The sequence below is a fragment of the Peromyscus leucopus genome, chromosome 19, assembly GCF_004664715.2.
Source record: "Peromyscus leucopus breed LL Stock chromosome 19, UCI_PerLeu_2.1, whole genome shotgun sequence".
Classification (NCBI taxonomy): domain Eukaryota; kingdom Metazoa; phylum Chordata; class Mammalia; order Rodentia; family Cricetidae; genus Peromyscus; species Peromyscus leucopus.
The window spans coordinates 53,412,857-53,484,945 of record NC_051079.1 but is presented as its reverse complement, the minus strand read 5'-3'; the positions used below and the strand labels follow the sequence as shown (position 1 = coordinate 53,484,945).

The following is a 72,089-nucleotide window of genomic DNA, read 5'->3' as shown; positions in this document are numbered from 1 at the left end:
GACAGGGGCATTGGAGAGCCAGGACCGAATATCTCAGTATTATAGCTTGAGAGGGAAACAGAGTCCCAATTTAATAGAGAGTTCCACCAGCAATGCAGGAGACTTCGGATTTCTCCATGTCCTCACCAGCATTTGTAATTTTTCTGTTTTATTTGGAGTGTGTGTGTGTGTGTGTGTGTGTGTGTGTGTGTGTGTGTTATATTTGTGTGTGTGTTCTTGTGAATAAGTACATGTATGTGGAAGTCAGTGGTTAATGTTACATGCCTTCTCCAATGTACTTTTTCTTTTGAGACAGACAGATGTATTTACTGCCTTTTCTCTGAGACACCTGCCCCTTTGTCCTCACTTGTGGTCCACGTGTCCCTCAGCTCAGGTGGAGTCCACGGGGAGGACTTCGGAGAGCTGTCTATGGAAGGGCAAGATCCCCTCGTGCACCGTCCCACCGCGCTGGTCACGTTCTGTCCCGTTTCTCTGCTTCTGTTTGCTCGTGTCTATGGCACTTATCGACTTCATAAACTGAAGTCTCCTTAAAGTGGTTGACTTTATTTTGTGGTGTCGGGTTCCGAATATGATGCTCCAACCTCAGAAACACAGTTTCTCCCCTGCCTACCCCTTTCTCTTACACTTCTGTCTCGCCACTTTGATGCCACCCAACCCAAACCTAGAATCCAGAGTTTCTTTCTCCCCAAGGCAGATCACAAAGACTGGGGGGACACTTCTCCCTCAGAGCCAGCCAGAAAGCCTGAAAGTGTTAGGAACCTTCACCTACCTTTGCCGGGAACCCAGCCAGGAAAGACTTCTCTAGTAGGAGTAGACAGAAGGCTCCTGTCCCAGGATGGGAGGGAAGGATTCTACAACTAAGGCACCAAGAGGGTCTGGGTAGATGGAGCTGCTGTTTGGCCCATGGTCTGCTTCCATTAGCCTAGGTCCTCGATATAAAGTCCTGTGCTACAGGGCTGTCCCTGACTCATCAAAACTAGGTGTAGAAATGACGAGTTCCCCTGGGCCTTTGGGTCATCAATCTCAAGACTCCTGTGATCCATAAAACAATGATCAAATGATCTACAGTGTTTTCCTCTTGTTGACCCATCTTCTCTTGACTCTTTATGATGGGCAGGAAAAAGATCAATCCCTCCTCCCAGGCTCTCCCCTCCAATTGCCTGTCTCTCCTGGCAGCCATGTAAAATACTGGGATAGATAGTTCTTGGCTACATGATTCATGGTTGTATCCCTAAGATCCAGCACAGCCCTAGGTGTGGTTCATAAAGGGCACAATGAATGCTTACTGAATGAGTGAATGAATGGGGTAATTACAGTTACAGGTTCCCTTCTGGCATATCCCTAGTGCTTCAGGCACAGCCATGCACATCTGAGATTTAGTCCAGGAATTACAAGTTATTATCAGAGTTATACACGTGGAGTATAACTTGTCACGGACTCCTGGGCTGTTTACACAGCCAGCAGACAGACCCCTGCAGGTGAGGTCTGCCTCCCAGTCAGATCTGATTGCTGTCTGTGTTCCAAAGTTTACCTTCTGCCCTAGAGTTTCAAGTCTGTTTACAAACACTCAGAGCAAGAACAGATTTCCCCCTCCTCTCTGCCAGTTTCCATTTCCCTGTGTAAACATGTGCCGCCCTCCAAACATCTCAGTGAAGTACACAGGCTTTTCCTCGCCCCAGCCCTGAGGGATGTGTGTCTTCTCACACCCTGTGTTTTCAATAAGCAAGAAAATCTTTTCCGTTTTCCTCTATGAAATTGGTATCTCTGTTTTCCTTTGAATTATTTTCTTCTGTATTTATTTACTCTGTGTGTGTGTGTGTGTGTGTGTGTGTGTGTGTGTGTGTGTGTGTGTGTGTATACCATACTGTTCATGTAGAGGTCAGAGGACAACTTTCAGAAGTCAGTTCTCTCTTTACTGTGTGAGTCCTAGAAATCAAACGTGGATTCAGCAGTAAGTGTTTTTACTTGCTGAGCTGTGTAGCCACGCCCCTCATTTTAACTTTTTATCTTGAGGCCAATGACTCCATGTTTTTCTGGACTTTCTCTGGACTGCTGCTTCTCATTCAGTAATACTATTTGGGTATCGACTTTCCGGGACGCTCTGAGCTTTGCTGAACCAGACATGTTCCCTTTTTGCCTTTCCTACCAGTCAGCGCTTAGGGCTCATTCTTGCCTTAGCCAGCTCTCAGTCAGCACAACAAACAAATACCTGAGGTAAATAACTGATCAAGAGAAAAGGCAAGATTTCTCTCAGAGTCAGGCATTCCAGGACACAAATAGTTGCTCCCCTCGCTTTGGGCTCGCAGAGACACATCATGGTGGAAGTATGTGGCACAGGACGCTCTACAGAGAAAGAGAAAGGCTGGAGAGACAGCTTAGCGGTTAAGAGCACTTGCTGCTCTGGCAGAGGACTGGAGGTCTGCCCCTAGGACCCACGTCAGGAGTCTCACAGCTGCCCCTATGTAACTCTAGATCCGGAAGCCGGAACGCCTCCTTCTGGCCTCAGCAAGCACTCTGGATGCATGTGTGCATGCTCTCACACACACCTACAGATAAACAAAAATAGAACGAAATTTTTTCCCCACTTTCTCCTTCAAGTACATCCCCTCATTAACAGGAAGACTGCTCACCAGGCCCCACCCAGCCCCCAAGGATTCCAGCTCCTCCCAATGGCAAAGAGCTGGGCACTAACCATCAGGCACCTGGCCCTGGGGAACACAACACTTCAGACCCAAACCATAGCAATGCCTTTGTCGTGAACACAGTTTCCTCCATAAGCATCTGACTTGGATGCCACAAGACCCCAAACCTAGGCAAAGTGGATTGTGAACCAACACAGAAAGAGTTAGGTGTGGGTAGGTGGACAGTGAGGTTTGGAAGTGTTCGGAGGAGGGGTATGAACGAGATTCTAGCGATAAAGAGTGGCTTAGGGTGGAGAAGAGAAGCCTGGAATGAGTGTAGAGTTGCCTTTGTCAGAGGCGGGGCGGGGAGGTGTTAGGGAGGAGTAGAGGGGCACGGAGGATCTAGAGGGAGTTGAGTTCTCTCCTCTACCTCTCCGGTTCCTTCTGTACAGCTCTTGGTCTCCTCCTCATCCATGGTGGCATCACCTGGGCTCACTCACCTGCACACTTCCACCTTTACCAACCTGGCCTAAAAGTCTCATGCCTCTTAATCTTAATTTTCAGTCCAGCCTGGGCTCATGGAGACTCTGATGGAAAATACTCCTTCTCTCTTCCTTTCCCAAGTCCCTTAGGTCACTCTTCTGGCCCCAAAGTAAACAAGGTATTCATCAGAGGAAACCAGGTTATAGAAAGTGCTAAAAACAAGATTTAGCGGGACACTAGGCAAAACTGGTAAAGCCTGGCCTGACTTGAGCTCACCGCGGGCGAAGTGGAGCTGTACGAGCCTGGCCTGGCTGAGCGGTGATAATTATCTCCATTCCTTAAATGTTTTTTCTCTGCTGGCTTTTGGAGACATTTATTCTCCAACACCAAATTACTCAATAGCCATATAATTGTTGTGTCCATTTCCTTGGCTCTGATGGGGGGGAGACCCAGTTATCTTTCCCAGTTCATTAGCCGACTGGCCTTTGCATTAGCAGCCCCACCACTGGGGGGTTGCCTTGGAGACAAAGCTTCCTGTGGGTAATCCAAGATTATCCAGCTCTTTGTCCCGCATGTGACCCATAATTACTTGCTAAATGAGAATGGTTTTCTGGAAATCACAGGCAGAGGTTAATATGTTCTTCCAGAACTGGTCAAGCCAAGATGACACTGAATTCAGAGGGAATTCAAGTCACATGATCCCTGAAGGCGTCTCTTTGAGTAAGAAGATGAACTCTCCCACTAGGAAGCACTGCGTCCCATAAAGCCCCTGTCACTCATGCACCCTCCTCCGCCTGCTTTTCTGGTTGTGGTTTAATCTCATGACAATTCACTGTGTCAATATTGAGCAGACTCATTCTGCAGCGGGAGTCTGCATCCATTTGTCTTTAGAGATGCTGTGCGCTTCGGCCCATAGCTCTCCTATAACTGCCATTTCCACTCACATTCACACGGTTGTGGTTAATGTACCGATTTGGGACATGCAAGGGACTAAGAGAAAACACAGAAGAACACGTTGGGCAAAAACGTCTGGGCGCTAACATGTCCTCCCTAAGATTTTAGACTGAAAGGGGGGGGGAGTCGAGCACCCCTAATGAGAGGCCCCTTCACACACTCTTTTTGCAGATGAATACCACGCTGGCGAATGCAAACGTGGAGTGAGAATGGTCATGAACATCCATGTAACATTCTTAGATGTTTATCCATTCAGACAGTAAGTGAAGCTGCTGAGGAGAGTTCCGAAGTAAGGAAGATAAGACACTACCTTAACATTTAAATGAGTAGTTCTCACACTTGGAACGGTACAGGGCCTGGAGTTTCACGGTCACCCATCCAAAAGGCATTTCAGAAACCCAACCGAAGCATATTAGAGTACACGTCACTGGTGATGTGACCAATGGGGTCTCTGCTGGACAGATTCCTTAGCCAGTACTGTGCTGTCATGATTGTATTTCTCAACTAGCTGTCACCTTTGAAACTCTGTATGTATCTAGTGTATAGAGAATCTCCTGAGGCCTCGTTTTCTTAAGCTGTAATCATCCGCAGAGACCTTGGCAGATAAATCACCTTGTTACATTTGCTCACCTCTTGAGCATATGTGTTAAACCTTAGGACACTGGCTTTACTGTGGTATACTGGGGTCAGCCATCACATTGAATTTTTAGAGGGCAGTTTAATAAGTGATGGGGTGGTTAGCCAGCAAAAGGGAAATTGCCTTTGACGGTGTTCTCTCTTGCAAGTTAGCTGAAGTTCTGGGGATCAAACCTAGGGCTTTCTGTATTCTAGATAGGCAATTTATCTCTGAGCTTCATCTCAGGTCTAATTTGATAGTGTATGAAACCAGCACCATTCAACATTTCCTAAAATGTATTCTGTAAGACAGAAGTCCTGCAAATATTAAGTATTATGAAAATGATTTTGTGGTTAAATAATCTGAGGAAGTACTGTGTTAAAAGCATTTTTAAAAAATCCTGTGTGTGTGTGTGTGTGTGTGTGTGTGTGTGTGTGTGTAATGTGTCAAAATTGGGTGTCTTCCTTATTTTACTCTCCACCTTATTTTTTATAGCCTTCCATTGGCTCGAGCTTTCTAACTGGCTAGACAACTGGTCAGTGAAGCTCCAAGAATTCTCTGTCTCCACGTCCCTCGTGCTGGGATTCCAGGCGTGTGTCTGGCCTTACGTGGGGGCTGGGGATCTGAACTAAGGTCATCACACTTGCGCAGCGACCAGTTTATCCACTAGTCATCTCCTCAGTAACAAATGAAAATGTATTTGCAGAAACTTTGACTGCAATTCACCATTAATGAGCTTCCACGTATGTTTAATACGTTAGCACGCCATGTGAAGAGCCAAGTCACCTAAATTTGTTTGTTAAAGCAATTCTTTTCTCCCAGTGTCTGCAGCACTCACCAGCAGTACTCTTTAACTGGTCTAACTGGGAAGTTAGACTTCCCTGAACTTGCTTCAATTAATAGATGCAAATACAACCAAATTTCTCTAGCAAGGCACTGGCTCCTTATAACCTCCCCCAAACAGCACCACCAATGGGGGGGGGGAGGTCACGTGTTCCAATGCCTGAACCTGTGGAGCCATTTCTAACTCAAATCATCGCAGCCACCGGGAATCATCAGGGACACATCAATGATGCCAGGCACACTCCACTTTGTGTATCCACTTTCTTCCACAGCGTGTGTCTACTAAAGTAGAAAGCAAGCTTTGCTTGACTTTTCAGGCAAAGTAGCGAGAGGGGTGCACTGGTTAGGTTTTTTGTTAGTTTGGTTTTGTCAGCTTGACACAAGTTGGGAAGAAGGAACCTCAATTGAGAAATATGCCTCCTTCAGATTGGCCTGTAAGCAAATCTTTGGGTTCATTTTCTTGATTAATGATAGATGTGGGAGGGTCCACACCACTGTGGTTGGTACTACTCCCAGGAAGGTGGTCTTGGGTTGTATACAGGAAGTACCTGGCAAGCCATGGAGAAAAAGCCAGTAGAGATCACTCTTCTTTGGTCTCTGTTTCAGATCATACCCCTGAGTCCTGCCATGAGTTCCTGCCCTGACTTCCTTTCATGATGAACTATAAACCTTAAGGTGAAAAAAAAATTCCTTTCCTCTCCAGGTTGCTTTTGGTCATGGTATTTTATCACAGCCATAGAAACCCTAACTAAGACTTTATGCTAGAGCCTCGGCCAAAGAGGAGACACCTGTGTTTGGGCCACTATGGGTCATGTGGGAAACTTTCATGTCATAAAAAAGTCAACTGGAAAACAAGGTTCCAAGAATTACCCTTTTGTAAGCAAGCAGAATGAAACATAATATAACTCATATCAGTAGGACTGGGGAGATTTTTGCCACAAATAAATAGACTTTCATTATCAACAAGGTCTTCTGGTTTTGTTTGTTATACTTTAGCACAAAGAGACATAGTATACAATGTCCTCTGGTAGTCTATGTCCATGTTTTATCACATTTATATAATACATTAAAGGATTGTCTTCACTTGAACTGAATTATAAAGTTCTACAATATTATTCTCATCTAACATCTCCTATAGGGGCTGGAGAGAGAGCTCAGTGGTTAAGAGCACTGTCTGCTCTTCCAAAAGACCTGGGTTCAATTCCCAGCTCCCACATGTCAGCTCACAAATGTCTGTAACTCCAGTTCCAGGGGATCCGACACCCTCACACAGACATACATGCAGGCAAAGCACCAATGCACATAAAATAAAGAGAATACCTGCACAGTTTGATTTCTCCCTCCAGAACCTGGCTTGGAATTTAGACATTTTACCACCATTTTGACAGTGTTGAGAAGGTAGAGCTTGAAGATCACCCTTAGCAACCAACGCAACTAGTGTATAATTATCAACACGCAATTCTGAAAAATTAACAAGCTAACATCTCTGAAATTTTTTTTACCTTATAAGAATATTTAATGTACTGTCATATGCTTAGCAAATATTTTCCACTCAAGCAAAAGTATGATAAAAATCAGTCCAATGTTAGTTTGGATAAACTGAGGAAATACTGTGTTCATGTTCTAAGCTGTTGGGGTTTGAGATAATTTGGATTATTGAATGGATGCTCTTTTCTCAATAGGAAAGTAGAAATAGGTGATCCATACTTAGGCTTGAATTGGTGATGCATTTACTTGTCTGTCGATTACACTACTGTCTCTTCCCTATTAGAAAATTGTTCTTCTCAGGGTCACAACACCAGGTAGTCTCAAGAATTAGGTAGGAAAATATCCTATCCCGTGTGATGTTGATTTTGTGAACTTGATCGAGTCAAGAACTACCAAGAAGATAGGCGTGCCTGGGGCTTACCTGGATCCCGTTCATCGGTAATAAGAAGACCATCTTCATGATAGGTGAGACATTCCTGTGGAGGATCCTAGAACCGAGAGAAAGGAGAAAGGGACCTGAGCAGCAGCCTGCATTTCATCTGTCTCCTGATCCAGATTTTACACGACCAGCTGCTTCCATCTCCTGCTGCCTCAACTTTCCTATTGTGATGGACTGTACCCTGAGCTGTAGCTGAAACAGCCCCTTCCTCTCGTGGGCTGCTTTTGTGAGTGTATTTTATCACAGCGATTGGAAAGGGATCTAAGGCAACTAATGAGATCTCGAGACCCAGTGACTGCAGGAAGAACTTGTTATTATTCCACGTGCTGTTGGATTTTTTTTCCCCCACACTGAATATGCTTCTGTGTTGTGAATGTGTGCAGACTGTCTCTGAAAAACTGATAAAACCTCCCGTGAGCTCTGGCTCGATTCTTCAGTATACAGTGGAGGGCGCTGTTTCCCCTCCTGGTGCAGCGTCCTCTTTACTTTTAGCCTGATTCTCCAGTTGAAACACCTCACTCAAGCTCTCTCTTACTGTCGCTGTCATTTGTGTTGGGAAAGCAGCATCTACAAATATTTATTCTGCGTGCAGTATGGTGCAGAATGCTAGAGCTGAAGTAAGAAATGTCTTCCCTTCTGCAAACCTTTCTTTCTCTCCTGTTGCAAACTCTGTTTCCCCACCTCCTTTTTCTCCTTCGATTTCTTCTGAACTGTTCTTTGAACTAAGAAAATGGATAAAGAATAATACTGAAACAGTGAGAGTGTAAAGGATCACATTATTGCTAACCTTTCTAATATGAAGAAAAGTTCGTTAGTTCTTTTCTTTACCCAAACACATACACTGCTGACTTTTAGCAAGCAGTGTGTGTTTTGGGTAAACTTTCTAATTAAAAAAAAAAAAGGTCTATATGGTAGTAGCTCAGGGGCAGAGTTCTGATATAGTATGTGAGTCTGGCACCATAAAAAAAGGAAAGAGAGGAAAGAAAACCCTAAAGGAGGAACCAAGTCATTTAGCTCATCTAAACATAAAAGGACCAAAAAAAAGCATCTTTACAGAATTAAGTATATTAAAGGAATATTACTTAGTAGCTTGAGGATACCTGGTCCCATATGACAAGTTAATATATGGGCAGCTGATGCCAGTGCCCCCTATATTAAATATGACCTCATTCATTCATTCCCTCTCTTAACCACAATCACAGTTCAAACAATTCTCATATATACCACACTCGTTGACTAAGAGGTAAACAGTAAAAGATCAGTCTGAAAATTTTTGAAGTGGCAAATTTCTTACCACTAACTGCCGTAACATCAGAGAGATAGCCTGTTACAGTCCAAGTCTGAGGTGTCTTCCACAGGTTCTTGTGTTTGGACACTTGGTCTCTAACTTATGACGGTATTTTAGAAAGTTGTGGAACTCTGGGGCATGTGATCCCTCAGCAGAAAGTTGTAGCTGGCTAGGAGTGGACCTTGAAGGTTCTATCTGTTTTCACCAACACGTGAATGAACTGAGCCTCAGGCTCCTGCTGACATAGACCAGGTTATAGCAGCTGCTACACTCTCCACGCCTGGTGGGCTGATAGCTCCTGACACAGTGAGCCAACCAACGCAGACTCCTCTTCCCTTAAGCAGCTTCTGGCAGATATTTCATCACAGCAAGAGGAAAATGAAATAGGAAAAAGGAACTCCCTTACCCATTGACCATATTAGCTTGCTTCTTTCAAGTATGTAGGATAACTCTCAGGCTACTCACAAACTGCCGGCTGCCTGCCTACGAGAAATCAGGCAGCTTTTATGAATGTGAAGTCTACAAAGTGAAGTCGACAAAATGCTTCAGTGTTGAATGCACAGCTCTCACTGCACTGGGTATGTCTTCCTATCTCAAGATGAAAAGCTGGAGAGGAGCAGATGGGCTGTGTGTCTTGCTCGATGTACCCATGATGTGTCTGCTTTAACTGGGCAGAAATGGGCTTATCCAAGTTATCGATAGAAGGGGGGGAGCTGTCGTTAGATCGACTAATATTTGCTAGCGGTTTGCTGGCATTGAATGCTCTCTAAAATGTGTGATGTGGGCATTATTGTTGGTCTCTAGTGTACAGATGAGAAAATGGAGCTTTCAGAGAGTAACGGCTACACACAGAAGGAAAGCCAAGTCTCACTTCTAGCCAGTCAGCTCTAAAGATTTCATGCTTAACCACGGATGTATAATTTATCACAACTCAGAAAACAGCTTTCAAAATATTCCAAGTCAGGTTAACTTGATTTAAAAGTGACAGTGTGTGTGTAACACCTAGAACAGTGAATTACGTCTGCATGGGGACCATCAGGATTGCACATTAATAAAAATCTGAAATACTGGGTCACAGGAGTGGGGGTTTTCAGCCCAGAACATGAAAGGCTACACATGGGCAGTCATGGCCTGAGAGAGGGGTTCGAGGAAATCATGGAGGGCCTGTGGTTTCCTGCACCATCAGGGTCAGTAATCAAAGATGACTGTTATCTACAGGTTCTACACATGCATTTTATCCAGAAGGAAGGGCAAGCAAGCTAGGGAAAGCTTTTCAATGGTGGCTCCTTCTTCAGGTGTTTCAATCCACTTCTCAATAAAAAAGCATTTGGTTGGACATTTCAGGACATTATACTGGTACCCTAAGTTGTTTTTTTTATTGTTTTAAGCTATTGAATTTATTTATTTATTTACTTATTTGCAAAATAGCTGTAAGGTAAAAAAAAATGACTCAGAAAAAAACACTGTGAGACAAACTCCTCTGAAAATACCATGGAGTTCATTTTCTATTGGCCATCTACTGCTGGGCATGAGGTCTACTGCCCTTAAGTGTATACCCAGTGAGACTCAATGGGAGGAAATCAGTTATTCCTTTGCAAGTGGTTATTAGTTGGAGATACCACTGGTTTAGGGATGGGGGATTTTGTCTACTTCCCCATCTGGGTTAGACCTGTGTAGACCCTGTGCATGCTGCCAGTCTCTGCGAATTCATATGTGTGTCAGTACTGTTGTGTCTGGGAGGCCTTGTTTTCTTGATGTCTTCAAGCCTCATTGGCTCTTACGGTTTTTCTGCCTCCTCTTTCACAGAGTTACCTGAGCCCTGAGGGGGGAGGTGATTTGATAGAGACATTTCATTTAAGACTGAGTATTCCAAGGTCTCTCATTCTCTGCATATTGTCCAGTCATGGGTCTCTGTATTTGTTCACATCTGCTGCAGGAAGATGCTTCTCTGATGATGGCTTAGCAAAACATTGACCCATGAGTCTAGCAGAAAGTCATTTAGAGTCATTTTATTGCTGTGTTACTTGAGCAGAACAGTAGTATTTGGGTTTTCACTAGGCCCATGGCCTATCAAGTCTCAGGTTCTTGGCCACACTAGCCAAGTCAGGCATTGGTCCTATCTCATGGAGTAGGCCTTAAATCTCAGATATTGATTGGTTACTACCACAATATTTGTGCCATATTGCATCAGTTTAACATGCAGGCAGGTCACCATTGAAGATCGAAGGGTTTCTATGTGGTAGAATATTATTTTAGATGTGTTACATTTGTTTATGCTGTGGAACATTTGTTTAATGATGCAGAGATGTGTTGCATTCTTTTTTGTTGCATTTGTTTAACTCTGTGAAGCTGTGTTACCGTGTCTGTCTAAAACACCTGATGGTCTAATAAAGAGCTGAATGGCCAATAGTGAGGTAAGAGAAAAGATATGCAGGGCTGGCAGGCAGAGAGAATAAATAGGAAGAGAACAAGAAGAAGAGAACCCAAGGGTCCAGCCACCCAGCCACCCAGCCAGCGCCAAGTAAGAGTGAAAGTGAGATATGCAGAAGAAAGAAAAAGAAAAGGTCCAGAGGCAAAAGGTAGATGGGATAATTTAAGTTAAGGAAAGCTGGCTAGAAGTAAGCCAAGCTAAGGACAGGCATTTATAAGTAAGAATAAGCTCCTGTGTATATTTATTTGGGAGCTGGGTGGCGGGCCCCCCAACAGAGCAAAAAGCCCAAGATAATAAACAGCCAACAATATTTCTATCTGGGTTGATGTTTGCCCTTCTCCTCCGATAGCATACACAGTACCTTCTAGTAGCATGAACACTAGTCAGTAGGGATGAAGCATTAAATAGCACTAGCTTGACTTCCCCATGTTCAGTGAGTTATGTAGGTGTTGTCTTCAGCCATAGGTCCTTACCATCAGTTTGAGAAGAACAACCAACAGCCTTGGCAATAGCCTGAGTTCCCACGGGGCCCTTTGGCCAACAGCTCATTTTTTTTTTTTTTTTTTTTTTTTCGAACATTTTTTGTGTCTTTGCGTTTCTGGAGCTCACTTGTAGCCCAGGCTGCCTCGAACTCACAGAGTCCGCCTGCTCTGCCTCCCGAGTGCTGGATTAAGGCGTGCGCCCAACGCCCCACAGCTCAATTCTTTACTTTTATTTTTTCCAACTGTTTTTCTCTTATGGAAAATAGATTTTTCTCATATAATATTTTCTGATTATGGTTTCCCCTCTCCTCCACATTCCTCCACCATCCCTCCCACTGAATTCACACCATTTCTATCTCTCATTAGAAAACGAACAGGCATCTAAGGAATAATAATAAGATAAAACAAATCTAAAATAAAACAAATTGGAATATGGCAAAACAACCAAACAAGAAAAAGAGCCAAAGAAAAAGCATAAGAAACATACATAGATGCAGAGAGACACACCTTCACAGACTCAGGAATCCCATAAAATCCCAAAATGGGAAGCCCTAATATATACACAAAGGACCAGAAAGATAGAAATAATAATAATAATAATAATAATAATAACAAATGCCCTGACTTAACATTATGAAACAAAGAACCTCCAAAGATACTGTTGAGTTTGTTTGTGTTCATCATCCACTGGTATGCATGGAGTCTACCCTTAAGAGTGCTTTGTTTCCCTGGTGAGTCTCCCTTGGAGAAAACTAAGCCTTTTCAAGTGGCTATCAATCAGAAATAGCTTTGAAATAGGGATGAGGACATGCGTCCACCTCTCTCCTTTCAGCTCTAGGACCGCATCTGGTGCAGACCCACGGAGCATATTGCCACAGTCTCTTTGAGCTCATAAGTGCATTGATCCTGTTGTATTTAGAAGGTCTTGATTTCTTGGTTTCCTCCATCCTCTGGCTCTATTATTTTTTTTATCTCCTCCTGAGCCCTAACGGGAGGTATTTTATGGAGACGTCCATTTTAATGCTGAATGATCAAGGTCTCTCACTCTCTTCACATTGTCTGGCGGTGGATCTATATTTGTTTCCATCTGCTGCAGGAGGAAGCTTCCCTGAGAAGGATGAACAAGGCATTGACCTATGTATGAGTATAGCAGAATTGTCATTATATTGCTACATTCATTTAGCAGAACAGTACTATTTGGTTTGCCTATAGGTTCACGGTCTGTTTAGTCTCAGGTTCTTGGACACTCAAGCAGACTGGATTTAGGTTCCATCGCATGGAATGAGCCTCAACTCAAATCATATATTGGTTGGTTACTCCAACAAGCTTTGTGTCACTACTGCCTCAGCGTATCTTGCAGGCAGATCACTCTTGTAGATTGTAGGGTTTGTGACTGGGTTGGTGTTTTCCTGTCTCCCTTGGTAACATGAAAAGGACCAACCAGTACCATGAATACTATTTCATAGGAGTGCTAGGTAAGCACCAGCTTGACTTCCTAATATTCAGTGAGGTGTGTAGGTATTGTCTTCAGCAATAGGGGCTTCTGGAAGGTTCGTTTGGTGACCGGATATGTCCAGTTGGATCTCTCTCTCTTCTCTCTCTCTCTCTCTCTCTTCTCTCTCTCTCTTTCTCTCTCTTCACTTTTAGATATTTTGTTTGGATACCCTTCACATATGTATGTATTATAGGAAACCTCAACTCAGGTTTCCATATGAATCCTCAAAAGATCTTTAGTTGTAGCTGTCCCTCCTTATATTCCTCCTCACCCTTCTCTTTCCCCTCCTCCCAGTTCAATCCTCCCAATCTGTAGATTGCTTTTGGTAGGATATCCATTTTTGCTATATTAATCCTATTGATCTATGAGCATGGGAGATCTTTCCATCTTCTGATATTTTCTTCAATTTCTTTCTTTAATGTCTTAAAGTTTGTGTCATATAAGTCTTTTTTACTTGCTTGGTTAGAGTTACATCAAGAATTTTTTTAGGCTATTGTGAAAGGCAATGTTTCCCTAATGTCTTTCTCACTCCACTTGCCATTTGTATATTGGAAGGCTAATTGTATTTGTCTCCTACTATTTTTCTGAAAGTGGATATCAGCTGTACAAGCTTCCTGGTGGAGTTTTTGGGGTCATGTATGTATACAATGATATCATCTGCAAATAAAGGTATTTTGACTTCTTCCCTTCTTGTTTGTATCTCCTTAATCCCTTTAATTGTCTTATTGCTCTAACTCAGACTATATTGTACTATGTAAGTACTATTTTGAATAGTTAGGGAGAGAGTAGTTAACCTTGCCTTGTTCATGATTTTAATGGAAATGATTTTAGTTTTCCTCATTTATGTTGATGTTGACTGTGGACTTGCTGTAAATCACCTTTATTATTCTGGACACTTGTTGTGCCTTAGTAGCCACCCCCTTCTTTAAGTTATGGAAATTTTCTTTTATGATTTTGTTGAATATATTTTCTGGGCCTTTGACCTGAGTATCGTCTTCTTCCTCTTTTCTTATTGGTTGCAGACTTCTGCTGTGGGATGGTCGTTCTGTACGCTGTGAATATGTGTTGTTACCATTGGTTAATAAAGAAGCTGCTATGGCCTATGGGAAGGCAGAATAGAGCCAGATGGGGAACTCAGGGAGAGAGAGGAAGAGAAGTCAGAGTTAGAAGAGATACTGAGTGGGAAAAAACTTCTGCCTACAGACTTTGTCCTTTTATAGTGTCCTAGATTTCCTGGATGTTGTGTGTCTGGATTTTTTAGATTTAACATTTTCTTTGACCTAGGGACCTGTTTCTTCTATCTTGTCCTCAGTGCCTGAGATTCTCTTATTCTGTCTCTTGTATCCTGTGGGTGAGGCTTGCCTCTGAGGTGCCTGTTCTGGTTCCTAAATTATTCATTTCCATTTTTCCCTAGTTTGGGTTTTCTTCATTGATTCCATTTCTACTGTCTTGAACAGTTTTCATTTCATTCCACTGTTTGTGTTTTTATAGATTTCTGTAACTGATTATTCACTTCCTTTTTAAGGAACTCTAACATATTTATAAAGGCTATTTTGAAGTCCTTGTCTCGTGTGCTTCACCTGTATTGTATTTTTTTAGAGCCTACTATAATAAGGTTTCTGGGCTATAGTGGACTGATATTGTTCTGGCTGATACTGTGTTTTTACACTGGTGTTTGGGCATCTAGGTATTCTAGTTTGGGATGACTATAATTCTAGGTGCTTGTATCTGGTCTTGTCTTTGCTGAATGGGTGCTCCATTTCGTGGTTTCTGTTGCCCTTTCTGTTTCTTAGGACAGAGTGGTGGCTGTGAGTTGTCAGGTAGGACATGCTTCTCAGATTCTGTCAGGTGTGGCCACTAGGGTTCTGGGTAGAGTGTTTTCTCCAGGTATTAGGTTCCAGGTAGAATGTTTTCCTAGGTATTGAGTTCCAGGTAGGATTTTTTTTTTTTAGGTCTTGGGTTCCAAGTAGAATGCTTTTCTAGGTATTGGGCATTGGCAGTAAGGAGAATGAGCTAGAAGTGGAGGTTTAGGGGTTCCAAAGAAAGAAGTAAAGCAGGGTATGCCACCAGGATCTGTTTAGTCCCTTGGGAATGGAGGCAGAGAAGGAGGTGAGGTCACAGCAGATAGTCTGCTACTGGGATGACACTGGGTTGTCTTTGGAGGAAAGGAAGGAGAGTGAAGACCCAAAGATCACCTACCTATTTCACTGGATTTCTGGAGAATGCCTGCTGGAGTTGGTGGCTGAGAAAAGGGGTTAGTGAGGTGAGGTAGTATGTAGGAGAAAGTCTGAGTGATTCACTGGAGATGGGAACAGAGAGGAAGGGGGACCAGAGTAGGTGTTCTGCTGCAGAACTAGGGATGAGACTGGGGGATTGGATTTGAGGAAAGGAGGAGAAGTGAAAGTCTGATGATTGCCTGCCTGCTTCCCTGGTTACCAGCATCTCCAGCAAGAGGGAATTTATGCTTGGTAGTGTAAACCTAATTGTGGCTGGTGAGGTTATGAGCCCTATAGAGGAACATACCAATACCACCTTCCTAAACCAAGTATAATTCCTACTACATTCTAAATATTTATTCTTTTTTTCTAAATATTAATTTGTATACACACAGATAAGTATGGCTCTCAGCCCTCACCAAAAATGGAAACTATCACAGAAATCCATAACTGGCCAAAATGCAAAATGCAAAAAACAAAACAAAAAAAATAACCAGACTGTGGGGTACCCAGCCCCAAGTGATACATCTACAATGCAACCATTATACCCAAGACTCAGGTTATATTGCAGATTGTAAAACAGAGGACTAAGGTGCCTGCTGTGAGAATGTGACTTCTATACATGAAAATCTCAACAATGTGGTCACTTAAACCAGACCTGCATAATGACACCTTCAGATAACATTTCAATACAGATGAAGGAAACCTTACATGGTCCCAAGCCTAGATGAAGAGCAATAGCTTCTGAGAAAGGGAAAATCATTCTTCTCCAGCATTGAACCTCTTGGTAAATTATATAATCCCAAGCAGTCAGTCCTAAATACATATGCATATGAGCAACACTAAACGGACTCACCAGGTTATATACATACACGAAGGTGTATATAGGTAAAAATAATAATATGAGCAAAGGAGGCCAGTTATTTAAGGGGAGGACACAGGTGACATTGGAGAGGAAAATGATGTAAATACAGTACTCAGGTACAACATGTTTTAAAAAGCTTAAATAAAAGAAAAGAAAGTGCCAAGGGTAGCCTATGCAACGCTGAAGAATACACTGGGGGACGTACATGACTGGACACCACAGCCTGTGTAACACTCTGCACTTAAGCACTTAAGACGCAATCACTGGGAGGCTGCAGAGATGGCTCAGTGGTTAAGAGCACTGGCTGCTCTTCAGGAGGACCCGGGTTCAATTCCCAGCAACCACATGGTGGCTCATAACCCTCTATAATGGGATCTGATGACCTCTTCTGGCATGTGGGCATACATACAGGCAGAACACTCACAAAAAAAAAAAAAAAAAACACTTGGCAAGACATGATCACTGACACAATGATAAGCAAACTGACCTGTGGAACCAGAGTCCAAAAATACACTCATATGTCTGTCACCTGGTATTTGACAGAAACCACGCCAAAGACCAGTGAGGAAAGGAACCTATTTTTACAAACGTTGCTGGGTCAATTGAATATGAATGTAGAAAATGCACATCTCTCTGGAAAATCAATTTATAAAGAATGCAGGTTAGAACATAGAAAACCCTGACTAATTAAAGGAAGGTCTGTGTGATAAACTCATGTATGTTAAAATTACGAAGTTTTATTGATTAAAAGACAATATTTAAGAAAATTGTCTGAAACAACATATATCCAAAGAATGATATCTAAAAGAAAGAACTTGTGGAAATGTGTAAGAGAGTCAGGAGCTTACGTTCTAGTAGGCTCTTGGTAGGAATATCAGTTAGTATGAATGCTTTGCAAAACTGGTTAGGGGTGGCTTCTATGTCCCAGCAACTCCTCTTTCTGCACAAGGTAGGAATGTGTTCCTTTGCTTTTCCTTTTAAAAGTGAACACTGGTGATACAAGATACTTTTGCTACAGGCAATTCATCAGGCAGTTTCTTAGGACCTAGGCACTTTCTGTATATATTATGTTTAATGGCATTAAAAAAAAAAACAGCCTTATAGCATATCATTTATGTTTTGGTTCCTGAAAAATTACAAAGTATGGCTTGCGTTTCTTTTTTGTTTTTAATTTATTTTCCTTTGTGTGTAGGAGCATTTTGTCTGCATGTGTGTATGATGTATGTGCCTGGTTCCCATAGAGGCCAGAAGAGGTCATAGGATCCCCTGGAATTGAAGTTACCAATGGATTCGAGTCGCCACGTTGGGAATTAGCACTGGTCCTCTGCAAAAGCAACAAGTGCTCTAAACCCCTGTGCCATCTCTTCGGCCCAACTGGCATTTCTTGTACTTGGAATTTGGGTTGCTCGTAGCATTAACTTTAAAACCATTATCAATAAGTTTAAAATATTCTTTGTATGTGTTGTCTAAGATAGAATGAATCTTAATACTGAGGGCTTTAATAACAGAATTCTTGGGATTAAAACCCATCTCTGCTCTTACTGTGTGACACTGGGTAAATTATTTGATCATTTCATGCCTCCATGCCTTCACTGTAAATGGTGGTGCTAATAATAGCACCTACCTTAGATAGAGGGGGCTTGGTGCCGCTTCAGTCACACGGTAAGGACTCAGTAAGAGTTCACCAGTTTTTATTAACTTCACGTTTGCTTCATAAGTATTTGAAGGCGACTGTGCAACTCCGAGTGATGGTTTCCAGAGATTACAGAACTGAAGAGGGGAAAGATGTGGATCCCAGAGCACCAGGGCAATGACCCACACAGTCCAACGACGCACAGTTATAGAAGTTTGTTACTGGTGTACCCAAGAAGGGACTAAAGAAGCATATTTCTCCAGGAGATGAGAACTGTGCTTACACACACACAACACACACACACACACACACACACACACACATATATATATATATATAAATCATACATCCCTAAGGAGAGTGTGCTGTCAATAGCCCAGATGAACTAGACTTGCTTGTAAAAATCATTTTGCTGTTTCTCGTCTTTTTTTTTTTAATCATAGTAAAACAAAACTCTAGATAACCATGAATATGCTAACAACACAGATGCTACAAAAATGTGAGGACCTGAGTTTAATCCCAAGAACAGAATACATGTAAACATGGAAGGAGAGAGCCTGCTCCATAAGGTGGCCATCTGACCTCCACACGTGTGCTGTAGTACATGATGCCCATGCACAGCTATCACATACACACAAAATAATAAAGATAAAACAAAATGCAACTTAATCGTCGGCTCTGCTCATAGCATATAAGCTTGTAACAAAGCTATCCAGTTTTATTCGAATGCACTGTTGCCGCGGTTTCAAGAATTTGGAAAGTCTCTGAAATCACTTTTTGAGGACTGAACGTTGATTTGACATAAAACCCCCCTGATTCAACCACCCCAAAGATCCTAGAGCTCTTTTGAGATGCTCTCAGTGGGCTGAAACGGTTTGCATTCATGATCATGCCTCTGTCTGGAAAAGTTCACCAAAGGGAAAGCTAGCCACTGAATAATGAATGCCTTTATTCTACATAGAGTTTAATATGGGCTGGCTCCACAAGTCTTGGGGCTTCCAAGGTTTTCTAAACCACAGAAGGAAGCCCACTACTCTGGGGCTTGGAAAAACTGGCAGCAGAGAAAAAGTGGGAATCACCTTCCCAACACGCACTACAGAGCTGGGGTACCCGGCACCTCAAGCTCCGGTCTCCGTCCCCTCCCCGGCCCGCCCACCCGCCCCGCCCACGAGGCGGGCGCCAGCTCCGCCTCCCAGTCTTGCCCCACCCCTTCTGTAGCCCCGCCCACGGGTGCTCGGTCCTTAGCGGGTCCCGGGATCGGGGAGGCCAGGGGCGGGGCTCACCCCTCGCCCTCGGGTCTCCCAGGCTCCACCAATCAGCGAGCGCCCTGTTGGCCATCCGCGGCTCCAGCGCCCCTCCCTCTCCCGCCGGCCTCTGCGTCCCAGAATCCAAGATGGCGGGGTCCAGACGGAAGGGTCCCGGGCCGGAGCGCGGCCGTTCATTTGCGCCCTGCTGCTGTCTTTCAGCCGATTCGTCGGGAGCGATGGCATGGGAGGCGACGCTGCGGCCCCCGGCGCCGCGGGCACCCCAGCCGAGTCACCGCACCGCCGCTTCGAGTACAAATACAGCTTTAAGGGGCCGCATCTGGTGCAGAGCGATGGGACCGTGCCCTTCTGGGCCCACGCGGGGAGTAAGCCGGGGCTGGGCGGGCCGGGTTCCTTCCTTGCTTTCCGTCTCTTTGGTCCATCTCCCCAGTGCCCTGCAGGGCCGAGGGTCAGCTCCAGTCCTGCACGCCACATGCGCTAGGGCAGGACTCCCCACTCCACGCAGCCCCCCTACTTCAGGTCCCCTTAGCACCCAGGTTCCCCGCGTGTCCCGAATCTTCTCACCCAGCTCGTCCACCCACTTCCCAGTCGTCCCCTTCTTAATCTCATCGGTACTTTTGTTTGATTCGGAGGTGTTTTGTTACTTTCTGCAGTTCCTTTGCGCTCAAGCCAGTTTCTGGGTGTCGCGTTACATTATACCCTAATGCCACGTCTCATGGGTACACTTTGCCTGGCCATGGCAATTGAGACCAGTTCCAGCAGCCTCCTTCCGTCTGCTTGTTTTAGGGAGTTAGCAGTCAATGGTTGGTTAGGCTTGTACCTAATTTCTCGAATGCTCCAAGACAGCATAGAGTCTTGGAGTGATTTTTTTAGGTCTTCGGATGTCCTTCTTAAAACGTTGAGATTCACCATAGATTTGCCTCTCAGTTGACGGCGTGCGTACTCTCTGATATTTATACTATGAACTTTTATTAGTGTCTCTAGTTATACAGGAGATGTACTTTTCGTATTGATTGTTTCTGAACTTGGGACTAAGAACAGTCAGTCATATCTTCTGTACAAGTTTTGTGCACTCTGACACAGACGATAGGACTGTGACTGAGCACTGCACTGGTGAAAACGTATCTACACTTTGGAGTGCTGATGTGTCACTGCTGAGCAAAGAATTCAGTAGCACTTGTCATCCCATAAACTCTTCAGAGACTGTCGGATACAGCCACTAAAGCAAGTAGTAAATACCTTCTATTTTTGTGTGCAATTAAGGGATCATTTATAGAAGGCTTTTAAGTGTCATTGGAGATTGTCCAGTGACTGAAACAAAATGCTTCATTTCTAGGAAGTAATTGCTAAATAGAAAGCACACTTCCCGGAAGGGCCATTTTCCTCAAATTAATGTGCAGTTATCAGGTGTAAATTTCATTGGGCTTAATGACCGAGTCATTATGTAGTTGAAACATTGCAATTATGCTGTTACTCAGTTCATTTATTATAAGCCTTCTGGGCTCCTGTTATCAAGATGGCATTGCTCTGAATATACAAAGATGGTGGACATGATACAAGCACAGGTTTTCAGATCTTCCGTTTCTGGTTTTCTTTTGGAAATGATGGTGGGTTTGTCTGTACCTCTCCATTTTGCCTGTCAGCTGTTCTCTATCTTTCCCGTCACAGTCACACATCAGCAAATTCAGAATGTTAATCAACTACTGAAATTAGATATCTTCACTCTCTTTTACGGAGCCACATGCAACAAATCTAGTCTACTGTGAAAGAGGTTAGGATAAAGAGCTGAAGTTGTAGCTCGGTTGGTAGGGTGCTTGCCCAGCATGCTCCAAGCCCTGGGTTCAATCCCTAGTACCCCATAAACCAGGTGTAGTGGTTCAGGCTTGTAATCCTAGTACTGATTACACTGGGAGGTGGAGGTAAGTTCAGAAGTTCAAGGTCATCCTTGGCTGAGTTTAACTTCAGTTTGGGCTGAAAATGGAGGGCGTGTCTAATTTACCCCAATGCAAATGTGTGGCTAAAGTATTCTGCTGTTTTAGTCATGACTGGATCTGCCTACTGACTTTGACACTCACTGGTGTGGGTGGCATGGAAATCCCCTCCTTTCATGGTTACTGTTAATTTTTAAACTTACTCTTCTATTAATGCTGTTGTTCATTTTTCTCCCTTTTCATTTATCCTTGCAATCTGTTACTTGAAACAAACAAAAAAAAATGGGAGAAACTTAGGATTTAGTTTATACACACCCATTACATTCAGCCCTAATTAGGATCACATAGGTGGTATTTCTCTTTTATAACTCTTATGTCCTTTTGTACTGTCAGTACATATCCTTAGGTTCATAAGGGCAAGAAATGATAGTGCTCTGTGACTGTCCATAACTCTCAAAGCTCTCACCTTCTTCAGCTGTAGTAGGCAGCCAGGCATCTCCTGTATTGATGGAACAAGATCTGCAGACAGACAAAGTCTTCTGTTTCTCTGTCCAGGGCTTTTTCTATGATGTTTTCCCCCATCCTTTGAGTGTTTGAACCAGTGAGTACACTAAAGTATCTCAGCTTTCTTTTCCTCCCTATAAAGTGGTGGCATTACTGCTGTTCTATTTCTTAGCATCAATGTCAGAATGGTTACAAGCTAAGAGAGTATGTTAGAATTGTTCAAATTTAGGCCTTTTAGGCACCTTAATAATCTGCCAATAGTAAGAGGATTGAAGGACTTATAAGCATACTTTGTTTTATGGTGTCTCAGTTTATTGAATTTTGCAGAGACTGTTTAATTTTTTTACGGACTGAAAGTTTGTTCAGAAGTCTGTTAGTTCTGCTTTTCCAGCCTCACGAGATGATCATTAGCAGTTTCGATCAATGACATTGTTGGTTTTGTTTTTTTGTCTCTGAGGTCCTGGCAGTCCAACACCGGGCCTGTGAGTGATAAGTATTTTTCATTGATCTGTGTGCCAACTCCTCAATGTATTTTAAAATTAAAGCCTGCTCGTTGTTATTTTAGATATGATACTGTTACACACAGTATAGAGTATAAATGTAACTTTTAGATGCACTGGAAAACCCCAAAAATTGTGTGCCTTGCTTTGCTGTGATGGTTTGAAACTGAGCCAGCAATATTCCTGTGCAGTACCTATATATACATGTCCATACTCAGTGTGTACCAATGACCTGCTGAGATCCAACAGTCCTAAGTGGCTGGATTGGGACTTAGGCCAGCTACTCTTTTGAGAATCACTTGTTTTCTCTGAGAGAAAACCAAACATAAAGACTGCTTATTAAATTAAAATTTAGTTGGCCCTCTTCCTGGGAAAATGTGTATATGCAGGATATTTTGCATATGATTTTGGAGAGTTTAGAGAAGTTGTACAGCCTGCCCCTTTATTTTACAGATAACATATATGATGAATCAATAGAACACAGAAATGATTTGCTCAAAGTCACTGCTGAACTTGATTCCTAGTGGTTGATTCTAATAATTTTTTTTGGTAACATTATTACTATATAAAGAGAGTTTGTAATATGTAACTGGTAAAACACATAGACTTTTAATATTGGGCAAATTTGGGGGAATTTTTATTTAAAATAGATTATGAAAATCAAACAGTTTGCCTTTTTTTAATTAAAAGTTCATACAATAAGCCAGGTGGTGGTGGGGCACACCTTTAATCCCAGCACTGGGAGGCAGAACCAGGTGGATCTCTGAGTTCGAGGCCAGCCTGGTCTACAGAGTGCGTTACAGGATAGGCACCAAATTTACACAGAGAAACCCTGTCTCAAAAACCAAAAAAAAAAAGTTCATACAATAATACAATGTATTCTGATCACCTTTTCCCTCCCCAGATCCTCCTTACCCATCCAATTCTATACCTTCTCTCTCTTTAGAAAACAGATAAGTAAAAAACAAACCGAATTTTTTTTTTTTAACACAAAAAAACAAAACAGAAAAACGGCACAAAAACATACCAAAAAAACCATAAAAACACAAAATATGGAAACCATAATATACAAGCAAGTTTGAAGTCTTGATCTCTTCCTTGGTCTCTGGGTCTTTTAATATGTAATATGTGGGTGTAGGCTTGCAGGTGCAATTCTCTGTTCAAAAGACAAAAGAGATACTACCTCTTTAACATTTCAAAGACGTAGCTGTCAGCATGAAGCAATCTCTAACAAGATTCTTCTGTATATAGAAGGTAAAATGTGATCTCTAGCTCATGTAGCAGTTCAGTGGTAATGCATTGAATTCTGCATAATTATAACTTAAAGCTTTTCTTTTCTGATTTCTACCATAGATGCTATTCCAAGTTCAGATCAAATTCGAATAGCACCATCATTAAAAAGCCAAAGAGGTTCAGTGTGGACAAAAGCAAAAGCAGCCTTCGAGAACTGGGAGGTCGAAGTGACGTTTCGAGTGACCGGAAGAGGTCGAATTGGAGCTGATGGCCTAGTATGATCATTTCTGTTGCTTGGATGAGTATAGTTGCATAAGCCACTGGCTCCTAACTCTTCCCTCTGTGTATTCCAGGCAATTTGGTATACAGAAAATCCAGGCTTAGATGGACCTGTGTTTGGATCAGCTGATATGTGGAATGGTGTTGGAGTATTTTTTGATTCTTTTGACAATGATGGAAAGGTATATTTATTGTTAAAACTGTTAGCCATTTTTCATTTTAATGGTTTTTGTTTGTTGTTGTTTTTAAGTAGAGTTAGGCTGTGAGAAGGTAGTTTACTTGACACCTTAAATTTACTAATAAAGATCTTGGTTGATGTCTGAGCATGGTCATTAGTCTTGGTGACAGAGAATCTTGCAACCGAAGCTTTGCAGACATGATTTTTTTGCATACTAATTTGCAGTCATGATGGAGGCCTAGCTCTGAAAACCTGTTGGTGATTCACACCCTGTGTGTGCTTAGTAACGATGAAAACATTAGCATGAGTCTAGATGTGGGCAGTGAAGCCAATAGTGTTGAGGAAGCCATGGCAGTGTCCAGGTGCTAGGCATGACTGACCTCATACTCAGCTTCTTGTTAAAGATAAAAATAAGGATAGCTGAGAGGCTGTTATTCAAGGCAATGTTTGCCATTTTTTATAAGAGCAATGAGCAAAAGACTTCAGCAAGCAGTGCAGCATTACACTGCACTAGCCGTGGTTACATCTTATTCGACTGTGGTAAGCAGAGACCAGACGGCTACAGTCTTCCCTTGGCTAGTTGTTATTGATTTTCAGAGGTTACTGCTAGCAATTTAAAGACATTTTAATGATGCATTGAAAACTTAGGCCATACTATTTTAAAAATTTAAGCTCCCTAGAATCTCAGCAGTATGAGATTTCATAGCAAATGAATGATGACATTTTTTATGAAAGATACTAAATAAATATATTCTCTTTACTTTTAGAAAAATAATCCTGCTATAGTAGTCATAGGCAACAATGGACAGATTAATTATGACCATCAAAAGTAAGTGTGTTTTGTATTATTTTATTTCAACTTTTCTTTGGAAACTTCATGAAATAAATCTCAACATTTCCCAAATGAAATAAGATTTTTTTTTCTTGAGCTGTTACATTGTAACGCAGTGAAAAAGTCTACTTTCTTTTGTGTTTTGAAGTTCTTTCTGTGAACCACACTTTCCATGTTTATTGAAAGAGACTTTCAAAAATAAATTTAGGCCGGGCAGTGATGGTGCACACGGGAGACAGAGGCAGGTGGATCTCTGTGAGTTCGAGGCCTGGTCTACAGAGTGAGTTCCAGGATAGGCACCAAAACTACGCAGAGAAACCCTGTCTCGAAGAACCAAAAAAATACAATAAAATAAATTTAGCTTTCACCAGACTAATGAGTGCCGTGTCTGTGCCGCTGTTTTTCAGCATTAATGTCACTTTAAGACTGTTGGCGTTACAGAGGCTCCAGGGGTGTAGGAAGATTGCTTATCCGCGCCTGGCTCTGCTCTTTTCCCTCCTTGGTGACTGCGGTGCTGGTAGTTTTTTTACAGTCCCTGGTGGACTGGTTTTAAACAGAAGTGTCTAGGCCGCTTCCTTGAGATTCGGCTTCAGCTGGCTGGGATGGAGTTGACAGACTTGCATCTTTACAAACTCCACAAGGGCCTGGGGATGGAATTCAGGAGGAGAGCACTTGCCTGGCAAGTGTAAGACTCAAGTCTCAATAGCACAAAACATAAACAGTGAAGTCCCCTGAATGATTTGGATGCTGTCTTCGTCTCCTAATAGCATATCCTCCTCCCTTCAGCATCCAGTGGCCCTGGGCTTCCCTTCCAGTGTCCCCAGAGTTCTGACAGGAAAGGCCTCTCTGTCTTCTGACTTGACATGGGCCGTCATAAGCTTCGCTGGAACTTGATATTTTTGAATCTTCCTGAATCTTAAATACTAAAAAGCCTTTTTTTTCTTCTCTCTCACACTCCAGTGATGGTGCCACTCAAGCCTTAGCAAGTTGTCAGAGGGACTTCCGTAATAAACCCTACCCTGTCCGGGCAAAGATTACCTATTACCAGAAAACATTGACAGTAAGTAACAGTAACCAGATAATCAATACTCTAGCGTGATTTGTCTTTAGAATTCTTGATGGAAGTTAAAGTGCTTAAACATGGGTCTGTGGGTATCCACGCATCTGTATGCGTTGCCCTGGCAACAGAAGTAAGTGTGTCATCTGGTGTGTGTGTGTGATTTCCTGCAGTGCAGCTTTGCCAGTATGCTTCTGTTTGGTTAGAGGGGGGTTAAGCCCCAGCTCGAGATACCGTAAGCACATATCCAAGTCTTCAGGGTAGAAATATGAGTAAGACAAAGACCGTTCTCCCTGAAGAGCTCATAGACTGTAGAGGAAACACATGAGCATCCCTGTGCTGTATGACAAGGGTATGACCCAGTGGTAAGGAATTGTGAGCTTGGAACCTGGACCCTGAGAAATGACCCTGGGGAAGGTCTGCAAGGGGTTTAATTGAGATGCACCTCAGAGCAGGAATAGGGAATGTGTGTATGTTCCAACCACAGAAAGCAGACAGAGCCTTGAAGAACTGAACATTTGAGAGAGCAAGTCGTTTGCTGTAGTGTGAAGACAGAGAAATCTCAGAAGTGAGGTAGAAGTGCAGTGCATGAAGGTTTTAAGAGAGTTGATGTTCTGAGCAGGAAGTGAAATGGTGGTATTTGCAATTTTACCAAGTGACTTAGGCCCCAGAGTAAATGGTGGGAACTAAAGGTGAGATGATAGAGACTCTTTGACCCTTAAAGCACCGCGCCTGGTGCTTTGTACTTTAAATGCAGCTTTTCAAACCGCTCTGTGAGCTACAGCTCTCCATTTGTAACATGGAGACATGGAATGTGGGAGATTTTAAGTCACTTGAACAGCACTGTGGTTTGAACCAGCTCCACCCTGTCCGCAGGGCTCCGCTTGCTGCTGCCTGACCTGAGGTGATAAATGCCAAAAGGAAGGTTGAGGAGAGATGAGCGACACTGTCACACTTGCTAAGCTAGGATAGTGCGGAGCATTTAGATTCCTGCTGTGTGATTATTCAGGACGATCACGGCTCCTTCAGGCTTTGCAAGAGAGGAACTTACTTCACTGTAGAAAGATTGTTGAACTATCAACATTTTCTCTTTTTGAGCCTTTGACAAATAATGGGTAAAAAATTTAAGTGAATGATCTTACTGGGTAATGATGGTTAGTGAATATGACTGAGGAGATGGCTCAGTGGATAAAGAACTCACCATGCAAGCCTGAGAGCCAGAGCTCAGATCCCAATCTATGTAAAAGCTAAGAAAATGTGGCCACCTGGAATCCCAGCACTCAAGAGGCAGGGCAAGATGGCTAGCTGGTCTAGAGAATCACTGAGCTCTGGGATCAATTTAGGGATCCTGCCTCAATAAATAAAGGGAAAGTGATTGAGAAAGATACCCAGAGTCAATTTCAGGTCTCCATATGATCACAAGCATGCAAGCATGCATACACAAACACACACAACATCCATATACAAAAAGAATTATAACAATAGAAAGAAGCAAGAGAGTATTATTCATCACAAAATGCTAAAATTTATTTTTAAATGTGTTATAAGAATCTACAGCTATCGTGTGTCTTCCTAGGTTATGATCAATAATGGCTTTACACCAGATAAAAATGATTATGAATTTTGTGCCAAAGTGGAAAATATGATTATCCCCACCCAAGGGCATTTTGGTATATCTGCTGCAACAGGAGGTCTTGCAGGTAAATCTTACCTTCTTTTCATATTGAAAACTTGTGAATGATTCTTAATGGTAATAATAGTATGTTTAGGGTATATGTGGGGAACTTTTATGACCAATATCCTCGAGCAGGGAGAAGTGAGGAATATGTAGATAGAAATATAGAGGAGAGAGACAGTTAGAAACAGAATAGCTCAGGAGGGCCTGGGTCAAAACCACCAGCCACTTCTGTCCCTACTAAAGGGCTTTTATAGGAATGCCAAGGGGTGGAGCAAAGACTGCCCCAGCACAGCCAAGTGCAGACCATTCCAGACACCTGGTGACCATGCACGTGGTCAGGCCATCCCCTAATGCAGCCCTGCTGTGTAAAGCAAGCGCAGATCTCACTAGAAAACCATTGTGGGATCCCACAGGTATATAGACTCGATTCCATTCCACTCAAATCTCTTTGGAGCCTTCCCATGGCCTGTTCTACCCGTCTCTGGCTGTGTTGGAGCTGCATGGATGTAAATTACACCATTCATTTAGGCACATTTTGTAGTGAAGGGGACATATTTAAAGTTGAGGATTAAAAAGTTAATTCCTAAGTGTTTTAGGACTCTTAAAAGTTACTGTATCATACAAATGGCTTTGGAAACCCAAGGAAATATTATTTGGGGCAAACTTTAAATGAAAATAATTGCTATTATTTTCCATGTATGTTGATAAATGAAGTTCCTCCACATCAATACTGCTTTGTATTCATATGACACATTACCATTTTAAATGCTTCTAAAGCTATAGATTGTTCTATACAACCCAAGCAAAGAGGGAGGAGGTCTGTATCCCCATTTTTTTCAGGTGTTACCAAATCCAGATGAAGGCAGTTTCTCAATGTCTCAGTCTCCCCCAGAAAGTCCTGGTCTGGATTTGTGATTCCTGACTGTTGAGCACATGCCTGTCCTCCAGTTAGCCAGTCTTTAGTGCATCATGCTCTGTTTACCTGGCTACCTCTTCAGATCCCCCAGAGAGGCAGAAGGAGAAGGATGCTGCCCACTTGAAATAAATCACTCTGTACCATGGACACGCCAGCCAGGACTGGTACAGCAGTTCACTGCTGTGAGGTCCCATCTCCTTAGTTCCTGCCATTAGCTCAAACATCTTGATATTAATCTGACCTTACATGGTTTAGATCAGATAGAAGTATCATTATCATCCAGTTGAGAAAAGCCAGGGCTGGCATGAACCAGAGGAAAGGCACTGGAAAGAGGTGGACAGAGTTTTGTGCACTTGGAACAGGACTTCCTCCGTGCAGGAGACTGGGAAAGCGTAGGGGGACCCTTCACCTGTCAGACACCTACCGTTCACTGTCTTCGCTCCAGGCAACAGTGCCGCCCGTGCTGACTGGGGTCAAGGGTCTAGAGTAGTTCGGAAGTCAGTCTTTGATGAGTAAGAAATAGCTGCCAGGTAAATTCACAACCACGAAACAACTGCTTACAGCATTTCTTGAACCTTTTTTAAATTTGTAGATGACCACGATGTTCTTTCTTTCCTGACTTTCCAGTTAACTGAGCCTGGAAAAGAGCCAGTGAGTATACCTTTATCCAATAGTGAATTTCCAGTTTTCAGTGGTGTTACCCGAGCTGTGGTTGTGAGAAGACTGACGTCAGTCTGGGTCTTGTTTCGGTCACTGCCGTCTGGTCTTATATAAGTTCCTGAACCTCTGGAGCTTGCTGATGATGATGTTCAGTGACCACCTTTTGATTTTGTCAGGGATAAGTGAGACACGTGTGCTTATAGTGAATGCTCACTAAATGGTAGTGGTGACTGTGATTGGGGTGTTCTTATTAAAACCAGAACAGATTAGCTGTAGTTTGAGTAAGGGCCAAGCTTCCAGCCAGTGATGGAGGGGTGAGCTTGAGAGGAAGGACAGGCGCCAGCATGTCTCACCAGTCCCTTCCTTACGACCTCTTCTTCCTCTGAAAAAGCCGACGCCAGAAAAAGACATTTCAGAAAAAGAAAAGGAGAAGTATCAAGAGGAGTTTGAGCACTTCCAACAAGAACTGGACAAGAAGAAGGAGGAATTCCAGAAAGACCACCCTGACCTCCAGGGGCAGCCGGGTAAGTTGTAGCTGGGGCGGTTCTGCGAGGACGCCTGGGTCTCCTGTCCGCCTCACCCCCGCTGTCTCAGCAGAGTCAGGAGCTGCTGGAGGGGGGGGGGAGCCCGTCCTGAGTCCTTCAGGGTCGGAGTGGGGCTCGCGAGGTGTGAACGAAGCTCCCGCAGCTGTGACCACGAGCCTCTGTGTTGGCGCTCGGTGAGGGTGGCGTTGACACGGCCACTACTGTGTTCTCTCAGCTAAACAAGTGAAAAACTACAGCGCTGCCCTCCTGGGTAGGTGCTGAATAAACCACCCAGGTCTCCCTCTCCTTCCAGCGTTACACAGTGGCCTTTCTTGAGAAGTTTGGACAGCGTTGGGCACTATACAATGTGTTTGTGTTATTTTTCTGAATTTTAGTATCTTTTTTTTTTTTTTTTCAACTTTTTGTGTTTTTCCCTTCCGTTTTCCCTGTCGTTACCGTTCCTTTCCCTCTGAAACGTTCTTTCCAGCGAGTCTTAATAGTGGCCATAGCACTGAAGGAAAGGACGCCCTCTGCCCCAGCACCTCTCTTACTGCCAAGGATCCTGGGCTTCAGTGGTGGGAATCTTTTCAATGCTAGTTTAAGCCAGAGAAACTAAGACCTTATATGTTGTTACGATCTCAACAATGGGACAGCGTGAAGGCCAGCAGTTGACTGCCTAGTGTCTGCTGTTCTGTGTCTGTCTGTTCCCATCAGCTTGAATGATGGAGGCTTACTTGGTAAGGCCTGTGTCTTAGCATTTGAACACTTTGTAACGTGTAGTTCTCAGTGCAGTGGATGACAGACGTCGTGTCATTTGTCACCACACCCTGGAGTTGCTTGTAGAAGGTGTGTAGGTTACAGTTGGCTGTCGACAAGTATGGGTGCCCACCTAAGCATCACTGCATGGAATATTTTTTTTCACCCCAGAAAGTTCTCTGATTCCATAAACCACTCTCCACATAGCCTGTCGCTGTTGTGATTTCTGTTACTCCAGATTAGTTCTCCTGAGTAAAATTATACAATATATACAAAACAGAAATTATTTAAGTGAGAAAGTTCAGATAGTAGTTTGTAATAGTAATTAGGAGTTACCGAAATAGTAATTTAGTCATGACTGAACTGTGTGGAAGTTTATACCTCTGGTTGGTAGTGTTCTGGCATATGTCAGCGCTTGGCCTGTTACAACATTTCAAAGCTCCAGATGTGTAGAGGGTTGTGATGACTGTAATTTGTGATGACTTTTCAGCGGATGACATATTCGAGACCATAGGAGATCGCGAGCTAAGACAGGTCTTTGAAGGACAGAATCGTATTCATCTGGAAATTAAGCAACTTAACCGGCAGCTGGATATGATCCTTGATGAACAGAGGAGATACGTCTCTTCCCTGACAGAGGAGATCTCCAGGAGAGGAGCGGGGGCCGCGGGGCAGCCTGGTGGGCAGGTGAGCTTTCCAAGCCAGTGCTCCAGCCAGAGGAGAGTCAGAGCGTGACCAGTGCCTGCTAAGCTGCTTCGTCTTGTCTCCCTCCAGGTCTCTCAGCAGGAACTGGATACAGTTGTGAAGACCCAGCATGAGATTTTGAGACAAGTGAATGAGATGAAGTAAGTAGACAGCAGTCATGTTTAAATGTCCCTTGTCCTAGAGGAGCTCGTGTGCCTGTCCTCCCTGTCCTAAAGGAGCTCGTGTGCCTGCCTCCCTGTCCTAAAGAAGCTCGTGTGCCTGTCCTCCCTGTCCTAAAGAAGCTCGTGTGCCTGTCCTCTCCCTGTCCTAAGGAAGCTCGTGTGCCTGTCCTAGCTCCTGCCTCCTGTCCTAGAGGAGCTCGTGTGCCTGCCCTCCCTGTCCTAGAGGAGCTCGTGTGCCTGTCCTCCCTGTCCTAAGGAAGCTCGTGTGCCTGCCCTCCCTGTCCTAGAGGAGCTCGTGTGCCTGCCCTCCCTGTCCTAGAGGAGCTCGTGTGCCTGCCCTCCCTGTCCTAGAGGAGCTCGTGTGCCTGCCCTCCCGTGTCCCTTCATGAGGGCAAGCTGCGCATCCTGGGGCCGGGTTAGAAATAAAAGAATATATATGCAAGGTGCAAACATCTAGATTTTAAAAATCATGAAAAGTTGGAAAAAGGGGGAGAAGGCTTCAGTATTAGTGTCTTTAAAAACAGAGAGATTTGCTGTAGCGACTTGAAACCAGGAGTGTGCCTGTCATTGGGAATTATGGGAGTGTGGAGTGAGCTGTCAAAACTTCGTGACACACACTGGGGTAGAAGGACATTTACTGTGGAACAGGCACACTTCCTCCAGAACTTCCTTCTGATTCCATCTTCTGCCCTACATCAGACTGCATAGACGCTTGACTGACACGCCTCTAATGAAGACTTACACAGATAGCCAACCTTCTCAGGGTCTGAGAGAGCCCACAGCCAGTGTGTGTTCTCATAAGCTAATGCTTCCGTGTTCCAACAGTACAACCCTCGGCAGGAGAGTGTCAGAGTGAGCTGAACAACCCTACAGGACGGGGTTAAACAGGTTAAACAGGAGATAAGGACTGAAAAGACTCCACTGACGAGAGGAAATCTGTGTTTTGCTCATTAGCATTTAAGAAACATTTTTGTTGTTGGCTCACAATTCCCAAGTCAGTACTTGCCCTGTTCAAATAGTTTAGCTAATGGAATAGCTTTCCTTTAGAAGTCTACTGTATAACATAGTATTTTTTTATTTTGATACAGTTTTTTGAAGACTTATGTACTTAAGTATATGGGTGGTTTTACCTATGTGTATGTCCATACCGAGTGCATACATACAGTCCCTTCAGAGGCCAGAAGACGGCGTTGGATCCCATGCAACTTCAGTTAGAGATGGTCGTGAGCATCACGTGGGTGCTAGGATTGAAACTCAGGCCCTCTGGAAGAGCAGTCAGTGCTCTTAACCAGAGCCATCTCTCCAGCCCCTTGTTTTCATGTGAGTCTGTTCTGTGTCTTCCATTAGCAGCGTGCTCATCATTTCTCCTGTCATGCTGTCACTCACATCCCAGGGTTCAGTGGCAGCTCTGCGGCCTTACATCTGAGCAGTGCAGTCACGTCTTGCGTGGAGAATGTGTCCCAAAGTCAGTGTGGAAGAATGGTGCACAGGGTCAGAAGACGGTCACACTTTCCTTCCCACTTGACTGGACAGCCTGGCCTCCTGTTGCCGTTCTGGGCGTGTACCTGAGGGCCATCTGATAGGAACACAGGAAGATAGAGGTGCAGTACATTTGTGTCAGGAGTCCCTAAGACCAGCAGATTCCCTGACTTGCCAGAAGTACTCAGAGAATTCAGAAAGCTTCTGTCAATCTGGTCATGGTTTGTTACAACAAAAAAGAAGTCAGCCGGCAACAGTGGAGCACACCTTTAATCCCAGCACTGGGAAGCAGAGGCAGGCGGATCTCTGTGAGTTCGAGGCCAGTCTGGTCTACAGAGCGAGTTCCAGGACAGGCTCCACAGCTACACAGAGAAACCCTGTCTTGAATCGCACCCCCACCCCCAAAAGAAACAGTTATCAAAGAACGGTGGCATGTGAGTAGAGTCCAGAAATACCCGGAAGCTCCCTCTGCCCCTTCCAGCAACCTCCCAGTGCACACAGGGCTTGAATTACAAGTTTTGACTTCACCATGATTTGAAGGTGATAAGTGTGCATTAAAAATCGGTACTACAGATCTTGAACTTGATCTCTTCCTGCACTGTGGTATGGTTATTGGTCTGATATGGCAACAGCAGGCAGTGGTGTCTAATCTCAAATCTCAGTCAGACACTTAGTCGTGAGCGTCAGCAAGCAAAACTCTGCTGTGCTATGTGCTGAGCCAAGGTGTTCTGTGTGCTAGGTGTATTAACTTGCTTCTCATTTAGTTTATGATAGCTCTATCCAGACATGATGCCCCGTAAGTCAGGGGTAGTTCCCTAAACAGTGTGGGAAGCTCATCCCAAGCCTTGGTGTCTAGAATTTCTACTAGAGGTCATTTACATGGGTAGGGAGCCCTGTGCCGACCTTCAGTACATTTCCCGTCCCTCTGGAGATCAGTCCTTTAAGGTTCCAGGTGTTTGTGTAGACCTACCTCATGTTACAGAATCAAGCAGGACTCACAGATCCTCTCCTGGGAGCTGAGATGACTCTTCGAAATCCAAATTTCCTTCCTAGGGTTCTTCCTCCCCTTTTCATTTCCTCTCCCTCCCCTTCCCCTCATGTCCCTCTTTTCAGGCAGGGTCTCCCTGTGTAGCTCTGAGTCGTCTGGCCTCAATCCCCAAGTACGGAGATGGTGGGCATGTGCTACTGTGTCTGCCTGCCTGCCCGCCAGTTTGGTATTTGTTTTTCTAGTGATCTGACGTGTTGAACTTAAAAAGGGGTAACCATTTGAAATTTATAGCTGGAAACCCAAACCCAAACCCTGTGATTTCAAAGGGATTTTGTGTTCCAGGAACTCCATGAGTGAAACGGTCCGGATGGTCAGTGGCATGCAGCACCCTGGCTCAGCAGGCGTCTATGAGACCACTCAGCACTTCATGGACATCAAGGAGCACCTTCATGTCGTGAAAAGAGACATCGACGGCCTGGTGCAGCGCAGCGGGGTAACGGGCTTCTCTGGGCTTCTCTGGGTCGGGGTTTTAAACAGTGCTCGCATTCTTTCCTAGCTGCCCCATGGGTTCCAAAAACCTTGGATTTGGGTTTCCTGGGGAGAAAGTAGAAGCCTGTGTCTGCTCTTGTCATTACTTATTGGGCGCCAGGCAATGAAAATATTTGTATTCCCGTTTTAATATCTTCTATAATCCATGTTTTTTATCTTGTTTGAGAATTTTTACATGGATACAAGGTGGGTCTTTTTCTTTTTAAATTGAAACTAGTTTTGTTTTTGTTTTTTAAGTACGATATAGTCTGATTATAGTTTCCTCCTCCCCAACTCCTCCAAGACGCTTTATTTGGTAACAAGAAATGTCCAGCTGGAGCTCTCTCTCCCCCGTCATTTGGCGAGCACAAGTAGATTCCATCCAACCCCTCGGTGGCCCTTAGATTTAGCTGTCCCTCCTCCTCCTCCTCCCTCAACCCCGTACATTGACAGGCTTCTAGTTCATTTGCAGTGGCTGGACACTATGGAGAGAGCAGCCGTGAACACGGTTGAGAAAGTGTCTTGCCATAGGATGTAGAGCCCTTGGGTAGATGCCCAAGAGTGGTGTACCTGGATCTTGAAGTAGTCTAGTCCCAGCTTCCTGAGGAACCACCACACTAATTTCCATAGTGGTTGTACAAGTTTGCACTTCCACGGCAATGGATAAGTGTTCCTCTTGTTCCACATCCTTGCCAGCATAAGCTGCCATTTGTTTTATTGATCTCAGCCATTCTGATTGGTATAAGGTGAATCTCAAAGTATTTCCATGATAAAAAAGGATGTTTGATGTTTCTTGAAGTGTTTCTCAGCCATTTGACTTCCCTCTTTTGAGAACTCACTGTTCAGATCTGTACTCCATTTTTTAATTAGGTTATTTCTTTTTGTGATGTCCAGGTTTTTTTTGTTTTTTTTTTGTTTTGTTTTTAGTTCTTTATGTACTTTAGATGTTAGCCCTCTATTGGATGTGTAGTTGGTAAAAAAAAAATCTTTTCCCATTCTGTAGGCTGTCGCTTTGTTTGAATGATGGTGTCCTTTGCCATACAGAAGCTTTTCAGTTTCATAAGGTGTCTTAGTTAGGGTTTATATTGCTGTGAAGAGACACCATGACCACAGCAAGTCTTATAAAGGAAAACATTTAATTGGAACTGGCTTACAGTTCAGAGGTTTATTTAGTCCATTATTGTCATGGCAGGAAGCATGGTTCTAGAGAGGTAGCTAAGAGTTCTACAACTTGATCTGCAGGCAGTAGAAAGAGACAGTGAGCCACTAGGCCTGGCTTGAGCTTCTGAGACCTCAGAGCCCACCCCCAATGACACACTTCTCCCCACAAGGCACTACCTACTCCAACAAGGCCATACATCCTAATAGTACTACTTACTCGCTATAAGCCTATGTGGGTCATTTTTATTCAAACCACCACAGTGAGGTCCAGTTATTATTGTTGTTATTGTTAGTTCCTGTGCTATTGGTGTTTTGTTGAGAAGTCTTTTACTGTGCCAATAAGTTCAGGATTATTCCTCATTTTCTCTTCTATTAGATGTGTTGTATATGGTCTTACGTTGAGGTCTTTGATCCATTTGGAGTTAAGTTTTGTGCAAGGTGATAAATATGTATATACTTGAATTTGTCTACATGTGGACACCCATTTTGACCAGCACCATTTGTTGAAAATGCTGTTTTTTTGTTTTTTGTTTTTTTTCCAGTGTGTATTTCTGGCTTCTTAAAAAAAAAAAAAAAAAAAAAAAAGGTCAGGTATCTGTATCTGTAGGTTTGTAGATTTATGTCTGGGCTGTCAATTCTATTCCCTTGATCAATGTGTCTGTTTTTATGCAAATATCATGCAGTTTTTATTACTATTTTATTACGACAGCCTACAGAATGGAAAAAGATTCTGTTGCACAATTTGAGGTTAGGAATGGTAAAACTCCAACAGTTCTCTTAGCATTCAGAAATGTAACTGTCCTGGGTTTTTTGTGTTTCCATATGAAGCTGAAAATTGACCTTTCCAGATCTGTGAAGAATTACATTGAATCTGTAGATTGCTTTTGGTAGAATGGGCATTTTTACTCTATTAATCCTGTTCCATGAGCGTGGGGAATCCTTCCATTGTCTGATATCTTCTTCGGTTTGTTTCTTCAGTGTCTTAAATTTTGTATGATGCAAGTCTTTTATTTGCTTTGTTACACTAAGGTTTTGTTTTTGTTTTTGTTTTTGTTTTTGGCTATTGTGATAAGTATTGTTTCCCTGATGTCTTTCTCAGTCTGTCATTTGTAATAATCAGAAGGTTATTGATTTTCGTGTGTGTTAATTTTATATCCTGTTTCTTTGCTGAGAGTGTATATCAGCTGTAGAAGCTTCCTGGTAGAGTTTTTAGGGTCATTGTGTATATTTCTGGTTTAGTTAGGGTTTTATTGATATGAAGAGACACCATGACTACAGCAAGTCTTATAAAGGAAAACATTTCATTGGGGCTGGCTTACACTTCAGAGATTTAGTCCATTATCCTCATGGTGGGAAGCATGGTGGCGTGCAGGCAGACATGGTCCTGAAGAGGTAGTTGCGATTTCTACACCTAGATCTACAGGCAACAGGAAGAGAATCTGACAAGGGGCCTGGCTTGAGCTTCTAAACCCTCAAAGCCTGCCCCCAGTGACACACTTCCTCCAACAAGGCCACACCTCCCAATAGTACCATTCCTATAGGCCTGTGGGGGCCATTTTCATTCAAATCACGACTATGGTATCATCTACAAATAAAGATACTTTGACTTCTTTCATTCTAACTTTATATCCCCTTGATCTTCTTCAGCTCTCTTATTCTAGCTCAGACTTCAAGTACTATGTTGAATAGATGTGGAGAGAGTGGACAGCCTTTCTTTTTCCTGATTTTAGTGGAAATGCTTTGAGTTTCTCTACATTTAAGTTGATGTTGGCTGTAGGCTTGCTGGAAACTGCCTTTATTATGTTGAGGTGTGTCTCTTGTATCTTAGACATGTCGGGACTTTTATTACAAAGGGTGTGTTGCATTTTGTCAAAGGCCTTTTCTGCATCTTATGAGATACCATATTGTTTTGTTAATCATGTCATTTCATTCCCTGATTATGTTTTCACAGATTTTATTAATGGATTTATTCATATCCTCTTTAAGGACTGCAAACAAATTCCTAATAGCTGTTTTGAAGTCCTTGTCTTATGCTTCAGCTATATTGCATTTCTTAGGACCTACTCTATCTAGTAGGGTTGCCAGCTTAGTGGAGACATGCTTTCCTGTCTGTTAATGTGTTTTTATTCTGGTGTCTAGGCATCGGTTTGGGATGATTATGATTCTAGGTGTTGTCTTTGTTGGGTGAGTTTTCTGGTCCTTGGTTTCTGTTGCTCTCTCTGGATCATAGAAGTGTGCAGTGGCAGTACATTGTCTGCTAAGGAGTGCTTCTGGGTCCCTGGCAGGTGTAGCCACTGGGTGGCCTGGGTAGACTTGTTTCTAGGTGTTGGGAGTTGACATGCAAGAATGGGGATGGGCTAGAAGAGCTGGGGACTGAGAGGTGGGCAGGAGGGAGGAAAACCAGGTTTGCTAAGGATCTCTGTCTGCAGCGAATGAGAAGAGAGGAAGACTACCTGCAGTGCTCTGCTACAGTGCTGGAATGAGACTGGGGATTTGAATTGAGACTAGAAGAGAGCAAAAATGACCTTCCTGATTCCCTGGTGGGCATGGTCAGTGGGTTTCCAGGGAGAGAGAAGCTGAGTTGTTAGCCAGTGAGACAAAGGATGGGATGAGGAGGGAAGGCTGTAGGATATATAAGGTGTTTGACCAGACCCATTCCCTCCTCCCCTCCCCAATGAGGGCCACCCACCCACCGGTGCCTGGTAGTGCATCAGGGGCCACATCCCTGAGGAGAACTGACTCGTCTCCTCGTCCTCCCGAACAGCCACCAGTAGCCACTAGGAGTTAAGCTGGGGTGGGACTTCATTAGCTCCGCCCCCATGAGTACTGGGATTTTAGCTGCCTTGATCTTGAATATTCTTGAAGTCTGTGTTTTTAAAAAGCATATTTCTTTGGCATATTTTCTCCCAAGGTTCTGACCTGAACTTTTCTTGCTGTTTTGTTATTATGTCACATCAGTTAGGTTTTCTGAAATGAGATAGAGTTAAATAAGATTGTGTTGAGTGCTTTCCTCGCCTGGCTAGTAGCCTTGTACAGCACACATTTGTAATGTAGTTGGTCCTAATCAAGCTTAGAAGAAGCAGAGACCCAACCCCTTCAAATGCGTTATATTTATGTCAGCAATAATAACATTAACATGTCTTTCTCAAGGTCATCAGGGGGAAAACACTTTAGTCTTCAATTTCCAATCTTGTTTCCATTATATTTTGACACTGCCTTTCTTAATCATTTCTCTGTTCATGCCTTGAATCATTTTTGCAAATCTTGCTTAATAGTTTTCTTATTGGCCCTGGCTTTTCATCCAGATCATTGTATTTTAGTTTTATTTGAAGGTATTTTCCCTCTGTGTCGCAGTGGCCAACTTGGTGCTATAGGTGGGTATGTCCTAAAAACTATGCCTCGTAGATGCAGCCAACTGAGAACTAATCCTGGAAGCCACTATGTCTGGGTGACTTCTTTGTCCCTGATGTTTACTTAGCCCCTTAAGATACCATGCCTTCTGGAGACAGAAGGGGGACAGTTTTCAGAAGTCAGTCAGGTTTGGTGTTGTGAGAGTGCAGAGGATGTGAAAGGAAACAACTCTGTTGTAGTAGTCTGTTGATAATAGCATGTAATTTATCGCATGAACTGGAACATTACTGAGCATGAAGTCTGTGCTGTTATTATGTCAGGACAGAAATTGGGAAGTGGAAGCAGCCAGGGCAGTAGGAGGCTGTGGGAAGCCTGTTCTCTAGAACCTTGAAGGGCACTGAAGCCATCATTTGTACTGAAGGGGGTAGAGGGTGGCACCAAGTTGGCATGAGGGGGAACCTTCTTATGTCAGCTGCTCTTTAAAAGAAAAAGAATTTTGAAAGATAGTACAAGTTAAATAGGTAGAAAATATTTAGGGGAATGAGTATGAAAATACTTCTTATTTAACAAACTGAGTTCTATACAATTTTATATTTATGTTTTTCCAGGCCATTAATTTGACTAATTACAATACAGGTTCTTTGCTTTGCAGCCAGCTAATGAAAAACCCAAATGCCCAGAACTGCCCCCATTTCCATCATGTCTATCCACGATCCACTTCGTGATATTTGTGGTGGTGCAGACAGTGTTGTTCATTGGCTATATCATGTACAGGTAAGTCTCTTGATGACATTTGACCCCGCATGGTTTTGGATTAAATATCTGTGGAATTCAATAGGACCTAATGCAGCTTTCACTAACGGGCAGTTCACCTCAAAGCAAACTTGTTTACTAGTCTCTTGGGTGTGCGTGTTTAGAGTGTGTTTATCTCAGTATTATTTTCTACTTCAGAGGGCATTGATAGTTTAAACAATCCCATTCCTTTCCCAAGTTTAGTATATAGATCATCTGTTGGTTTTTCTTTTCTTTTTTAGGACTCAGCAAGAAGCAGCTGCCAAAAAATTCTTTTGACCTTCATTTTCCAATATGTACATCATGTATGTATGTGCAAATGTTGTCTTCTGAGGGGATTTAGTATTTAAATTGCTTCATAGTCTAAGTTATTAAATTTTGTATAAAATAACTCTTGAAAACATTCATTTTTCAGTAAAAATAAATCTTAAAGACAACATTTTGTTCATAGTACACATGTCTTTAAATTTAGTGAGTTTCTGGTAGGCAGAGTACAACCACTGAACAGAATAATGGCAAGCAAGACATTAAACAGAGGCCACTGCTGGCTGTGGACATTAACCTCCCTGCCTCTGGAGGTTTCTCTATTTATATAAACACACTTGCCTTTCTTCCCAGAATATGAGATCTAAACAAGAGCGCCCTGTTCATGTGAGTCTTATAATCAAAGTCATTTTTAAATGTGAGAATTCCCTAACACAAGAATGGGTTCTAGAGTCCTTTGGTCCCAACACGGCTCCCTCTGGGATCAGTGATTTGTCTGGGAGCTTTAAAGGAGATGGCGGGCATCCGAGCATTTAATGAAATGTTCCCCCCCACACCTTTTTTTTTTTGAGACAAGGTTTCTCTGTATAGCTTTGGAGCCTTTCCTGGAACTCACTCTGTAGCCCAGGCTGGCCTTGAACTCACAGAGATCCCCTGCCTCTACCTCCTGAGTGCTGGGATTTAAGGCATGCACTACCACCACCCAGTGTCCCCTCTTCTTTCAATGTGTATTTCACTTTGAAAAGAAATTTTGTGGAAAGTGCTTTTTGCCTACGTCATTTAGGTGAGGACAGTCCTATGACGATGGTTTTTAATGGTATTTTGCCAGGTGGTGTATTCATTCATGATGGCCATTGCCTTGAATATCTTTGTTCCAATAATGTCAATTCAGTATCACAGAAATAATTTTTAGACTTGTAATTTGTGGGATTCATTTCTTCATTTTGTTGAACATGCAGTGTGGCTCTGCTAGCATGTCCTGCAGCTATTCTAAAGTCACAGGAGGCACCAGGACACTCTGGTTTACATTATTCTGGTTTGTGACTTCAGGGGGCTATGGCAGAAGCGCTTTGAGAGATTTGAGAGCAAATTTGTCACGTAAATACTTACCTGTTTCTCCTTTAAACGCTGGAAATCAGGATGCTGTGAAGCATCCGTTAGTGAATTAACCAGGAACATTAGGCTGGCAAGAGTTGAGACAGCCCCAGTCGGAGGTATTTGAGAAACCACCTGTGACCTTTCTTTCTTTTCACAGCTGGGCTAGACTTTCGCTGGCTTCAAGACAGTTTACCTCTTATTAAAGTAATGGTCTCGTTTGCTCTGGGATCCAGGACAACACTGTTTAATAAGATACGCAGCTAAATTGTTGTAAGTTTTCTCTCAGCTGTCATTTGCAGACTGGGCTAACAGCCTAGCCCGTGTGAAGACTTTTGGAGAGTTCTCTGTGCCGTGGCACTACCTAACTGGCACCACGGGTGCAGGCTCCCCACACTTTATGCTGCCATTCATCACCCCAGATCCCAGAAATTCTGACAGTGCACTCAGTGCCTACACGAGACCCGGCAGCATAAAGTGCTCCTCACTCTCTCCTCTAGATTCACGTTTGGAAACTCATGTTCCACAAGCGTCATCTCCCAGAACTTACTTACTAAAAAATCCTCCAGGAAAATGTCCGAGTGAGACACTGGGAAATCTTCTTGAGGTAAAAGGCTGCCGGAGCCCAGTATTGCAAAGCCTACAGTCGTGTGTGCCTGGACGTTAAGGGGATCCAGACCCGGGCAGGGTACATTTTGGAGGTTGAAGTCTGAAGGGAAGTACACTGATCCTTCCTAATGTGATTGCAGCTAGCCATTGGAGCAGGAGCAGGAATCTTTTTACTTGTTAATTGCTTCAGCATCACTCTGCAAGGTCGTCCACACAGTCGGTCTGTCTGTCTGTCTGTCTGTGTTTTCCTCAGAATCATTAAGTCGGAATCTCCTGAGCACAACCCTGCTCTGTGGGACACTATCACTGCCAGAGTTCCTCCATTTCTGTAGTGTTCTGTGTAACTGAAATAATTCACTTCTCACACCAGCAAGTATTTTACAGGTGCCTTGGATTAAAACAAAATTTATTTTAAAACTTCAATGTAATTTTATGATGCCACTTTTAAAAGAAGTTGCAATTATGTAATTGCTGATAAACTTGTGTCATATGCTGTTTGCATTATAATTATTTGAATGCTTTATTTAGCTTAAAACTTCACCTGAAGTCACAAACAATAAACCAGTGTTTTGTCACATTTTTAAGGCACTTCAGTGTTCTTCCGAGTATGGCCCATGGACCGGCCATTCGGTTCATGGAATGCTTCTTAGGAATACAGATTCCAAGGCCCCATTCCAGCCCAGCTGCGTCACAACTCAGGTGGCCTTCAGAGTGTCCATCCCCTCCATGGACACCACAGACACAGCACACTGACAGTTGAGAGCCCCTGACATGAGGAGTAGGAAAAGGGCTGTGGTGGGTGTCTGTTTTGTTGGCTCAAAGCTGAGCTACGCACACTTTCACTGTCTTTGAGATGGGCAACTCTGCTGATTCTTCTGTGCTTGTTGGTGTTTGTTTTGCTAAGACTCTTTGTTCATCAGCGACTACACACTAACCGGTTGTTAGCTGACCTCTTAGCGCTTCAGTGATGACTTCGAAACTTGTAGAATCGTCTTTGGCTCATGGGAAAGCTTAGGCGTGCCCATCATGAAGCCTGCCTGCTGAAGCTGTGGCCTTCCTGATTGTCACCTCCTTTTATCCCAGACAGCTGCATCTGTTGATAACTTGAGGAGAATGGGAAAGACTTGAATAAGGGGTCTTTGTAAAGACCTGCTGCTCTGTAGAGAATCGGTCTTTGTAAAGAACTGATTGGTTGCTGGAGTCGGATTCTCTCGAAGGGCCCACATGCTGGTTGGAGAAAGGCGATGAACAAATTAGTCATTGGGAATTTTGTATTTGTAAGATTTAGGGTGAGATCAGCTCTTGCAACTTTTTAAATCTGTATGTTGCCCTTTTTAAGGTATTTCTTTTATGATGTTCAAGTTTAAAAGGGTTTTCTATCCACTGTCAATTTCAACTATATAACATTTTGTCAAGTTTTTTTGTTTGTTTGTTTTTGTTTTGCTTTTCTGATTGTTACTTGATGCTAGCTGGAATTCAAGAAATGTCAATGACCTTATTCAAATAAAAGAAATATTTTAGTAAATTGACTTTTTCCTTCATTGATTTGATGTTGGGGCCTAAGTAGCTATTTTCCAGATAGATCCTCTTTTGCAGTTGTGTTTTATTTATCGGTGATCTGCACCTTGATGCTGTTTCCTTTCCAGTGGCTCACAGGCAGCTTTAAGAGAAGAAGGGTTATTCTTCAGCTTCTGATTCCCAGTTAGAGCATGTCATTTTGGGGAAGTCAAGGCAGGCACTTGAAGTAACTAGTCACATGCAGTCAGGAGCTAGGAGAGAATGAATGTATGACTGTTTACTCATGCCCACCCCTGCCCTGCAAGTCAGGAGATGCCACCCACAATCAACAGCCTTGCCACCTCCATGAACACAATGAAAACAGTCTCCTCCAGAAGTGTCCACAGGTCAGACATCAGCAATCCCTCATGGAGATGCTCTGCCCAGGTTATTCTTCTAGACTCTGGCAAGCTGACAACTAAAACTGACCATCACACTGTCCTGGGTGGCCTGCCATCGTGGCATCAACGCCTGAAGAGAGAAGGTGGCAGAAGGAGAAGAGAACTAGAGATGGGTAAACGTTCACCTTTGCCAGGCATGAAAAGCACGTATTAGTTAAAACCATGTATTTGGTGTTTTCGCCCGTTAATAACCAAATGCTGAAGGCCGGGAATGTAGAGCACTGATAGAACCCCTGTCCAGCATTTGGGGGGCACTTGGCTCAATCCCTAGAATTGCACAAAGTGTATAAACATAATCAAAAGCTGGCTTAAGTGTTGCCGGTTTAGCTGGACTATTCCGTCACTTCTAATTAGTAGCAACATCAAAAAAAAAAAAAAATAGCCACCAATGGCGGGAGTTTATTATAATGCTAGCACTGGGGGATCGAGGGAGAAGATTAAAGACTGAGCCATTACTACACATGCTTTCCTCGGAAACCCGAAGAAGAAACCATACCACAAAACAACTCTGGTGTGAAAAGAAAAAGCCAAGGTGAAAGACCCAAATGTATTTGTACTGTGTGGATGTCATATCTTTTCTAAAATTTAATTTCATTAATGGGATTATTGTTACTCTAGTAAAGTCCTTAGGTCAGATGCCATACAATTTTTTTCAAGCTGAGTAAGTCACAACTAATCAGTATTTCTAAAGGTGAGCCATTATATCAAGATTAGACACGGTTTAAAACAGCAAAATAAAACAACAAAGCAGCATGGCAGCCGGAAAAGTGTGGGGCCAGCTCCCACCTTCTCCAGGGTTCCTATGAGGAGGAGAGAGGGATGAGAAATAATTAGGCAGAAAGAGAGACCTAGGTGACAAGAAGAAAGAGACATGGGATAGCTTCGGGAGGGCCTGGATCAAAACCCAATGGCCCCTTCTGCCTCTTCAAAAGGGCTTTTTATAACAATGCCAAGAGGCGGGACTAAAGACACTACACAGCCAAGTGTAGACCCTTACAAACACCTGCTAACCATGCCCGTGGTCAAATCATCCCCTTATGCAGCCCTGCTGGGTAAAGCAAGCTCAGATTCTGGGACCCTGAGTAACTTCTCACTAGGAAACCTCTGGGTCTCTACAGGAAAGTAGGTAGACTAACTGCAGATTTTCACCTTTCCCTCTTCAGATTCAATCCCCTAGTCTCATCCCTCACAGACCACCTGCTGAGACCTCCTCTCCTTCCCTGCCTCCATCTCTAGTGGCCTACACAGATCTTCCCCTCTACTCTTACTTCCCCTGACTCCACTCTATCTCAGCCCTAACAGCAGCAGGCATTCCCTGGGAACACTCAGGCCAGGGAAGCAAGTAGGCTGAGTGCAGATATGGCATCTCCCTAGGCCTACCACAGAAGCAAGTAGGCCAGCAAAGCAGGTAAACAACCTTCAGATCCTCACTCTCCTCCAAATCCAGTCCCCTCACCTCAGCTCTGTAACAGACTGCCTGCTGGGCCTCACCTCCCACTCTGCCTCCATTCCTTGGGGACTAAGCCTAACCTGATAGAACACCTTACTTTCCTCCCTCCTTTGAACCCCCCCCCACTCCTAGCCCATCTCCGTTACTAAGTGCCAGCTCCCAATACTGAGATAAACATTTTACCCAGACCCCCAGTGGCCACACCTGGTAGGATCTCAGCATTCCCTACCAGGCAACATACAGCCACCACACTCTCTAAGAACGAAAGAGGGCAACAGACACCCCCCTTACCCATGACCACCTTCTGCCAGTGAGAGCTGGTCCTGACACTCAGCATCTACAGCACACAAGAGAGAGGGTTCTCCCCCACCTCCAATCTGGGCAGCACACTGGAGCTGACCCTGTTGGGGATGAAGGTGAGCCAACGCTGGGCATGAGAGCAACAGAGCTGACCCCACCACCTCATCTGCCATGCCCTCCCCCTCCACCCATTGCTATCTGTAGCAGTTGAGAGAGCTGGCCCCAGGGTCACAAGAGTGAGAGAACTAGCCCTGCCCCTCACCAGCTGCAGCACAAAGAAGAGCAGGCCCTGCACCTCACCTGAACAGCACACCAGAGCTGACTCTGTTTGTTAAGCAGGGGGCCAGCTCTGAGGGAGTGAGAGCAGGAGAGCTGATCCCCGCCCCCACCCCCATGTACTCCCCTACATCAATCCCTCACCTGGGCAAAACGGTAGAGCTGGCCCTGATAGTGTGAGTGACAGGATCTGAGGTTCTGAGAGCAGGAGCACTGGCCTCACTCCTTGTGGCAGGCTGCACTGGATGAGAGAGCTGAGGCAAGGCTGGGGAGCTCATCCAGGTAGTGATAATGAGGGAGAGCTGGCGGCAGGCTGACTAACCCAGCTACCACCCAGGTCCAGAACCAGTACACCCCAACATCCACCTCATCTATGAACTGTTGGAACAGGTGAAGGGGATGAACCTACAGATCCAAAACAGCAGGATCTCCACGACACAGGGCAATAACAGGATATCCAAGAAATGTCCCAGTGAGAGCCCGTAATCAGTGGTGTAGCAGAAGCCAGAGGCCTCCAGACCAATGACTCTGGCAATGAACACTTGCAAGTAAAGACAGGCCACACTACAACTACCACAAGATTCTCATTCTCTGTCTCTCTCTCTCTCTCTCTCTCTCTCTCTCTCTCTCTCTCTCTCTCTCTCTCCCTCTCTCTCACCTCATCTCATCTCATCTTATCTCATCTCATTTGTTTTTTTGTCTTGGTTTTTTATTTTTCTTTTAAATTTGGTTTTGTTTGGGGGATGGGTTGCAAGGGCAGAAGGTGAATATGAGGAGGAGACAGGGAGAAAAGTGAGATCAGAATGCATAATGTGGAATCCACAAAGAATCAATTAAAGTTAAAAGAGATGGGGGGAGGGCGGGCAACAGGAACCAAGGAACACATATCGGACAAACACAAGCCCAGATATCCTTGTATTACACCCAAGAAACATAGCTTAACATCAAGGATAAATATCACCTCAGCATAAAATTATGGAAAAGATATTTGAAGTAAATGGATCTAAGAAGTAAGTTGGAGTATCCATTTTAATATCTAGCAAAATAGACTCAAAACCAAAACTACTTGGAAGAGATACAGAAGGATACTAATGGAAAAACCCACCAAGGGAAAGTTGCCTTCCTTGACTTCTATGCACCAAATACAAATAAAAGAAATACTATTATAGCTTAAATCACATGTTGCCCCTCAAACAATGATAAAGGAGATGACATCAAAACCTCACTCTTGCCAACAGATGGGCCACCCAAATAAAAACTAAACAGAGAAATACTGGAGCTAACTGACATAGACCAAATAGACCTAGCAGATGTTTATAGAACATTTCACCCAAACACAAAAGAATATACTTTCTTCTCAGCACCTCATTGAAGTTTCTCCAAAATTTACCACATACCTGGACACAAAGCAAGGCTCAACAAATACAAGAAAATGGAAGTATCACTCTTCATCTTATCTGAACACCACAGATTAAAGCTAGATATCAACAGAAACAACAGAAAGCTTACAAACTCATGGAAACTAAAAAATTCACAAATGAATGAATAATGGGTCAAGACAGAAATTTAAAGTCTTTCTAGAATGAATAAAAATGAAAACACAACATACCCAAACTTATAAGACACAATGAAGGCTGTTATGTGAGACAAGATCATAGCACTAAGTGCCTACATTAAAAAATTAGCCGGGCACACGCCTTTAATCCCAGCACTCGGGAGGCAGAGGCAGGAGGATCTCTGGGAGTTCGAGGCCAGCCTGGACTACAGAGTGAGTTCCAGGAAAGGTGCAAAGCTACACAGAGAAACCCTGTCTCAAAAAAAACCCCAAAAATAAATAAATAAAAAATAATTAATTAATTAAAATGGAGAGATCTCATAGTAGCAACTTAACATTATACCTGAAAGCTCTAGAACAAAAGGAAATTATACCCCAAAGGAGTAGGTGGCAAGAAATAATCAAACTCAGGCTGAAACCAATAAAACAAAAACTATATGTATATATTTTTTATATATAATGAATATATATATTTTATATATGTGTATATATATTCTTTATATAATGAATATATGTATATATTCTTTCTATATAATGAGTATATATTTTATATGTATATATATTCTTTATATATAATGAATGTATATTTTACATATATATGAAGAATTAATGAAACAAAGAATTGGTTCTTTGAGAAAAATCAATAAGATTAAAACCCTTAACCAAATAAAGTAAAATGCAGAGAAAGATGATCCAAATTTAAAAAATTAGAGATGAAAGGGGGACATAACAACAGATACCAAGGAAATTCAGAGAATCATAAGGCCATACTTTAAAAACATCTACTTCACCCACATTGGAAAATCTAAAAGAAATGGATAATTTTTTTTATATAAACCACCCATCAAAGCTAAATCAAGATAAAACAAACAATATAAACAGACCTAATAACTACGACTGAAATAGAAGCTGTAGTAGATTATTTTAAGGTGTGTTAATGTTGTTGGTGTTGCAGCTGTGTTACTGTGCCTGTCTAAAACACCTGATGGTCTAGTAAGGGACTAAACAGCCCATAGTGAGGCAGGAGAAAGGATAGGCAGGGCTGGCAGGCAGGGAGAATATATAGAAAGAGAAATCTGGGAGGAAGAAAAGGGATAGAGGAATGAAAGGAATTAGCCAGAGAAGGAGGAGGACTCCAGGGGCCAGCCACCCAGCTATTCGGCAAGCCATGAAGTAAGAGAATGGGAAAAGCCCAGAGGCAAAAGATAGATGGGATAATTTAAGTAAAGATGGCTAGAAACTAAGCCAAGCTAAGGCCAGGTGTTCATAATCAAGAATAAGCTTCTGTGTATGATATTTGGGAGCTGGGTTGGTGGGTTCCCCAAAAGAGCCAGAAACAACCAACAATAAGAAGCAGTCATTAAAAGTCTCCCCCCACCACACACAAAAAAAAATCCAGGACCAGAGAGTTTTAGCTCAAAAATTTATCAGACTTTCAAAGAATAATTAATGCCAGTATTCCTCAAATTATTCCACAAGGTAGAAACAGCAGGAACTTTGCCCAGTTCATTTTATAGGGCCATAGTTACACTGATACTAAAACCGCATAAAGACCCAACAAAGAATGACAATTACAGATCAAGTTCCCTTATGAACATAGATGCAGAAATTCTCAATAAAATATTTGCAAACTGGGGCTGGAGAGATGGCTCAGCAGTTAAGAGCACTGGCTGCTCTTGCAGAGGTCCTGAGTTCAATTTCCAGCAACCACATGGTGGCTCACATCCATCTCTAGTGGGACCTGATGCCCCGTTCTGGCATAAATGTGTACATGCAAATAGTGCACTCATACATAAAATAAATTTTAAAAAAACTTGCAAACTGAATCCAAGGACACATCAAAAAGATCATCCATTATGAGTAAGTAGGCTTCCTTCCAGTGATACAGGGATGGTTCAACGTATGTAAATCACTAAATGTAATCCATCATATAAGCAGACTGAAAGACAAAAGCCACATGATCATCTTATTTAAAAGGCCTTTGATAAAATCCAACACCCCTTTATGATAAAAATCCTGGAGAGATTAGGGATACAAGGGACACACCGAACATAAAAAAGGCAATATACAGCAAGCCTATAGCCAACATCAAATTAAATGGAGAGAAACTCAAAGCATTTCCACTAAAACCAGGAACAAAACAACGCTGTCCACTCTCCCCATATCTATTCAATATAGTACTTGAAATCTTAGCTGGCACAATAAGACATCTGAAGGAGATCAAGGGGATACAAATTGAAAAGAAAGAAGTTGAAATATTTTTATTTGCAGGTGATATGAATGTATACACAAGTGATCCTAAAAACTCCACCATGAAGCTTAAACAGCTGATATGCACTTTCAACAAAGCAGCAGGTTACAAAACTAACTCACAAAACTTATTAGCTTTTATATGCTATCGAGAAATGGACTGAGAAAGTAATCATGGAGAAAACAGTTTTCACAATAGCCTCAAATAATAAAAATATTGTAGGGTAATTCTAAGCAAGCAAGTGAGAGACTTGTATGATGCAAACTTTAAGACATTGGAGAAGATAGCAGGAGGTGGAAATGTTTTTCCATGCTCATGGATCAGGACTAATAGAATGAAAATGACCATCCCACCAAAGCAATCACAAGATTCAATGCAATTCTCATCAATATTCCAACACAATTCTTCATAAATCTTGAAAGGATGAATTTCAGCTTCATATGGAAAAGGAAAAGCAAAAGAATCCAAGATAGCCAAAACACTCCTGAATGGTAAAAGAACTGCTGAGGTATTACCATCTCCAACCTCGACTGCACTAGAGAGCTATAGTAATAAACACAGCATGGTATAACACAAAAACAGACACATGGATCAATGGAATCAAACTGAAGACCTAGACATAAATCCACACACCTACGGACATCTGACTTTTGGTAAAGAAGCCAGAAATACACTGGGAAAGACAGCATTATCAACAAATGGTGCTGGTCAAACTGGATGTCTGCATGTAGAAGAATAGAAATATATCCATACTTATCAGGCTGCACAAACTCAAGTCCAGAGAGATCAAAGACCTCAACATCAAATCAGATACACCAAACCTGATAGAAGAGAAGTGTGGGATAGCTTTGAACTCACTGGCACAGGAAAATGCTTTCTGAACAGAACACATTAACACAGGCACTAAGACCAACAACTAATAAATGGGACCTCATAACACTGAAAAGCTTCTGCATGGCAAAGGACACCATCATTTGGACAAAGTGGCAGGTGGGCAGCTACAGAATTGGGAAAGACTTTTACCAACTACATGTGCAATGTAGGGCTAATATCAAAAATATATAAGCAACAAAAAAAAACTAGATATCAAGAAAACAACCTAGTTTAAAAAAAATGGAATACAGATCTAAACAGAGATTTCTCAAAAGAATCTCAAATGGCTGGAAAACAAATGTTCAACATCCTTTTCATCAGGGAACTGCAAATCAAAACTACTTTGAGATTTCATCTTACACTAGTCAGAATGGCCAAAATCAGTAAAAACCAATGACAGCTCATATTGGCAAGGATGTGGAGTAAGGGGAACATTTATCCATTGCCAATGGGAGTGAGTGAAAACTTGTACAGCCACTATGGAAATCAGTATAGTAGTTCCTCGGGAAGCTGGGAATCTATAGACCTCAAGATCAAGCCATACCAGTTTTGAGCATATACTCAAAGGGTGCATCATCCTACCACAGAGACACTTGTTCAGCCATGTTCATTACTTCTCATTTATAACAGCCAGAAATTGGAAACAACGTAGATATCTCTCAACAGATGAACAGATTAAAAAAATGTGGTACATTTATACAAAGGAATATTATTCAACTGTTAAAAAGAATGAAATCATGAAATTCACAGGTGTGGTGATATTGTGTTCCCCAAAATATTGTGCACCATAATAAACTTATCTGGGGTCAGAGAACAGAACAGCTACTATATTAAACATAGGTTTAGGCAGTAGGTAGCACACACCTTTAATCCTAGCATTCCAGAGGCAGAGATCCATTTGGATCTCTGTGAGTTCAAAGCCACATTGGAAACAGCCAGGCATGGTGACTCATGCCTTTAATCCCAGGAAGTGAGCCTTTAATCCCAGGAAGTGATGGCAGAAAGCAGAAAGGTATATAAGGCATGAAAACCAGGAACTAGAGCTGGTTAAGCTTTTAGGCTTTTGAGCAGCAGTTCGGCTGAGACCCATTCGGATGAGGAGGACACAGAGGCTTCCAGTTTGAGGAAACAGGATCAGCTGAGGAATTGGCAAGCTGAGGTAGCTGTGGCTTGTTCTGCTTCTCTGATCTTTCAGCATTCACCCCAATACCTGGCTCCAGGTTTGTTTTTATTAATAAGACCTTCTAAGAGTCATGCTACACACAGGTAAGTGGATGGACCTAGAAAAAAATCACTCTGAGTGAAGTAACACAGACTCAGAAAGACAAATATGGTACACATTCACTTATATGTGTATATTAGCTGTTAAGTCAATGATAAACAAGCTATAAGCCATAGGACCATAGAGATTAGGTATGGAGTAAGGGACTATGGTGAATAGACAGATCTCCCTAGGGAAGGGAAATAGAATAGATAGCTATGGATGGATGGAATGTGGTACTAGAATGGAGGAATATATGTGGAAGGGTAGGTAAGAAGGAATATGGAAGAAGACAGCTAAAATTAAGGGCCACATGGGGGGGTAGTATGAAAACCTAATATAGTGGAAGCTTTCTAGAATATATGCACATATGAAGGCGATCTAAATGAAATCACCAAATCTGGACATCTCTTGTCACCAAATGAAGCTTCAAGTACTGGGAATTGGTTACATCTAATTGAATTGTTGGTCAAAAGGGTCCTGTGGAATCCCAAGCAACCCAGGTTGTTGGCAAGACTATAGGTTGCTCTCTACAAAGTGATCGAGGGGCACTATTGCCGAAGACATCTGCACAACTCATTGAACGAGGAGAAGTGGAGCTGGTGCCTACTACATACAGCCTTCTCCCTGTATTCTAACATCTTTGGTACAGGAAGGTGCTCTGCACTCCACCAAAGGAGAAATGTAAACACTAACCCAGCTACAAACCCTTTGATCTACAATGATGGCCTTTAAGCTTGTTGGAGTAACCAACCAATATCTGATTTGACTTATTGCCCACTCCATGAGATGGAACCCATACTCAACACTGTTTGTGTGACCAAGAACCTGAGACTACATAGCTTAGGGACATAGGGGTAAATCAAATACAACTGTTCTACTAAGATAACATAGCAATAAAATGACTCCTAATGACATCTACTATAGTCATAGATGAGTGCCTTGCTCAGCCATCATCAGAGAAGCTTCCTCCTGCAGTAGATGGGAACAGATACAGAGACTGACACCCAGACAATATGCAGAGAGTGAGAGACCTTGGAACACTCAGCAAATAAACAGGATGTCTCCATCAAATCCCTTTCCTCATGGCTCAGGGAACCGAGAGGAAGAATTAAATTGAGGGGAGTTAAAGAATACATTTTAAAAATTCATTTTTAAAAACCTGGCTGGCTCTAGCTTTCAGGACAAAGCTCAATTTAAAAATTTACTCCATGTTATCTATTTTGGTCTTTCATGTTGAAGCTATTTGAGCAGCATTTCAAAACAGCTTAGTAGAAGGAGAAATTGGCCTTAAAATACATACAGTGAACATGTTATACAAAAAAACCCAGGTTATCTATTTCTACTCGCTCTTAGGGGTGGTGGCCTATAATGGAGGACTGTTCCTACTGAGAAAACAATGGGCATGAACTACAAATAAGTTTCCTGTCCCCCCCCGTCACCACCACCCAGCTCTTTAATAAGAAACACTCAAACATAGATTAAAGCAATGATCCTTTAATACAGGTCCTTATGCTGTGGTGACCCCGCAAATAAAATTATTTTTGTTGCTGCTTCATAACTGTAATTTTGCTACTGTTATAAGTTGTAATGTAACTATCTGGTGTGTAGGATATCTGTTATGTGACCCCTGTGAAAGGGTTGTTGGACCCCCAAGGGGGTCACGACCCACCGGCTGAGAACTGATAGATTAAAACTTAGTTACACTCAGTTCTTACCTTGACCTGAAGAAAGCCATAGCTAGAAATAGATAATGCACTGCTACAAAACACTTCACCCAGGAAGTGCACTGTGTGCAAAGGATGAAGTGTCCGAATGCATACCGAGGACTTGACTCACACGGGTTCCTGTCTCTGAATTAAAGTATCAAAATATCCTTCTCAGGAAGGTGGGTGGTACTTCCATGCAGTAGTAGCTAAGCAAATCTTCCAGGGTGAACTAAAGATCATGGCTCACCCCTTGAACCCCCTTACCTGGTTTGTGTATTTGTGTGTGAGACACCATTCCCAGTGAAGCTGGACAAAACCGGACTGAACCCCAAAGCAGTGCTTGCCTACAACTTAGAACCCAGTGAGATCAAATATGAATCAAAAGCATTACCTCTGCTTAATAAAGCATTCAGGGATTTGAATCTCACTGGACTATTTCCAACAGGATGTTGTACTCCAGGGCTGGGATGTGGAAATTCCACAGTAGCCATATAATCAGTTGTCTCCAATTAATGTAATTGAAATGGGACTCTTGATGGAGCCCTGTTGTCTATATAATTTGAACTTTAGGGGATGGGAGCATTGCTCAACGGTAGGATACTGGCCCGACATACACAGGGCCCTGCGCTCAATCTTCAGCTCTGGCCAAAAATAAAATAAAACAAAATAAAATTTAGATGGCTAAGGAAAGCGAAGCAGAGAATGGGCGGGCTTTCTGCCCCGAAAATTAGCTGAGTGTATTAATCATAAGGCAGAAGGTTGCATCTGACTGCGGGCTTTAGTAATGGGAACCATCTGCCTCTACGCTAAGAGTTCACCCTCTAATCCAGCTTAGGACTGACTAGCAAAAGCACTCACCGCTCTCGCTGTGCCCTTGGGCAGAGGAGGCTGGGCAAATCCTTCGCTCCCAAATGTGTGGCTGTGGTTGAGGACATTTGCAGGGTTTGCTTTGGTTTGTTTACTGTCAGACTTTGACTGGGTTTCCGTTCTCTAAGGCCGAGAGACCATGGCTTTCTTTGTGAAAAATATGATAAGTAACCAGGTAAAGAATTTAGGATTTGGAGGTGGGTCTGAAGAAAAGAAGGAAGAAGGAGGGACCTCGGACCCCGCAGCAGCGCAAGGGATGACTAGAGAGGAATATGAGGAATACCAGAAGCAGATGATTGAAGAGAAGTGAGTACCGTGACTCCGATCCCCTGTAGAGCAAAGGGTCCATGCTGAGTGCAAGCCTTCGGTGCCAGGCTCTTCGGCGCCCAGGCTGATGGCTCTTGGCTTCCGAGGGTGCTTTTCCTTTGACCCTTTCCCCCTAGCCCGACGAAAGCTGGTTCTGCTAAAGCAGAGTCCTGTAGCATCGATGTCTCTGCGTGCTACAAACAGAGATGGAAGTGAACCGCACTAAGCGAATCTGTCCACCATGCTTAACTCAGCTCAGCACTTCCTGGTTTAGGCACATTTGTAATTGGCCTTGATTTAATCGGTCAAGAAAAAAAAAAAAAACTGGTGAGTGTGTCTTTTTAATCTTTCCGATTAAAGGCCTTGGGTTACACAGGTGTGGGCATTTAGGGGCATCACCAGATGGTACCCTTTAAAGTTTGGGAAATTGAATTGCGTGCCGTTTTTTTTTCTTCGAAAGAAAAGTAGACGAAGTATAAATAAATATATAACTCCAGATAATAATATGCATGCAGAAGTGTTCTGGGGAGGTGGCATTTGCAGCTTTAAATATATGAAAAAGTAAAATGAATAAATGAATAGAATGGTAGGCATCTGTTAAAACATGAGATTCAAATGGAGAAGCTAGGTTATTGAAATGTGGCTTTCGATCTAAAGTTCTTTCAAGTTTCCTGTATGTTTGAAAGTTTTTCTAATAAAATATTGTGTGGGAAGGGTCTGCTTCCTGCCTGCATTAACCTCTTGGATAAATCACTTTTTCCTATTTCTCTAAAAATTAGAAGGTTAAACACAATGTTGTCTCAGGCCTATTCCAAAACGTTCTGGAGGTAGAATTGGATCAAGAACACTTGAGTCCAAGGCACAGTGATCGGTCATTTAATCTGGTTGTTTGCTTCAGGTGTGGCCTGTCTTCAAAGTCAGCCTTTTGTGTAATGGTTAGGATTACTCCACAGCTTCAAGTAAAAAAATAAAAAATAAAAAAAACAAATTTCACCTAAAAAATGAAAATGGGATTTATTTTCATGCAAATAATGCTTTGTGCAAAGATGCCCCACAGAGTCCATTTGCAGAAACCTTTGATCTAGTGACTGGGGCCGCAAGCACTCTTTGGGTCTCTTGCCATTGTTCTGCTCCCACAGCACTACTTTCTGGTCTCCTCAGCAGCCAGCTCTCACTCAGGGAGCCTTCTATGACCTAGACCACAGGGCAAAAGAAAGGACCAGCCAATGGCCTTCAAGCTCCCTGGTCATACTTCAAGCCACAGTCTCAGTCTTTCTCAGTCTCCATCCCAGCTCCCCAAATGAAACTTCATTTATCCAACGTGGTCCATCCCAATACCACTGGTAGACAGTGCCTTTGGATAAATTCAGCATTAATCATGCACTTGCGTGGGCAACTAGGAAAGGAAGCAGTTCTTGTGAGCTTTGCACACATTCCCCAAAGCTTTATGCTTTTGTGTAGATCAAGACCCAGGCAGTCCATTTCAAATTGGCCCTAATCATGGATTCAGTCAGGTCAGTGATTCTCAACCTTCCTAATGACCCTTTAATACAGCCCCCCATGTTGTGATGACCCCTCCAGCCATAAAAGTATTTTCATGGCTACTTCATAACTGGAATGTTGTTACTGTGATAAATCATAATATAAATATCTGAGATGCAGGATATCTGATATATGACCCCCCCAAAGAGTCATGACCCACAGATTGAGAACCTCTGAATCAGGTCATCCATAGAGCAGGCATGATGGGAATTGAGGCTGCTTCATTTGTGGATAGTGCTTCTGACTAGGGATGGGGACACCGACACTGGGGCCTGGCAGCAGGGACAGTGATGGGAGACAACTTGGCATCATGTCTCCAAACCCCACAGGCTCCTCCAAAGAATGTCTCAGTCCTGGAACAGAACACCTTGTCTGTTTGCTTCCGTAAGTGCTCAGGAAGGGGTTAATTAGCAATGCAGCCTCCCCAGGTTCTGAGGCAGCAGAAGAGGAGGAACACATGTGGAATCTGCCCTCCCCATGGGTGATGCTGAGGCTCAGGGTCCAGGACCACACAGTCCATCTACAGTCATCGTTCTGACGTTCTCTGCTTCCTTCTCGGAGACATTTCCAGGCCCCAGTTGCCTGAGGACTTAGAGGTCCAGAGTGCTGGAGTTCCATCATGACAGTAAAAGAGAAGCAGATGTTGGGAACGTGGAGGAGAAAGTCTACATTTTTCCAAACGTCAGTGGTCAGTGGCAATCAAGCATGACCCAGGGTCCTGCTCTCTGAGAACCAGCTGGAATAGATGGGGCTCTCTATCGTCTATGACCCCGCCTCCTATCCTTTACCTTTTTTTCAGGATGGAGAGAGATGCTGCATTTACTCAGAAAAAGGCAGAGAGAGCATGCCTCCGAGTCCACCTCAGAGACAAATATAGGCTCCCGAAGGTAAGAAAATGTCTCCTTGTGCCTTAATAAAAAATGGAGAATGTTTGATTATCAGCAAGGTCATGGTTGATGAATAAGTATATTCCTAATTTACATGCATGCTATTTTAAAAAGAGCATTAAGCTAGAAGTTCGTGTAGCTGGTTTAATTTCTATAAAATTCCTGTTTGACTCAAAAAACATGAATACTGGTAAATGAGATGTGTGTGTGTTGTGTGTGTGTGTGTGTGTGTGTGTGTGTGTGTGTGTGTGTGACTCATGTGCGCACATTTGTGGGCACTCACATGAAATGGCTCAAATGTGGACAGAAGATAGTATTGGTACTGGTCCTTATGTGAGACAGGGTCTTCTTGTTACAGAGCCTCTATACATCCACACACAATGAGGACAATGTCATAGCTGACATTTGTTAAGTTCCTTTTAAGTGTTGGGCATTGTATTTCACATATATTAATTCGTTTAGGGCCTGTTTCTACCTCCATCTTATAGCAGAAGATACAGGCACAAGGCAAAGAAGAGCCTTCCTACCCTAAGCCAGGGTCCTACTCCCCAAGCTTCCTGCCTCTGTTGAAAAGGGACACTCCGTCTCTCTCTTTGGAAGATGATAGAGTAGTGGTGATCTTCACCTGGCGTCATCTTCTCCATCTCAGACCTTTTGAGAGGTCGCTATGGTCCAATGTGTTCCTGACTAGTGGAGAGAGGATATATTGACATGGTATGGTACATGACTCAAATGTGCCATTCCAATGCACAGTGCTTGGGGACTTCCCCTTCTCCTGATTGTTTCAGTATCCAGTCCATGCGCAAGTGTGCATACATATGTGCCATGGGTTTGTGTGTATGCATATGTGCCGTGAGTTTGTGTGCATGCATATGTGCCATGGGTTTGTGTGCATGCATATGTGCCATGAGTTTGTGTGTATGCATATGTGCCATGAGTTTGTGTGCATGCATATGTGCCATGAGTTTGTGTGTATGCATATGTGCCATGAGTTTGTGTGTATGCATATGTGCCATGAGTTTGTGTGCATGCATATGTGCCACGGGTTTGTGTGCATGCATAGACGCCAGGGGTTTGTGTGGAGGTCAGAAGGTAACCTCCCTTGTTGCTAGTCATTTCCGTTTGTTTGACAGTGTCTCATTTGTCCCTGCATATGCCAGGCTAGCTGGTTTGTGAGCTTGTGGAAATTGTCCTATCTCCACCTCCCAGCTCCCCACAGGCGTACCGGTTACAAGGCACACGCTACTGCATCCCACTTTACATGGGCTCTGGGGATCTGAACTCAGGCCCACACACTTGTCTGGCAAGTGTTTGAGCCATTGAGTCGTTTCTCCAGGCCATCTCCTGATTGTTTTCATGAGTCCTGCAGAGGAGGCCTGGGAGGTCATCTAACTGCATGCTGTCACCTCCCTATACACCCAAGAAAAAAAAAAACTCTCTCAGTTCAGGAGAGTTAAGGAGGTTCAGGAAAACCAGGTCTGAGTGTACCTAGTGGAGTTACAGAACAGGCTGCACCCCAGGCTTCCTGATCATAAGCAAGAACAAAATGCAAAAGGATTTGAACACTGGCCCCTGTACATACAGTATTGGTGTCCTTTTAGCTCCCAGACGATTGAGGGCAGTTTTGAAACTCTGTCTTAAAACTATACTAAGGCCAGGCGGCGACAGTGGAGCACGCCTTTAATCCCAAGCACTTGGGAGGCAGAGCCAGGTGGATCTCTGTGAGTTCGAGGCTAGCCTGGTCTACACAGTGAGTTCCAGGACAGGCACCAAAGCTACACAGAGAAACCCTGTCTTGAAAAACCAAAACCAAACAACCAAAAAACTATACTAAAACATTTGGGTAACCTGACTGCCCTACTGCCTGACCCTTTAGAGACAAGCCACTGAGTCACACTCCCACGAGCACCAGAGGTTCCTTGGCCTTCATAATGGTTTGCAGGGTCCTCCCTGGCTGCCTAAGCTCCAAATACACAGATGAGAATTTCAGTCAAGTACACCCATGGTTCATTGGCAAGCTGCCTTTCAGATCCCTGTGGCGTTTTTAGATGATGGCTGCGTTTTGTAAAATTGATTCTCTCTGGTGTTTTGAGAATTTCCCAGTGGTGTGAGAAACACTGGAGATGCTGTGTATGATAGGATGGCCTGCTCTTTGTAAAGTATATAGAATTGGAATCCAGCATGGCGCTCTGTGAAAACAGTGCTTAAAACTGCACAAAACTCAGGTCCTATTCCATTTAGTCTATGTAGCACCGGGTGCAGCTGACTGTCCCAACCTCAACACACGGCACCTCGTGTATACCATTTAGCTGCACCCTTGGGTGCCTCCTCTGCCTCCTGAGTTATGTGTTCACTTTCCCACTCTCTGAGGAGGTTCAGGAAGCAATAGTCACGAGAGCCCAAGAGGGTCAGATGCAGCTCTGGAGATGGACAGGCTGAGCTCAGTCCTGGGGCGATGGCTCCCTCTCCCCTCTGAAGAGCAGCTCTGGATGGCACCACCGGCAGACTTGGAGCTCACCCCAGAGGCTGCCTGCATGGATGAGCCCCAACGCCAGGTGCCCCCTAGTGGTATTCACCTAAGGGCTCTCTCTGTCACTTAAGCAGAGAGCTGACTCTGCAAAACAACTGTCTGGACGAGAGTTTCCCTTTCGAACGCCCGTCTTTCTGCTGCTGAGGACAAGAGTGTACGTTTTAAATCTTCCTGTGGTATATTGGGAGAGAGTCCTAGGAACAGCTCTCCCCGTTTTAACGGCCAGGATGGTATGATTCTGCAATGACATTAATTGGGGGTGAGTCGACAGAATTGGAATATTAAACTGCAAGAGAAGATGGGGGAATGAAGTGGGGTGCTACAAAGGTCACATTTTTGTTCTAATATCGTCCCCAGCCAACGTGTCCCGGACAGTGGCTACCCTGCCGGGTTTGACACACTATAGGCAAATCTTCACTTTTTCCCCCTTGGACTGTGCCACAGAGCCCTTCCCACTGGGACCTTTGGAGTCTTCTCAAAACACCACAGTCAGAATCTGAGCTAGAGATGTACAGATGCTGCATTAAGAAGCCAGAGACCCTGGATTGCCAGAAAATGTCACTCCCCTGCCACCTGCCCTCCAGTCACTGGCTCTCTGATATAGAATGCCCAAGGCCCCTAGCAACCTAGTCCCTGCACGCTTCCCATGCAAGGTCACCTGAGGAACACGCCATCATGGACAGCCCCCAGCAATCACTAAGTTCTCTTCCTAGTATAGATATGAGTTCCAGGATGGCCACCAGGCTTCAGCTCCTTCATCCCAGCACCTGAGTGCTTTTAACTCTTTTGGGTTGGTTGGTTGGTTGGTTGGTTGGTTGGTTGGTTGGTTTTTGTTTTTCGAGACAGGGTTTCTCTGTGTAGCTTTGCGCCTTTCCTGGAACTCACTTGGTAGCCCAGGCTGGCCTCAAACTCACAGAGATCCGCCTGGCTCTGCCTCCCCAGTGCTGAGATTAGAGGCGTGTGCCACCACCGCCCAGCCGCTTTTAACTCTTTATTAGATTTATTTTTTTTACTTCTAGGGATGCATACGCCATAGGCACACACTCAATACATGATCCTGAAGAGCATGGAAATGGAGAGGTTTATGAAAGATTTGCAAAGCTTACTGGGACAGTTACTCATCACTCAGTGCTTTTCCATGCCCACATCTCCTCATGTCCTCTCTAAACTGCCTCCTCCACATTAGACATTAGCACTGAGCGGGTGGGCTAACAAAGAAAGTGACCCTGGCGGGAGAATGACTGGACTCTACCCTAGCAGCCACCCCCTTCCACACAACATTTGTAGCAATATGCAGCCCTGTGTTATCTGCTGACATCTGAGGAAGGTGAGTGTGAGCGGTCAGAATAAAGCGTTAACAGTCCAGAGGGAACTGGACAAATTTGACACGTCCTGGGCTCTTCATTCAGTGTCCTAGGGTCACCAACACCATGGTTATATAACTGCAGGAGTCAGTTTAGACCTGTCCCCTTGACCAAAGCCAAACAGGGAACAGATTTGAGAAAAATGCCTTCCCAGGAGCCGTCAGGTTTAATGAGGACGGCTGTGTCACATTTAAGAATTAGAACTGTATTTTCTAAAGAGGTTACTTGCCTGGTGTTTCTTAGGAAAGAGGGTTTCACTCTGTTGCTGGCTGGAAAAAAACAATAGTGAGTCTTAAAAAATAGAGCAGCATAGGCTTTTGGATGGTCATTGTTGATTACAGTAGTTAGATGAGTCGTCAAATAAATGCAGCAACCACGTTGTGGAACTCTAAGGGATGTACATGTATACATCTATACCAGTTGTCATAATGTTCATCATCACACACCGAGGCTGTGTTGGGTTCCTCTGGCTTTTGGTTAGAGACCACTGGAGCATTTAAGATGCCTAGTGTCACCCATGTTTGTGTTAGGTGGGGTCACCTCTACCTCTTAGTGACCCCTCACTCTGCAACTTCAGAGTCTCCTTCTCTATGGACTCCATAGAGGAAATTGCCTCCACCCCAACTAAGATAAGCAAGCAGCACTTTTCACCTGAACATCCCTTCACTGGCCTGGTTCCTGCCTGCTGGCTCCATCTTCCTTTAGCTCAGTGGTGCTCAGCCTTCCTAATGCTGTGACCCTTTAATACAGTTCCTATGTGGTGACCCCCAACCATGAAGTTATTTCGTTGCTACCTCCTAGCTGTAATTTTTGCTACTGTTGTGAATCATAATGTAAATATCTGCTAGGAGACCCTGTGGGGCTGTGACCCACAGGCTGAGAACTGCTGCTGTAGACTGTCAATGGTCTACCCATACCCTTCCCTCTCTTCTGAGACCCTTGTTTTTTTAGCACCAGTGGTCACTTCTGGCATGCCCTTCCGCTCTGATTTACAGCCAACTCTAGTTTTTTCTTCATAGATTACAATCCTCTATGATTCCCCATTTTATAGAATGTTCCAGAGTGCTCCCTTGGCCATCTCCCTCGAGACAGCTCCTCTTCTCCCTCAAGTCTGCGTACTCCTCCTGGATGGCTACATCTGGCTATTGTTTTCTCTGCTGTCACCCTACTAATTGATGACTCTCGGCTCCAGCTTGCATGCCTACCCTAAATGTCACTACCAGGTCACCTCACTGGGAGAACAAGCTCACACCCAAACACACTGCTCACTATCCCCACGAACCTGCTCCTCCCCAGGCTGCACATTCCTTAGTGGCTGTCATGGTCACCCACACCCAGGCTGACATATGGAAATCACACTTGCCTCTTCGGTTTGCTCCAGCCTCAGTCACCCAGGCCCCTCAACTCTGACCTTGTAGAGTCTCTCAGTCATCCCCCTGTGCACATTGCCCAACGTTCGCCCCTCTGTTAGGACAGCAGCCTTGTCACTGTGGTAAGAGGTTTCTGAAATGTAGCTCTTACCCGGTTCCTTCCCTCTCTGTTTGGGTTTTTCCCACAGGCTAACTACGGCTTTTCCAAGGAATCCCAATGCCAGGGCTTTGTCTCTTTTTTCACTGCAGGGTATGCCCTGCTCCCGCATCTCCATTCACCACACTGTCCCTGCACCCTGATTCCTGTGCTCGCTTTCCTTTAAGGGTGATTGTTGGTTTGGTATCACTTCTTCCAAAACTTTCCATGGCTTCATTCCCCACTGAAGGATGGGTTGGGTCACCCTTCTCCAGGTCCACCTGCTTGGGTACACACATCCCTCATATCAGAGGTTCTCAACCTGTGGGTTGTGACCCCTTTGGGACAAATGACCCTTTTACATGGGGTCACCTAAGACCATTGGAAAACACAGATATTTACATTACAATTCATAACAGTAACAAAATTACAGTTCTGAAGTAGCAACAAAATATTTTTATGCTTGGGGGTCACCAATTCATGAGGAACTGTGTTAAGGAGTTACAGCATTAGGAAGGTTGAAAACTACTGCCTTGTATCATCTTAGGATCTTAAACAGTCACAGGTGCCACGTGCTTCCCAACAGGACAGACTTCATCTTTGTCCTGGAGCCTAGCATGGGCCATGATGCATAGAAATTGAGGACACATACACACATTCATATTTATACATGCATACACATGAACACACACACACATACACAGAGAGAGAATGAGAACTACTGCCAATTGAATGGTTGTTGTTGGGATAATAGAAAAAGAATAATACCCCATACCCAAAGAACAACATATCAGAAAGAATCTGCCATAAGAAGAGCATTCAAATACATTTTCATGCAAAGAACAGGGCTGGATTGGACATTACAGTATTGTATACAACGAAGAGCTAGTTTCTATTACAATGCAAATGTTATTTTTTTTCTAATTCAGTAAGTCATATGTTTTAAATAAAGCCACAAGGTTCTTTTTAAAAGTGAGCCCCGTCCCCAGGCGTCTCAGAATGTATATGTAAGTCAGGCCAAATTAATAAGAGAAAAGAGTTCCACAGTGTGCCCCAATCCTATTAACAGAATTGTCAATCTGGGTCAGTCACTGGGGAGCATGCTCTTCCCCCTGCTGAGCTGTGCGACTTAGTTACACCTGGTGTTTGTCTGCCCCTTGAAGGGCGTTGCTCAAGTCTCTCAACACAGCAGCCTTTAAATGTGTCATATTGAAAATGCCACTATAATTTAATTTAAAGTTTGCTTCATTAAAAGAATATATAATAATAAAGATGGCTCAAGGCTTCTTCAGTAGTCTTTTTAGGATTAAAAGTCCTTGGCGCCTCTGCTGGGTCTGAGGCACTGAGCCCGCCTGCCTCCAGCAGCTGCTTCTGCTGATAGGCAAAGGAGAGGCCATGTGAAGTCCCCTCCCCTTGCCTCCCTCCTCCCTCCCCTCCCTCCCCCGCTCCTCCCCTCCTCTGCCTGCCCTGGTTCTCTTTGCTCCTTCTCCCGGCCCCCTGAACAGCAGTAGACTGAATGTCCAGAGGGACGTGACATCTTGAGACGCGAAGAGGCAGGATTTCCTCAGCCACACCAGCTTTCTCACTGAAGCCTTCCAAAGCCTATCCGTGTCAGATAGAATAGCAACTCAGAGAGGCAAAGCAACTTCTCCAGATTACAAAGCCTGGATATGGTATGGTGGGAGCCTAAACTGACTTGACCCTGCAGACCATATCATCCCGCTGGGCCTCTCCGGTAGCCATGCTGGATTAACAACAAAAAGACACTCCACTCCAAACAAGGAAAATGACGACCTGTGTCGCTGGTCTGGTACTTGTGTAGTTCAGGCTGGCCTTGAACTGTTGGCAAGCTGAAACTTTCTGTTTCCGCCCTCTAAGTGCTGGGATTATAGGCACAAGCCATCACACCCACGGGAAACGACACTTTTGCTATCGTCTGCCTTACGGGACCTGTGGCAAGAAGTAACTACTGAAGGCAATGATGTCATAGTCAGGAAACATCTGCCCATCCAGCTATTTGGTATATCATACACACACCCAAAATAAACGAACAAGCCTCAAATGGAACCAGATCTCCCTCACATCAAACAGGCATTATTGGCTTAGCCACACTCTGCTTCGTGAAGGCAGAACCATCTGAGATGACATTGCCTTATCTCAAGTGTGATCAGAGATGAAGGGGCAAAACTCAGAGAAGAGGAGGTCTGAGATCCAGGCTTATGCTCACTCTTGGGTAAAAGGTCAGAGATCAGTCATAGGGAAGGACACTATCAGAATATGGAACTGTTTAAATAACAGGGTATCTAGCCTGGCAACAAAGCCGTGAAGTTTGGTGAAAATTAAGAGATTAAGATGGTCAGCTTGCATAGAAATAGTTTATACTTAGCTACATTAAAAATGTCCCAAGGATAACCAGGTGGTGATGGCACTTGCCTTTAATCCCACCACTCAGGAGGCAGAGGCAGGCAGATCTCTGTGAGTTTGAGACCAGCCTGGTCTACAGAGTGAGTTCTAGGACAGCCAGGACTGTTATTTAGAGACACCTTGTCTCAGAAGAACAAAGCAAAACAAACAAAACAAAAAATGCCCAAGGTGATATCTAGAAATGACAACCACCCAGTTGATACTTGTCTGTAATCCCAACACTTATTTGGGAGACTGGGACAGCAGGATTGCAAAAGTTCAAGGCCAGCCAGGCTCCACAGTAACAACCAGACCAGCCATGTTGCAGGGCCAAACCCTGTCTCAATAACAATAATAAATGGGGTGTGGCAGCACACACCTTTAATTCCAGCACTTGAGTAGTGGACACAGTAGAATCAGGAGTTCAAAGCCACCCTTAGCTACATAGTGAGTTCAAGGCAAGCCTGGACTAAATGAGACCTATCCAAGAAAAAAAAATAGAAGGAAATGAATGGGGATGTTTCTAGAAATGATATCAACAAAACAGACTCTGAGAAGGAAGTGTGACCCAAGTGTACTGATTGTATACTGACTTACTCATCGAGCCCTTTAGACTCTCGGTCCTCCTCCCTCCCAGAGCTGTTTCCAGCCCCCACAGTGATTCTGGTTCTTGTCTGTACCTGTACTTTCATAAAGGGGGCTGTATTGAGGCATGGCTGCTTTCCTGAAGTGTGACAGTGTCAGAATATTCATGATCTCCCAACCTAAGATTTGTCAATGGGCAGTAAAGTCTGGATAAAATAGTCACAGTCTGAGGAGTAGATAAGGTCCCACCAGCAGGTAGTTCCTTAGGGGAGGTAGAAACAAGGCTTTGGCGTCTGCTCCATCCACCCTACTCACTCTCCTTGTTCTGGTGGCCTTGGTTCCAGGCTGTGCTCTCTCTCTCTCAGCCTTTGTGTTAGTCCTATCTCAGGCCTTCTCTCTCCCAAGGACCCTTCAGCAGAAGCTTAAACACAAAGCTTCTCACCTTCCTCTGACATACTCCTAACCACTGCTACCCTTTGCCCAGGGCTGGGAGCTTGGGCCAGGAGGTTTTCAATACATGTCTTATTGAATATACTCTGAGTGGCTCTCTCACTCGACTTTGGACATGGAAAATAAGGTGCCTCGGATCATAGAGTGATTGACAGATTTGGGACTTGACCCCAGGTCTTCTGGCTGCCAGCCCTTCAGCTTTCCATGTGCTGTAGGTCACCTTAGAGGGGGACAGTTGGAGGCTACAGACTTTACAAATGATACCCACTAAACCAGCCCTAGCTCTAGGACCAGCTCAGTGATCATCCAACAATCTCCTCCAACTCAGAGGCAAACAACATGAGCCTCAATGCATGTTGAGGAAATAAAGTTCTGGAAGTTGAGTATGGTGGTGCAGCTCACACACTGTGTGAGTCAGTAGCTTGCTGTCTCATCAGGCAACTGGGCTCTCCATCCGATGACCTTGGCTCCCAGTGGGAGTGTAAGAATGAGTGGATAGCTTTGAGATCAGAGCTGGCCATGGGGAAGAGGATGCTCTAGGCTCTCTGAGGCCAATAACAGGTACGCTCCGTGTCCCCACATCAGGCTCTGCTGGTCTCTGAGAAGAAAGGCGATCAAGCTGCTTCCTACCTTCAAGAAGTGTGAAGTGGTGGGCCCCAGGCTTGAGTAGCCCCAGAAACACTGGGGACTGGATCAAACTCAGTCTGGCCTAAGTGTCTGGATCAGCAGCTCTGGGTAGAACCCAAAATTCACTTTTAGGCAGGCCCCAGGGATGCTGTTGCTGCCCAGAGGGAGTCCTATTTGAGAGCAACTTTGGTGGGGGTGGAGTGATGGAGATCCTCCTCCACATTGCCAGGCACGGTGGATCCCAACATTCCACCTTCCCTGGACAAGTGGATGAGGGAGAAAGCCTTTAAGACACTTTCTTGGGTGCTTAAGAGGGATGCTTTGTGCTAAGGTTATCCAGGCAGTTGGAGCTGGGAGACCCCTGCCCCTTGTAAGGAGAATAGGTTTGGTGTTTCATAGCACTGGCTGGCTGGCACACAGATGCTTCCCCCTGGCTCTAGGCCAACAGTGGTCACTCTGTCCAGGGGCATTCTGTCCAGAGTCCGACCTGCTGACATGTGCAGAGATTTTACTCTCAATCATAAGGGAGGGGCCAGGACCCCCAGGATTGTCTTTTAAATCATTTACATTTGACTGGGGCTTGCAATGGTCCTGTTTTGCAGGAATTCAGAGGCAATTGGATGAAGTCTTTTTCTCACTACTCCAGCAGAAAGGCCCAGAGGATAATCTAGAAGGAAAGCAGGCCATTAGGATAGGTAAATAGAAACAAATAGAAACACAGGATTGGCTGGGAGCCCCTGGGGACTTACTAATTACTCTCACAACGCTCTGAGTTGGAACTAATTAGTCTGTTAGGTACTGGGAGGGGCCAGGTCACCTGCCAAGCTCAGGGCTGGGCTATATTATCTCCAGAGGCTGAGCTGGAGGTCTATAGAGAGGGCCTGTATGAGGAGCATCTCCCCCAAAGGCTTCAAGCACCTGCCTCACTAGCTCATTCTAGAGCCAGATTTGCTGTCCTTCTACTTGGAGGCAGATAGCTGAGCCCCTAGGGAAAGGTTGCTGGGTTCCATATCCCCAGGCTCACCTAGAGAAGACCATCAGAGCTGGAAGAAGACTTCAGCCACCATGTCCCTCCAAGTCCCTTTAGAGATGAAGAATAATGATACATCTCCCAGCTCTTGTGACAACTAGTTTCTGATCATCTTCACTAGGCACCCAGGCGAGGGGCATTTCCATCTCCTTTAGGTATTGACTTTACCAAGGAACTCAGCAGATACTAATCTGTCTTAAGTCAAATCAGTGTGACCTGATTAAAAGGTATATGACCACGAGTGACTTCATGAGCTTTAGTAGCAAATGTAAGGCCGAACAAAATCTACAGGGTGGGCGCTAACACGGGCCTTTTCTATCATCACTGTTTCTAATGCCCTTTGATCCCTCTGTAGTCCTGAAATAAAGTTCACCATATGTTCCAACCTAATAGAATATGTTTTGAGAACTGTCATCTGGGACATAAGCTACTATGAACCTTTCCCAGAGGAACTTTTTTATTTTCGTTAGCTTTCTCTCATTACTAAGAGCGCTACAGGATAAAGGGCAGGAACCCAGGAACAGTACACTAGAAAAATCCTGCTGCAGCCAGGATACTTGGCAATAGCGCCAGTCAAGAGAGTGCCAAAAAGGAGCCGCACCTATAACACACACGGGCTACATTGCCACACTAATCTCAAAGCACTGGGGAGCCAAGGTCAGGTTGACAGGAGTCTGTATCCCTGAGGGGGCCCCAGGACAGCAGACAGGAAGGAAGGAGCGATTAGCTGAGCAGCAGTTGCCTCTAAAATATAAAGATTGAACTAATGGAGTCACGGATAGTCACCGCCAACTCGAATGCCACCGCTAGAGTCCGGGTCAGCCGAACTCACAAGCCAGGGCATGAGGCTGGCAGGCTGTGCGGGATGTACAGTGCTGCTCTGAACAAGAGCTGGGGGGACCCCCGGCTTCTGTGTACATCCAAAGGGGGCTTCTGGAATGGAGGTGTGGCTCCTCCATTTGCCAAGAATGTTTTCATTAATCAAGGACGAAAGTCGGAGGTTCGAAGACGATCAGATACCGTCGTAGTTCCAACCATAAACGATGCCGACTGGCGATGCGGCGGCGTTATTCCCATGACCCGCCAGGCAGCTTCCGGGAAACCAAAGTCTTTGGATTCCGCTCTTACAGAACACCTATGTTTAGTTCCCAGCACCCACATGGCATGGGGACTCACAATAATAGTCTGTAACTTTGATTCCAGGGGTCCAATGTCCTATTCTGGCTCCTATGGGTACCAGGCAAGCATGTGCCTGTGAAGGCCACATGGTGGCTCAAAGACATCTGTATCTCCAGTCCCAGACACTTCACTTCTGGACTTCCATTTATGGGTACCATTACCAGGGTTTCTGATCCAGTAGGTCTGGGGTAAGATCACAGAATTTCTATTTCCAATAGTCTCCTAGATTATGCCAGTGCTGTTTGCCCTAGGAGCACAGTTGGAAAACTTCGGAGATAGAAGGCTCTAGTCAGCCCAAGATGCATAGAGGAAAGGACCTCCCACCATGGGGCTGCGGTCGCTGCCATTGACTCCAGGTTCAGGGTCACAGCACAACAAAAGCTTGTTGCTCCCATCCCTCATTCCTGGCAGGCCTTTAGCTTTACACTGCTTTTACATTTTGTTTGTCTGGTTATCCAGTTGGCCAGTTTCTGAGTTATTTCTCCATACGTTTCTTTTTCTTATATTTTCACACAGAGTGAAATCGATGAGACACAAATCCAGTTGGCTGGGGATGATGTGGACTTGCCAGAAGATCTCCGAAAGATGGTAGATGAAGACCAAGATGAGGAAGAGGAGAAGGATTCTATCCTTGGGCAGTTGCAGAACCTCCAGAACATGGACTTGGATACCATTAAAGAAAAGGCACAAGCCACTTTCACAGAAATCAAGCAATCAGCAGAACAGAAGTGTTCTGTGATGTGAGGGGTGGTGTGGTGGTGGAAGGGGGGGGGCACCTGCAGGAAAACAGGTCTCCTGGGGTGGGGGAATGGCCATAATGCATCATAACACGGCAAATACATCTAGGGAAGCCATGATGATAAAGCTGTCTACAAACCAATAGACAACCATTCGGTCAATCTTGATGTCCCTGACAGAGCACTAACTAGCCTTTGCAGTAGGAAGCACACTTTACTTGTTATAGCCACGAGTAACTAGGAAATATCAGCTATAATTATGGTACAGAGCCATCTGGTTAAAGATCTTTAGGACAGTGAGAAGGAATCAAACAAAAGCAAGTTGCATTGCCTCTCCAACTTTCTTCCTTAGTGCACAGGGTCTCACGATGCCCAACCGTAGGAGTGATGCTAGGTACCCACAGAGACAGTCATGGAGGAAAGGGTGGTCACCTAGCACCAAGACTCCAGGTAACAGAGCAATCAAACACCATACCACCTCCTACTCCCAGCATCCTTGAGATCCATGATGGATTTTCTTAAATTTGACTCTTAGACACTGTGCAAGTCACTTCATTTCTGTGATCAAATATCTGACATAAAAACAGTAAAGAGAAGAAAGACTTATAGAGCTCGTGGTTGCTTGACTTCATGGGACTGAGAAGGAAGGAGAGAGGATGGAGTGGGCAGCCAGGGACTAGAAACACCCAGTGATCCACTCTCTTCAGCTGAGTCCTACCACCTAAGGTTTCCAGAACCTCAAAAAAAAATCACTAAATGGACACTTCATATTGGCACCCCAAATTTTCCCAAGAACCATTTGTCATTGTCCCAGTGAAGACCACCAGCTGGAAAACAAGACCCCAACGCATGATCCTTTCAGGGGATATTGCCTGTCTAAGCTGTAGCAGACATGATTTCAGCCAAGTGGCAGTGGTAGTTAACAGATGTGGTCAAAACTTAGAAGCAGAGGCAGAAAACAGACTTCCCCAGCCCTCTGCACTGGGGGGCATCAGCAGGTGCACAATGACCTTGAAGGAGGCAAAGGTCAGGGTTGAGGGACGATAGGACAGCTATTGCTAGCTGTGAGTTGAGCGTGGTCCCTCTGTCTAAACTCTGATAGCAGTGGTCGCACAGGGTAGGCAGTACTAACGCACTAAGAACTTCAGTCAAGAAGCCTCTCTTTTCCCGTTTAGCTCCCCGCTCCCCATCTCTCTTCCTGTTGTTCTAGATCCTACCCTTCAGCCCACCTTCCAGGACATTACACTGACATGCTGAGCTAGTTTTCTGGGTAGGCATCCATGTCTTTTTCCTAACGTCAGCTCTTTCAAAGACAGTGAGTCAAAGATTTGCCTCTGAAATGCTTGGAGCTGTTTAGCCAGCACCAACCAAAACAACACAAAAGGAGGTTTTCAGTGAATCTATTCATAGGACACAAATATGGTAGAGAACTATTTTCTCAAGAAGAAATTCTCTATTAGAGGGTAATAAGATTTTAAAAAAATGGGTACATACCTGGGTTCGTGGATACAGTGTATACGGTGCAGCTTCATGTTATAAAAGCAAGCAAATAAAGCCAAGTAATAAAGTTCAGAACTGATGGCCCTTTGCAATGTTTAGCTCTGCTCAGAAATTTCTGGAGAATATTGGTGCCACGTTTGAGGTGGATTCACAGCCCCTCACACCACAGACACACTCTAAAACCACACCCATCTCCTATCAGAATTAGTACGAGCTGTGACTCATATAAGAAACTTTAAAATGTAGTTTTAAATGACACGTTTAGTTGATGCCTGTCTCAGTCCTGTGATCAATGGGGTGGTGGGCTGGGCTGGGTGAGAGGTGCCACGTCAGCCCGAGATTTGTACATTTTGTTGTAACATAAAAACACTGTCTAATTATTCAATAGAGCAGCTGCTGGATGGCACAAAGATTGGCTTTCTTATAAAATATGAAGCCATGCCCAAGGACATCACTAAATTGCCCCTTCATTTAGATAGCCCCAATTACCACAATGCCATTTGGTCATTGCCCCAATGGAGCGGCATACCCTGCAGAGGACTGGCCAGGATCCCACTTAAGTCATAATATGCCACACCACAGCGCCACACCATAGCACTGCTACACACTACCACACCCATACCACAATTACATCACAGCAGCATACCATAGTGCTACACCACATCAGCTCAGCATAATACGGCATCACGCCACAACACGCTGCACCACTGCGCTGTGCCATACCATAATACCACAACATTGCACCATATCACAGCACAGCCATAACATAATCAAGTCATACCACCCCATACAAGAGTATACATGTTGAGTTATAGCATGACAGACACTAAGCACTAACCCTGACCACACCCCAGCACATCATGCCAGATCATACTACTCCAGTTAACAACAAATCCCACATGCATGGGTTGGGCAGGGAGGATGTATATATTAGGTTTAAAATTTTTACACACACTGGTATATATGGGTATATAAGTGAATATTCACTGACAACAAATCAAAAAATTGAAAGAATTTTACATATAATTTTAGTATTTATTAAAATAACATGTATATTCTAAGAAGATAGGTGTACTTATTTATTTCTACATAAAATATTAGTCCTTTGCTGAATATTTGATACTGTAGGACATTATCTTCAACATTTTTTGGAGTTAATCAATATTTTGAGTTTAGGCTGAATGTTTTGATACATATCTATAATCCCAGAACATGGGGGTTAGAGTCAGGGTGATCATGAATTAAAGGCCAGCCTTGGCTATAGAGTGAATTTGAGGCCAACCTGGGCTACATGAGACCCTGTCTCAAGAAAACAAAAACCACATTTTTGAAAGTCTAGAAATATTCATGCTGAGGATATGCCACTTTGTATAAACATGCAGTATAAAATGACAGGTGTATGCTTAAAGGCATTTCACAACTTGTTTGAAATTCTCTCCTATTCCCAAGCCAAGATTCATTTAGCAACTTATTGTGAAACTCAAATCAGAAATTCAAATGCAGGTTTTATTTTTTTTTGCATGTGTATGCATTTGTGTTGTGTGTGCAAGTGTATATGCATGTTCACATCCACGTTCCAAATGCATGTGGAGGCCAGATGTTGACACTGGGTGTCTTCTCTCTCAATTGCTCTCCACCTTATA

General features: G+C 43.8%; 2 protein-coding genes across 2 annotated transcripts; both read left to right on the top strand.

Moving 5' to 3' along the window:
* Positions 1-19,232: 19,232 nt before the first annotated feature.
* Lman1 (lectin, mannose binding 1) lies at positions 19,233-39,775 on the top strand. The gene is given in 14 exon segments (XM_028860374.2): positions 19,233-19,272; positions 19,275-19,484; positions 23,408-23,562; positions 23,641-23,748; positions 24,512-24,573; positions 25,537-25,636; positions 27,210-27,333; positions 28,820-28,878; positions 29,279-29,411; positions 30,658-30,854; positions 30,942-31,012; positions 33,843-33,993; positions 39,193-39,314; positions 39,575-39,775. Coding segments are annotated over 14 exon segments (1,554 nt in total). The 5' UTR covers positions 19,233-19,247; the 3' UTR covers positions 39,612-39,775.
* A 14,070-nt stretch (positions 39,776-53,845) lies between these two features.
* Positions 53,846-68,953, top strand: Cplx4 (complexin 4). The gene is made up of 3 exons (XM_028860375.2): positions 53,846-54,106; positions 56,448-56,535; positions 68,726-68,953. Exons 1-3 carry the CDS (start codon positions 53,940-53,942, stop codon positions 68,951-68,953), a joined length of 483 nt encoding a protein of 160 aa, XP_028716208.1. The 5' UTR covers positions 53,846-53,939.
* The last annotated feature ends 3,136 nt before the right edge of the window (positions 68,954-72,089 follow it).

Excerpts from the sequence above, each read along its gene's own strand:
- Cplx4 (XM_028860375.2), top strand. The coding sequence starts at position 53,940 with ATGGCTTTCTTTGTGAAAAATATGATAAGTAACCAGGTAAAGAATTTA. Across the intron at positions 54,107-56,447 it reads AAGCAGATGATTGAAGAGAA|GATGGAGAGAGATGCTGCAT; the intron begins GTGAGTACCGTG and ends CCTTTTTTTCAG. Across the intron at positions 56,536-68,725 it reads ACAAATATAGGCTCCCGAAG|AGTGAAATCGATGAGACACA; the intron begins GTAAGAAAATGT and ends ATTTTCACACAG.